Source organism: Phacochoerus africanus, chromosome 8, assembly GCF_016906955.1.
Source record: "Phacochoerus africanus isolate WHEZ1 chromosome 8, ROS_Pafr_v1, whole genome shotgun sequence".
NCBI lineage: Eukaryota > Metazoa > Chordata > Mammalia > Artiodactyla > Suidae > Phacochoerus > Phacochoerus africanus.
This window is the reverse complement of record NC_062551.1, coordinates 74,927,907-74,997,394: the sequence shown is the minus strand read 5'-3', so window position 1 is coordinate 74,997,394 and position 69,488 is coordinate 74,927,907. Positions and strand designations below refer to the sequence as shown.

The window sequence follows — 69,488 nt, the reverse complement described above, 5'->3', positions numbered from 1 at the left end:
CATAAGGGAACAGCAAACTCTCATGGAGGATCAGGGCAGGCTTCCTGGAGGTGGTGCCATCCGAGATCATCTTGAGAACTGAAATGAGGTAGCAGAAGGACACAGCAGAGCAGAGACTCAGGATTTACCCTCCTCTGGGAATGGGCAGTTTGAGGAGAAGCTCTTTCCTATCAGAGAGGAATCAGTGGCTGGAGTCCTTGACCTGACTTTGTCTTTGGCCTGCTCCTGCTTTGTTTCCATGTGGGGGGGCCAAGGACCCTTCTTGCTCCAATGCTTTTTCTGGGTTTAGATGGAGGCTTGGCTTCTGATTCCAGCAGAGCTTAGGTGTGAGTCAGAACCTCCCAGGATTAGGGATCCCTGTGGCTGAAAAATGATCTTTTCTTCAGACGAAGTAAGTTTGGTAAGAAAGGTCTTTGGAATTGGAAGGTTCATCATGAAAGCAGGAGGGGCAGGATCTGACATTCTTTTTTGAGCACCTGCTGTGGGCCAGGGACTGCCAGACACTCTGCCATCCAGTGACTCCAAAGATTTCCACAGCTGCCTAACGCTTCAGGGCAATGGAAGAATGGGAGGAAATGCTTTATAAACTGTGAAGTGCGGTGCCCTTGGACAAGACCTAAAACACCTGAATACCTCACTGAATGAGTTGGCAGTCCCTGCGCATGGTGGGGACAGTGTGGGGCTGGGGCATGGTGTTGAACTCAAACCCTGAAGGATGTCGTGGATGGACCAGTTACTAGAGCAATGAGAAAATACCAGGTACCATTTCCTGACCACTTACCAGGCCCTGGGATAAGGCCTATATGTCCATCTTTGTATTAAGCAGGACTTGCTGATGCCGTTTACAGATAAGAAGACTGACACTCAGAGAGGAAGGCATTGTGTGAGTCCACACATCAGAGCCCCTGCAGGCTTGCTGCCCTGGCCGTCTTTCTCGATGGCCTTTATTCTTTTACCTTTTTAAATTTATGTTTGTCTTTGTCTTTTTAGGGCCGCACCCGTGGCTTATGGAGGCTCCCAGGCTAGGGGTCTAATCGGAGCTGTAGCCCTCCGCCTATGCCACAGCCGTAGCAACGCCAGATCCAAGCCACATCTGCGACCTACGCCACAGCTCATGGCAACGCCAGATCCTTAACCCACTGAGAGAGGCCAGGGATCGAACCCACAACCTCATGGTCCCTAGTCGGATTCCTTTCCACTGTGCCACAACAGGAACTCCCTTGATGGTCTTTGGACTCCAAACTCATTCCATTCTTGGGGCTTTTGCCCTGGCTGCTCACTCCTACTGGAATGTTCTCCCTTCTAATATTCAGGTCTGGCCCCTTCTTGTTATTCAAGCCGTGATGCAAATGCCACCTCCACAGGAGACCTTCCGTGACCACCCTTCCGTATGTGGTGCCCCATTTCCCCTCTTGCCACTCTGGGATTCCTTGCAAGTCATTTATCAGCTTGTATACTGTCACTCCCCCACTTTGAGCTCCACAAGGACAGGGGCCCTGGCTGTGGCCTCAGTGCCATAGGCACACCTGGCATAGAGGAGAAGCCCAGCAAATGTTTGTTGAGGGGGGCTCAAGAAAATTTGAACCCAGTTCTGTGTGTCCCCTGAGCCCAAGCTCTTTCTTTCTTTGCATCCCCTCAGACCGGCTCTGCTCCTCGGTCCCCACACCAGCCCCCTGCTTGGAGCCACGTAGTGGCTGTGGAGCAGGTGGTGGGCCCAGGTGTCTTCGAGCTATGGGTGAGGCTGCCCCACCTCAGCCTGGGTGAGGCTGTCTTGGGCACCGGGAGACCAGCTCGGCCACTGTTGCCACCCTGAACTGGCTTTGAACTTGGGCTCAGCTCTCTCTTCCTGTCCCTGAGTGACCCTTCCCTATTTCAGGGTCCTTCTCCTTGGGCCTCAAGTGTCCTTCCCAGATTGTACTTCTCTGACACTCCTGGGAGAGAGAACAAAAGGAAATGGGCTGAAACGACAGCAGGAGGGACTCTGGTTAGACAGAAAGTAGAACTTCCCAACTGTGGGAACTGTAACAAACACCTGGGCGGGTGGAGGAAGTGGAGTTATGGACTCTCCTCCCCTGAGCAGCATGAAGAACAGGATGAACAGTCATCAGCTTGGGCAGGGTGCAGGGGCAAGGACAGGATGAACTTTGGAAGCCACTCTCAAGGTCTGGGCTCATGAGCTGCCCTGAGGGCTTTGGACTTGGGCAGGGAGGAGAGAAGGGGCCAGCATTCTAGGACACTGCCACGGGTGTGAGAGGAGGTGAGAAAGAGGCTGAAGGGGAGAGAAGCTGTGCCTCTTTACTTAAATGAGGTAATAAGGATGCAGGGAATTTTAAGGTGCTTTAGAGTTTCCAAAGCAGGATGTGGGGAAGTCAGCAATGGTTGGAGTCAGGCAGACCTGGCTTTGAGTCCAGTTTTACCACTTACAAGCCAGGATGCTCTGGGCAAGTTACTTCCCCTTTCTGAGCTTCAGTTCCCTCCTCTGTTAAATTGGAATGATAATGTAGATTAAAGGAGGTAACACTTTTAAAAAGGTCTTTGCAAAAAAGCATTCAGATACGTGCAGGGCAGGCTATGTGACACATGGGTCAAGTGTTATCTGGATAGCAATTGTGTGTTTTTGTTTTCAATTCAAATGAGGCACCAGGCCCACTTAATCCCTATAACAACCCTGTTTTTGTCACTCAGGCTGCAGATAAGGAGCCCGAGGCTCAAAGAGGTGACACGACTTGTCCAAGGTCACATAATCAGTGGGAACCTGACTCAAGATTTAAATCCCATCTGATTTCAGTTCAGTATCCTGCATCCTCTCCCGGCTGCCAATGACTGACTGAGAAGGTACTTTACAAATTGCAAAGTGACGAATATCATCAGCATCATTTTATTTTTATTTTTGGCTGTGCCTGTGACCTCAAAACCTTAAAGCCACGCCACTGTAGCGACTCCAGCTATAGCAGTGACGACATCAGATCCTCAACCTGCTGTGCAACTAGGGAACACTCATCATTTTATTTTTTAAAGTCATTGCTGTTTGGGAGTTCCCATCATGGCTCAGCGGGTTAAGAACTTGACTAGTTTCCACGAGGATGTGGGTTAGATCCCTGGCCTTGCTCAGTGAGTTAAGGATTCTGTGTTGCTGTGAACTGTGGTATAGGACTCAGATGCGGCTTCCATCCTGTCTTGCTGTGGCTGTAGCGTGGGCCGGCACCCGCAGCTCCGATTTGACCCCTAGCCTGGGAAAGGCCATATGCTACAGGTTCTGCCCTTAAAAAAAAAAAAAAAAAAGAGTAATTGCTATGCCTTAACTAGTTTTTTCTAAAGGAACCAGCATCCTTCTCAGACCTACCTCTAGGGGGCAGCAGAGCCCTGGGTTGGGACCCAGGTTCCAGAGGCTGATGCCCCGCCCACTCCTCACCGCCCAGGGGTCTGAGTCCTCCTGAAGCTTAGCTGTGTGAGGATGAGGTGGGGCACTGGGAAGTGGGCCTGGGAAAGGGACAAGAGAGGGGACAAACCTCTGGGAAATAGGAGCACATGCCCTGTCCTGATCTCAGCTCTGAGAAGAAAGTCTGACGAGCAAGACAGCAGTTGGTAGCCGTGCCCTCCTCTAGGAAGCTCCCCACTGACTCCTGGGCTGGGTCAGAAACCCTATTCTTGCCACCCTGGCCCTGGAATCCAGGGCATCAGCAGCACAAAGGAAGTCACCTTCTCTACGCTCCCATTGAACAGTGGGCATCTTGCGGGCAGTGCTCAATGACTCAGGGGTCCCAGCATGGGCTGAGTACTGAGGGTGCTTAAAGCTTACTGAATACATATATGCAGGGGTGTGTGAGCTGTGTCCAGAGCCCCTTCCTTCTGAGACAGCCCTGAAGATCAGGGGAAAGGAGAATTCCTAAGACTGAAAGATACTTGTCCCCAGTGGCTCTGGAGAGCGACTGCTTGGCCCTGGGATGTCCGAATCTTTATGCTAAGTTCTTGGCTTCGAGATGGGACAATAAAAATCGCCACCCGTGGGTACTAACTGTTGTTGCCACTTCATCAGCATTGATTTCTTCCTTAACCCCTCCTGTAACAAGCCTCTGAGCAGGTTCCAAAAGTACCTTCCAAATATTTCAAAGGGATTGAAACAGATGAGAGTTCCCTGGTGGTTTAGCAGTTAGGATTTGGCACTTTCATGGCTTTAGCCTGGGTTCAGTGCCTGGTCTGGAAACGGAGATCCCACATTAAGCCATTGCACATGCAGCTCCCCCCTCCAAAAAAAAACAAAGGAGGAAACAGAGGCTCAGAGAGGGGAAGTGACTTGCCTGAGGTCACACAGCAAATTAAGAGGCAGACTCTCAGAAGTTCCCGTTGTGGCTCAGCAGTAATGAGCCTGACTAGTATCCATGAGGATGAGGGCTCAATCCCTGGCCTTGCTCAGTGGGTTAAGGATCCAGTGTTGCCGTGAGCTGTGGTGTAGGTTGTAGACATGGCTCGGATCCTATGTTGCTGTGACTGTGGTGTAGTCTGGCAGTTGTAGTTTCGATTTGACCCCTAGCCTGGGAACTTTCAAATTCCATATGCTGCAGTTTCGGCCCTAAAAAGCAAAAAAAAAAAAAAAAAAAAAAAGAGGCAGAGACTCTTTGAATCCTGATCCAGGACCTGCTCCCTGAAGCCCTTAGCTATAACTACCTCCTCCCAGCTCACAGAGCCAATTCCTGTCCACCACCACCAGGGTTCTCACAGCAGCTCTACCAGTTGGTGGCAACAAGGTGGGCAGATGGGGGGTGGGGAACAGGAGCCAGGGCTGGACTGGCACTCACTCCGACTGGCTCTCAAGAGCAGTTCTTCCCAGCTCTGCATTCAGCGATGTCAAGCTGGTGCTGGAAACTGGCCATGCGAGGCGTATTTATATACAAGGAACCAGCCGCCCTCCCCACACACCCCCAGCATCCCTGTCACCACCCTGCGTCAGAGCTGAGTGTTAATCATCCACCTGCCACTGTAGGAATAGGAGCCCACTGAGCCTTAGAGCGGCGAGTGATGAGACTGAGATGCCCACAGGCCCCCACTGCTTCCCAGCCAGGTTTCAGCCGCCCTGCTGGGTGCTCCCAAAGCCTCTGCCCTCCCTCTGCTCACACCATGCTTGAGTGTGGGAATGATGTTGTTTGCAGCAGCTGAGCCCCTGATCCTATTATTCCCTCCCAGGCGTGACAAGGGCCCGTGACTGGCCTTGCTGGGGCCCCTGCCCTGCCCTCCTGACTGCGGCCTGGGGGTGCTCTCGACCCCACTGCCCTTCCTGCTGCAGGTGACGTCTTCTGCCCAGCTGCCAACAGGATGCCTTGAACACAGCTTTGATGCCCCTCAAGCCTTGGCCCCTGGCAGAGTGGCACTGATATCCTCCAAGGAAGGGTGACACCAAATGGTGTCTCATCTACACGTGGCCCCATCAGGGCGGGACAAAATCGGGCTTTGCAGAAGGCAGGCGTGGACATACCCTGGGAGGCTGTACTGCTTGGCCGAGGTGGTGGCTGCAGCACTGGTCACTGCACAGCCAGTCTGGCTGCTGGATCTTTTGGTCTGGGGGATCCAAGCAGGCAGCAGGAGACTGGCCAGAGCCCTGGAGGAGAAGGCCTGTGGTCTGGCTGGGGGAGGAGCTGCAGGGCCACACCGGGTGCCCCCACCCCCTTTTCTCAAACAGGTGCCTCCCTCCCGGACACCCCGACCGCATCTGCTGTCTTCCAGGAAAAGGCCAATGCAATCGCTGAGTCAGCTGATCGAGGCTGGTATCACCCCGGCAGCTTTACAGGATGAGCATGCTGCTTGGAGGGCCCAGCAGGGCCTGCCCAGGAGCCCAGGACCTGGCCAGGCTCCCAGTCCCCGCCTTGCACCATTGTTCCTACCTGGCATCCGGCCCGCCTTCTCTCCCACCCCACCCTCTAGCCCAAACAGCATCTCATGCCCAAACCCAGCCTCTCTCCAATTTCCCAGATGCCAGTCTCACCTGCCCTGGGGTAGGAGGAGGCGTCAGGAGATGGCTCTGTAGCCTTGGGCAAGTCCCTTTACCCCTCTGAGCCTCCGTTTCCTCACAGATGAGATGCAAGCCGTCGCCCCAGTGGGCTCTGCTGTGAAAAGGTTAGAAGGGGCCCAGAAGGAGCCAGGCATGCTGGAGGTGTTCAGGAAATGGTTCGTACGGGCTGTCCCCCAGTATGACCTGTTCTCCAGGGCCTGAGGGAGAGGGAAGCTGTGGCATCTTCTGCCGGCCCATCTAACATTATTCAGCAAGGGATCATTATGCTCAGGACGCAGCTCCATCGTCCCCTGAGGCAGTGGGGTCCAGCTTCCGAGCTCTCACTTCAGCCGGCTCTGGGCTCCCAGCATTAGCAGAGCCTGAGGTGTGGACATGGCGAGGGGCCAATGTCAGGGCAAGGTCAGGACTTGAAAGAACCTAGCCCGTCCAACAGGGGAGTGGGCAAGGCTGCCCTGTAGGGGGCGTCAGGGTGGGAGGCGGGGGTGGCCTCTGGACAAGTAGCCCACACTGGAGGCTTAGTGCCCACGCCCTGGTGCTGGTCGTGGCACATCACCCCTGCTTCAGAGGGCGTCTTCTTGTTTGCTTGGGAGGAATGAATGAAATTGTTATGTCATGAGCAGCACGGTGGGCACCGTCCCGGACTGGCAAGCGGGGCTGGGAAGGCGGAGGGAGAGGGCCTGGGAACCGGGATTGCTCAACAAATGAAGCGGGAGGAGTGGGAAGTGAGCGGTGGATTGAATAAAGGAGTGAATCAGTGAATGAATAAGTGAGCCAGTGAATGAATGAATCAGGAAGCTGATGCCTGAATAATTAGCAACACCTAGGTAGCTCTCACTACATCCCGACATCCTGACACTGTTCTATGCATTTTACTTGCCTGAATTCACTCAGTCTCACAAAAACTTTCTGAAGCAGGCTGTATTATTACCTCCAGATCACAGAGAAGTTAAGCAACTTACCCAAAGTCACACAGCTGGTAAGTGAGTTGAAATTTGAACCCATGCAGCTTGGCTCCAGAGTCTCTGGGTACCAAGTGGGAACATAGCCCCAGGACCTTGGGGAGAGTTCATACCGGAGGGGTGGGAAGATGGACTCTGCTGTCTGGACCTTGAGGTTTCAGACCTCATATTATTCAGCAGATCATTCCTTTATCCATTTATTCTGTACACCTGCTCGTCCCTCACTGATGCATCCATTCACTGAGGGCTGGCTCTGGGAGAGGGAGGGGTGAGATGAATGATTCTGTTCTGCCCTGGCAAAATGTGTGCTTCAGGGTTCAGCTCAAGTGCCACCTCCTCCAGGAAGCCTTCTTGGAGTTCCTCTGCCAAAGGCCTGAAGACCTGTGGGCTTCCCCTAGTATTATTTCCCTGTGCCTGCTTTCCTTATCAGCTGGGTAGTGATTTGCTGTGAATTCTTTTTTTTTTTTTTTTTCATTTTTGGCCACCCTGTGGCATATGGAGTTCCGAAACCAAGGATTCGATCTGAGCCAGTCATGACCTAAGCCGCAGCTGCAGTGTCCAGGGACTTTTAATTCACTGTGCCAGGCTGGGGATTGAACCAGGGTCCCAGCACTCCTAAGAGCCCACTGATCCCATTGTACCACAGTGGACACTCCTTGCTGTGAATTCTTGATATACCATTGGTGCTCAATAAAAGCTCGATGAGGCACCCTATTGCTGGTTGGGCTTCCTCTGAGTACTGCCCCTGGCACCCCTCCCCTCCATTGCCCTGCTCTCTGCTGCTTCCTCTCCTCACTCCAGCCAGGATGCCCCAGTGTCAGGGCACACCCCCCAGAGACCCTCCCTTCCTGCTGGTGAGTGGAAACTCCCCGGGTACTGGTTCCAGCCAGGGGCCACGGTCAGCTGGACTGGGATTCACCCTGTCCTGGGAGGGAGAGGAACTGGGCCCGCCCTAGCTCAGCAACCGACAGCAGCCTCTTCCTTTGCTGGCTGAATGTTTGTTTTCAAATTCCTGAGGGCTGTGTCACCGGCACCCCTGTCCCCGCTGGCCCCCAGCCTGCCTTCGCTTCCTTCCTCCCCTTGCTTGACCAGGCTGGTCTGCCGGCTGGGGCTCTGGGCCAAGCTTCTGTCCTGCTGCCCACCAGCTAGAGCCTGAGCCTTGAGCTGGTGGACTGGGGAGCCCCAGAGATGAGACAGGGAGATCAGGACCCCTCCCCAGCTCCTCTGCAGAGCCCAGGGAGAGGCCATCTCTTCTTGCTTTTCAGGGAACAGTGGTAAGGTATAACAAGCTGGTAGCCAGGACTAGTTCTTTTCTTCATTTTTTTTTTTTTTTTTTGGCCACACTGATGGCATGCAGAAGTTCCTGGGCCAGGAATTGAACCCAGACCACAGCTGTAACCAAAGCCACAGCAGTGACAACTCCAGATCCTTAACCCACTGAGCCACAAAGGAACGCCCAGGACTAGCTGAAAACAGGGCTGTGTTAGCCAGACTGGGCCAGCCTGGTCCTGACCCAGGAAGCCCAGCACAAGTCAGACCTAATTCAAACCCTTCCCGACTGGGAGTCTTGGACAGGTAGGTGGTGGGTCTCAAATATGAACCCTTGTGCATTAAAATCCCCCAGATACCTTGACAAAAATACAGACTCCTGGGCCCTGAATTTCTGATTCCGTGCATCTGAGGGAGGGCCTGGGGATCTGCATTTTTAGCTTGTAAGACAAAGCCAGGTTAGACACAATTGGGTTCTAATCCCAGCTAACCTTCTCACCTTCAAGAACTGCAGGATCCAGTTTGGTTGGCACCAGCCACAGGGGGCCATTTAAATTTAAATTAATTAAGATGAGGCGTTCCCATTGTGGCTCAGTGGGTTACAAACCCAACCAGTATCCATGAGGATGTGGGTTCGATCCCTGGCCTCCCTCAGTGGGTTACAGATCTGGCATTGCTGCAAGCTGCAGTGCAGGTCGCAGATGTGGCTTGGATCCCGGGTTGCTGTGACTGTGGCATGCCATTCCAATTTGACCCCTAGCCTAGGAACTCCCATGTGCTGCAGGTATGGCTGTAAAAAGACCAAAATAATAATAATAATAGTAAATTAATGACGATAAAAAAAAATAAAAGCCAATTCCTCAGGGGCATTGACCACATTTCAAGGGCTCAGGAGCTACACGTGGCGAGTGGCCACCACATGGCGCAGAACAGCTATGGAACATTGCCATCCGACCATCGTTCCACCCACAGAAAGTTCTCTTGGAGAGCGCTGTTCTAGAATGCACGCAGCACAAAGGCAGAGATCTCCATGTGCTCTACTCCCTACTGTCCGAGGCATCCAGCACAGTGCTGGCAACAGCTGAGGATCAATATAAGCATTTTTTTAAGGTCGCACTGAGGCATATGGAAGTTCCCAGGCTAGGGGTTGAATGAGAGCTGTAGCTGCCAGCCTACACCACAGCCACAGCCACACCAGATCTGAGCTGCGTCTGCAACCTACCCTGCAGCTCATGGCAATGCCAGTTCCTTAACCCACTGAGCAAGGCCAGGGATCGAACCTGCGTCCTCACGGACACAATCAGGTTCATTACTGCTGAGCCACCATGGGAAACCCAGACCCTTAATTTTTTAGGCTGCACCCAAGGCATGCAGAAGTTCCCAGGCCAGGAATTCCCATTGCGGCTCAGTGGCAATGAATCTGCCTAGCATCCTACTAGCATCTGTAGGTCACAGATGGGGCTCAGATCCCGCGTTGCTGTGGTTGTGGTGTAGACCAGCAGCTACAGCTCCAATTCAACCCCTAGCCTGGGAACCTCCATAGGCCGAGGGTGCAGCTCTAAAAAAAAAAAAAAGAAAAAAAAGTTCCCAGGCCCAGTATCGAACCCATGCCACAGCAGTGACAACATCAGATCCTTAACCGGCTAAGCCATCAGAGAACTCCTAAATTAATTTTTTGTGGTAAAATAAACCACATACAATGTGAAATTGGCCATTTTAACTATTTTTGTCAGCATTCAGCTCGGTGACATTAAGTATATTCACATCGTTGTGCAACCGTCCCCACTAGTCACCTGTAGGACTCTCATCCTCCCAAACTGAAGTTCTCTTCCCGTGAAACAATAATTCCCCATCAAGAATTTTTTTTTTGTCTTTAAAGACAAAATCAAAGAATTATTATTATTATTACTTGGTCTGTAAAGGTTAAGTGAGATCCAGAGCATGTGTTTAGCACAGGCCCTGGCACAGACTTAGTGCTCACCCAGGGTTCACCGTTACCGTGTTATCACCTCCTGGCAGTCTTGCCTGAGCACCCCGCACCTCCCTGCCCTCCCGACTCTCCGTTCAAGTAAACAGAGGGCGTTCCCTAGCGGTACAGAGGGTTCAATATCCGGTTTGTCACTCCAGTGGCCTGGGGTGCTGCCCTGGTGTGGGTTCCAGCCCTGGCCCAGGCACTTCTGAGTGCTGAGGGCGCAGCCAAAAACAGAAAAAAAATTCAAGTAAACAGAAACAGGGACCACTGTGGGTGTGAATTACACGGGTATTTTGTGTCCAGGGCGGGAGCTGCTGCTGCCTCTGCGTTCTCAGCCAGGCTAATTACCCTGATGACCATATCGCTTCCGGTTCTCAGAGCGCTTTCACCAAGGACAGGTCCTGGGCTCTGGCAATAACCCCCCAAGATGGGGGAGGAGGTGGAAGAAACCTTTACAGAAGATCTCAAAGTACAAATAGGAAGGCTGAGGCCCAAGGTCACACAGGAAGCCAGTAGCAGAGCTATGATTCAGAGCAGGAAAGCTGATCCCAATCTTTCAAAGACACTACCGGCTGGCACGTGGGAGCCACCGTCGGAATGAATGGGTGGATGAAGGAATGAATACGGTCAGGTGGATGAGCCTCGTTTTGTTTTGCAGCTGAAGAAATAGGCTCCAGGAGGTTAGGTGAGGTGCTTGGCAAATGTTTAGGGAATTGATCGCATGGATCAGAGAGCAGGGCATGCTGGCCGGGCGCTTTGAACCTCGCAGTACCTTGAATCTCTGCCTCCAGGGACAGCAGGGACGGTCTCTCGCCCTGGACAGGAAATTATCCTGGTGGAGTAGAAAGAGAAGCTAACTCTTGGCATCATGTGGGAAGGAAGGAATTTCTTTGGCTTTGGAGTCAGACACGCTTGCATCTGTCACAGATCTTGAGACAAGGGGGCAGTCTTGCTAAGCTCTTAAACTTTCTAAGTGAGGGACCCTCTTGAGACATTATAAAAGCTGTGGCCTCTCGCCAGTGGTGAGCTGGTAAATGTTTAACAACTGGCTTTCTGAAAGTGGGGGAATAAAATAGCCCCGGTGGTTTGCATTAGTTGCTGATAGCTGTGGTGTAAATACTTCCATGCGCAGTCAGTTCAAGGTACCCATGAAACCTGGCTCGCAAACTTCATGAGAATTTAACACCAACCCACTCTCCCTGGGCTAGAAGGAGCCAGCTCCAGCATGTCGCTAGGTCTCTGTGAACTCAGGCCAGCCTCTTCCCCTTTCTGTGCTTCGTCTTTCTCATCTGTAAAGTGGGCTGCTAGTGGTTCCTACCTGCAGGGCTATCGTGAGGGTGAAATGAGCCATTTCCATGTTCCAACCCAGAGGTTGGGAGATCAACAAGACTGGGGTGGTGGTAGCGGGGGACCATGAAAGGCCACATCTTCCAGTCCTGGCAGGGGCATGTTGAGGGGGCCCAGAGGATGGCCAGGAGCATCAGCAGTGGGGGACCAGCACCTCACCCCCTTCCAAACCCTGGGTTCCTGGGCAACATATCTTTCCTTTCTGACCTCTGGCCCAAGGATTTCTGGGTGGCCCAGTGGAGGTGAGCTTTAAGCCCCCTCCCCTTCATGCCACCTCCAGAAGCCAAGCTGAAGGTGGGGCAAGGAGGAGGGCAGAGCAGCCCCATGGTGATGACAGAGTTTGCCCACACTTGGAAAGACAGGCTACCTGCCCCAAGCCTGGCTAATCCCCCTTGTTTGGTCTGGCTCAGTTCTTGCCCAGGGGGAGGGGAAGGGATTCCTCTCCTCTCCCTTCCTGAGTGCCAGCAGGACCCTGGACACCCAAGGGGGCATGCCTTTGACAATGGGGTACCAGATCATGGTGACAGCACCCCCCACCCCCTGCACCTGTCCTCTTGGTTCTGGCTTCTAAGGTGCCTGAATCCAGGAGACGGTGAGCCTGGAAGTTAGGGGGAGCTGGTCAGGTTGAAAAGGGTCCTTCTCACTTTGGGAGGGAAGACTGCATTCCTGGCCAGGTGTTCCAGAAGTCTCTTTGTAAAGGACATGAGGACACAACAAAATATTAGGACAGAAAGGTGCTTATGGCAAAGACAAGCCTTCTGCTACAAAGATGAGAAAACTGAGGCCAGGAGGGGAAACATCATGGTCACAGTCACACGGGGACTCAGAGGCTGGGCTGGGACCCGGACCCCAGCCCTGGACAGCCAGTCTCTTTTTTGCTGCCTGGTGAGTGGCAGAAGGGGCTGGAAGGTAGTGGCCCACGAATATAGCTGTGCTGGGGAGGGAGGGGTGACCAGCCAAGGTCTATGGTTTCCCAGGGGGTCCCTCGAGCTGGAGACCAACCCCCCCTTGTAGAAGGTCCAGGACCAGAGGAGTGGGGTGACAGTGAGTTTAGGGATGGGACACTCCCCCTCCCGAGGTACAGGAGTTGCTGCCCGCAGGTGGGGACTTGGATCTGCCCAGGTTTGCCCCTAAATTCCCTATGTGGCCTTGGGCAAGTCACAGTCTTCCCCCCATGCCCCCCAACACCAGTCTCTCTGGCAGCAAAACAGGTGATTTGGACCAGACCAGTGGTTGAAATTTTAAGCTGCAGAATGACTGTCTAGGGGTTTAGATCTGTCAAGAGGGGCAGATCTGGGGGGAGCTGGGGTTTGAGGAGGGGTAGATCATGAGGGGGGGCGTGGAGGATTTGGGTCTTGAAGCCTCAGGTGCTTGGACACCCCATCCCCCTGGGGAGGGGACTCAGCCCCCCTGGGGACAGAACTCCTGCGTGGGGACATGGCACTTCCGGGGATTGTATCTGCAAGGAGGGGAGGATGCCGGGGGCTTGGGCCACACCCTGAGGGACACTCCTGCGGCCAGAAAGTGATGGAGAGACAGAGAAGTCAAGAGACAGAAGGACAGAGACAGAAGGAGACAGACCCAGAGGCAGAGATGCAGAGAGAAATAGAGCAAGACAGAAGAACAGAGAAAGGGAGCTCCCCCCACAAGAGAAATATTTGAGAACAAAATGGAGAGAGGAGAGGAGAGAGGGAGGGAGGGGGAGAAGAGACACATGTTTCCACTCAAAGTTCTTTTTTGTTTAAAATAAAACCAACCCAACAATCTTTGCTGCTGATGCTTGGCCGGAGCCCAGGCCCTGGGCAGTGTGTGACCACGAGCCTCCTGGCCCCCTGCCTGGGAATCTCAAGTCATGGCTCCCTGGGGCTCCACTCTCAGCCACTTCTGACACAGAGCCTCATCCCCTGGCACCAGCTCAGGCCCGAGGGGCCCAGGAGAGACCCCCAGGCAGGCAAGGCCCCTGAGGACTCTCCCCAGTGTCCCCCCAAGGGGGAAGCCCCTGCTGGTGCCTCTTGGTCATTCCTGGCTGGGAGCAGGCAATCACCATGAGGCCTGGGTCTGAGCGCCAGGAGGAAGGCCTGAGAAGGTATGGGCTCAGGCTCGGCTTTAACTTGGGGGCTGGGCAGCAGGGGTGCAGTACCCTGGATGTTCAGAGGCCACCACCCCTTCTTCCAGGAACACATCACAGGACAGGAGTCTAGGAGGGAGCCGTGTGTGGTGGGGACTGTGCAGGGTGTTACAGAAAGAAGGGCAGGCAGGGGGTTTCCTTTGTGGCTCAGCTGGTTAAGAGCCTGACTAGTATCCATGAGGATGCAGGTTTAATCCTCGGCCTGGCTCAGTGCATTAAGCATCAGGCGTTGCTGTGAGCTGTGGTGTAAGTTGCAGACGTGGCTTGGATCCCACGTTGCTGTGGCTGTGGTGTGGGCTGGTGAAGACAAGCAGTTAGATGGTGGGTCAGAGGCCTTGTCTCCCAGCTCACCTGGCCAGGCTTGCCCAGGGCCCTTTCACCACACAAACACACACACACACACACATACACACACACATATTTTGCACTCAGACCCAAGATTCGATCTGGTACCCGGGGAGGAATGAAGCTAGTCTAACAGCAGCTACCACTCAGAGCTAGTCTAACAGCAGCTACCAGTCCCCAGAAAATGCCAAGCGCTGAATGCATCATCTCATTTAATCCTCACCCCGTGAGGCTGGGCTTTATAATGTCCACCTTACAGATCATGAAACTGAGGCTCGGTGAAGTTAACACCAAATCCCTTGATAAGTAAGATGTGGGATTTGAACCTGGATTTGCTCACCCATCACAACCCCACACCCTGGGGTAACAGGGAGCTTCTTGGGTGGCGGGCCACCCCCCGGGTGTCCCAGGGCCCATGGAGGGGGCACAGTCCACCCTCAGGCCCAGCTCCCTCGTCCCTTCCGGAGCTGAGAGAGGCAGGTCTGAGAACAGCTGATCCCTGGGGTTTTGTTCTTGGCACAAAGGCGTCCGGATCCAGGCTTAGTGGTGAATGGCGAGGGGCCCGCAACCCCCTCCCGCAGGCGGGCCTGGCAGGCTCTGCTCCTGCCTGCTTCTCCACAGCCTGGGAGCCCTCGGCTTCCTATTCAGAACCCCAGCTCAGCCACCGACAGGACTATCAAAGGCAGGCAGATCTGGGGGGATTAAAGGAGGCCTGAGAGGCTGGGAAGGGGTTGGGGGAAAGCTGGGGACACTTACACGGCACTTCCTGATCTCACCACCACCAGCAATGTAGGTGATGATGGGGAATGGAAGGGACTCCCCCAAGGTCACACAGCAAGACAGGTACAAATCCAAGGACCCAGCTCCCACTCAAGTTTTGTGGGGTTTGTTTTTTTTTTTTTTGGTTTTTTAGGGCTGCACCTGTGGCATATGGAAGTTCCCAGGCTAGGGGTTGAATCAGAGCTACAGCTGCCGGCCTACACCTACGCCTATGCCACCCGGGATCTGAGCCACAACTGCGACCTACACCACAGCTCACTGCAACAATGCCAGATCCTTAACGCACAGAGTAAGGCCAGGGATTGAACCTGCATCCTCATAGATATTAGTCGGGTTTGTAACCTGCTGAGCTGCAACGGCAACTCCCTTAGGGCTATTTTTATGAAACAAATTGTCTCTGTGCTTAAGGCATCGCTGTCCTGGGGCCTCTTCCAGCGACAGAGAAAAGGACAAAGGCGGACAGAGAGGAGGAGCACCAGCTGGCAGAGCAGGCACAGAGGGAAGGAGCTTCCCCTCGGACCACCTGAGGAGGGTACTGGGGACGGAGCACTACCCCACCCAGAGCCCCCTGCCCAGGTCTACTCCTGGGCCCATGTGAGGAGTGGGGTCTGGGGTCCTCACTGACCTGGGACTGAGACACCCAGGAGAGAAGGGAATGTGGGTCTCGCTAGTGCAGGCTCTGGGTGGCCAGAGGGGACGAGGGGAGCAGCACAATGGGCCCTGAGATGCTGCCCTGCTGTGTGACCTCAGGAAGGTAAAAATCCCTCTCTGGGCCTCGGTTGCCTTCTAAGGCCCCGGAGCCAGAAGACCTCCTGTTCTGTCCTGGCGATGTGGGTTTGCTAAGGGCCTGCTTCACTCAATCCTTAGGTGAGGCAGGCTTGTGCTAAGCCCTGGACCTGTTCTTTCATCCTGGTCTCACAGTCATTCCACCACAAGGCTGTTATTTCCTCCCCACTTGACAGATGTGGAAACTGAGGCTCAGAGGGGCTTGGCCCCAGGTCACACAGCCTCACAGCTTCACTCTGGCCCCCACTCTCAGATGCTAAGCTGAGGGCTGGGACCCCAGCAGGCTGGCCCCAGGGCCTGGGCAGTCATAGGGCCCTGGGCCCTTGTCTGAGGCCCCCTCCCTCCTGTGCCAAGGTGGCAGAGGAAGGTGCCTACCTGCCACCGCCCCAATCGCAGGCATAGGCACAGCACCCCCCCAGGAATGCCGCTGCATTCCTGTGGTGGGGGTGTGGCTGCTGGTGGCTCTGTTTGCCCGGGGCCTGTGCTGGTTGCTAAGCAAGCCCCAGCTTCAGGCGCTGAGTCAGCAGGCCGGGCAGGCCTGTCACTCCAGCAAATCCCTGTCGCTGGGAAGGTGGTGGCAGGAGGGAGGAGGAAGCGCTCCTTCCCTCGGCCAGGAGTGGGTGCTCTGGGGTTCAAACCTGGAAGAGCGGGAGGAGGGAGTGTGAGTGGGGGAGCTCAGATGCTCCCTGCGAAGCCGGGTCAGAGAAGCTCCTGGGGCTGAAGGTGAAGACTTCTGAACTTCGGCGCTGCAGGGAGGGGAGGCCTTTGCGCTTTCCGAAGTGGCTTCCATGTGCCTGGTGCCAAGCCGGCTGAGTTGCCCAAGTCTCTTATCTCCTGTAATAAAACTGACTCACTGTCCTTATCCTCTATGCTGCATATGGGGAAACTGAGGTGCAGCCAGGTCCTTGGTGAGTCAAAGGCAGGGCCAGGCCTGTGACTCAGCTGTGCTCACTCTGCGGGGACAGAGGGGATGGGAAGGACCCCTCCGGTTCCACAAGGCCTGGCCTTATGAGCCTGGATGAGCCCCTGCCTCCCTGAACCTCGGTTTCCCACCTCTGTGGGGATCAGCAAAGGGTCTCTCGAAGCCCAGAGAGGGAAGGGGAAGCAGGGATCTCACCACTTCCTCCTCTGTGCTATTTGCTCTTGATTAGGGACAAGTCACTTATCCTGGCTGGCCTCGCCCTCCCGGCCAGGCTTTGATCTCCTGGCGGTGCCTGCCTTCAGAGGCCCTTTATCTTTATGGGCAATGCCCCTGGGCGCCAACTTCACCCCACCCCACCCCCACCCCCCACTGGCACCTGCAGGGCAGAGGGGGTGCACCCAGGAGAAAGGACAGTGGTGGGAGGAGGAGCGGCAGGCCCGGGAGGGGCCGGGACTCCGAGGGGGCTTGGATGTTAGCCTCACGGTGCCGGTTCTGCTCCCTTCTGGGTCTCCCTTGGAACTGAACTGGCAGGTTGCGGGCACTGGGAGCCAGGATGGGGAAGATTGGGTGGGGCAGGATGCGGGTTGGGAGTTAGGAAGCCAGGAGTTTCGATGATTGGTTTTGGTGGTTTTTGATAAGAGGAGGAAGGGGTGGCCAAAGTCCGTGGGAGACAGGGTGAGGGCAGGAGACAGGGTGGCAGTAGGTCTGATTCCCAGCCTGCCTGGCAGTTGTGGCCCCAGGTCTGAACACCTGTGCCCCCTGCTCTGCCTCCCCTCCAGGGCTGGGAGGAGGGGACACAGACAGATGGCTATGATTTGGGGGGTCAGGGCTGAAAGAGGCAGTGTCTGCGGTTCCGCCTCTGAGATGACACACGTGCCCTGAACTCATGGGCTAGGGGACGGTCCCTGTCTGTGGGAATATCTCTTCTCTGACACAAGAGCTGTAGCCCCTGCCCTCAGGGAGCTCCTAGTCTGCTGAAGGGGGGCACACAGTCTCTTCCTAGAAAAGCCCCCTCCCTCCATCTACTGGAGGAGCTATTGTGCCCCTCCCTTGGGGGGATCACAGTCTGAGGGCAGAGGCAGGCAGGCAGGCACAGCTGCTAACTGGCAGGACCGCCTGGAGTCTAGCCCCTCCACCTGCTGGGCCTGGTCAGATCAATATGGAGGTGAGGAGGATAGGGCAGGGCCCAGAGGCTCCCCAGCTCCCACCAGGGAGCAGCCTGTGGTCAAGCCCTGGCTGTCGGACTGGCCCTGGGGCACATGTTCAGGCTGTGACATGAGGTGGATCCGCTGTGCAAAACAGTTATTACCGCCCGCTCCTCTAGGCCCCGGCGAGACAGGGAGAGTCTATTACAGGGTTGGAGCTGCAGGCAGCCCTCCCTCCTCACCCCACCCACCCCACCCCACCCTGCCCACTGCACGCGCACACACACACCCAGGGAAAGAAATGCACAGTTGCACACACACGCAGACAGACATGCTAGTTGTATGATTTTGAGCAAGTCCCTTTACCTCCCTGAGCCTCAGTTTCTTCAACTGTGAAATGGGGCCCATAAGAGCTAGTGTGCTGTATTCATACTCTCTGCATATATGCCAGTGCCACCCTCCCCTGCCCATTCCCAGACACTGGGAAATGCAGATGTGGGCACATATGTGTCCTTACATACTCACAGGGGCACCCACATAAGCCCATGTGGCCCTGTTCATCCCCCCTGCCCCCCCCCCGCAATGTGGCCACACATCCTTGCTGTGAACCTTCACACAGGGGCACGGGCACGTACAGTTGAGAGACAGTGGCAGGGTCCCTGGGACCCCAAAGGGAGCCCTCTACCCCCATCGGGATTATTCTCTGCCTGGTGTGGACCCCTAAGTCAGGGGTCCCCAAGCTCAGTGACCCTTGGCCTCTCTCCCAGGGAAATGCCAGTTTGGCCAGGGGGAGGTCTTGTGTGTGAGAGACGTGTAGATCTGGCTTCAGATGCCAACCGCCCAGAGCCTTGGTTTGCTCATCTCTAAAGAGGGGATGTGAGTTGTCAGTGAGAGGTCACAGAGCAGGAGGTGGGTCCCGTGAGATGATCTAGATCAAGTGTGATGGATACACAATGCCCAGGACACAGGAGATGCTTCAGTAATTGCTGGTTGGGTTGACCTTGGGCAGTAGACATTATCAGGGGTGTTCCACATACCTGTTATGTTCCAGGCCTTGTGCTGGGCACTGGGGCCTCAGATGTAAAACAAAGCAAATCCATGGAGATCCCATTGCGACTCAGTGGGTTAAGACACCGATATAGTGTCCATGAGGATGCGGGTTCAATCCCTGGCCTTGCTCAGTGGGTTAAGGATCCGGCGTGGCTACAAGCTGCAGCAGAGGTCGCAGATGTGGCTTGGATCTGCTGTGGCTGTGGTTGCGGCACAGGCTGGAAGCGGCAGCTCTGATTCGACCCCTAGCCCGGAACTTCCATGTGCTGCGGGTGCGGCCCTGAAAAGAAAAAATAAAATGAAACAAAGCAAAACCTAACCTAACCCTATTCCCCCCACTTCAACAGCTAGTTGGGAGTCAGTCTGAGGCATGCTGGGAGACAGAGAGGCAGCAGAGTGCGAAGAGAGGGGAAAGAGTAGGGTTGCCTCGGAGTTCCCGTTGTGGCTCAGTGGTTAACGAGTCCGACTAGGAACCATGAGGTTGTGGGTTCGATCCCCGGCCTTGCTCATTGGGTTAAGGATCCGGCGTTGCCGTGAGCTGTGGTGTAGGCCGGCAGCTGCAGCTCCGATTGGACCCCTTGCTGGGAACCTCCATATGCCACAGAAGTGGCCGTAGAAATGGCAAAAAGACAAAAAAAAAGAAAAAAAAAGAAAAAAGAAAAAAAGAGTAGGGTTGCCACTTCTCAGGGGGTAATCTTAGTCAAGTGGCTGACCCGATTTGAACTCAGTTTCCCCGTGCATAAAATGGGTGTGAAAATAATCAGCTCACTGCTGGTTACGTGCCAGGCGCATAATTGACTAAGCAGAAGGGATGGTGATTCTGGTGTGGTTGCTACCTGCGTGGTGGTCCCTGAGCCCCTCTCTCCTTCTGAGCCTGCGTTAGGGACAGGTCTTAGGGTCGAGGATGAGGCTGTCTGTTTCCATGGCAGAGCCTGCAGTTTCCTCACCAGGAACCCAGTGCTTGGACCCTAGATCTCCAAGGCAGGGCGAGGGGCGGGGCAGAACCCAGGGAATGTGCTTGAACGTGGACAGATGTGGTCAACCAGCTCAACCCCCCCACGGTCTGCACATTTCTGGTGACCACAGACCCAGGGAAGTGGCAGAGATATACGGACCCTTAGGAGGATCCAGTCTAATGGGAGAGGCACAAAGCTCCCCCCAGCACCCAGTCAGAGGGGGAGGCACCAGAGCAAATCCCTCTTGTGATGACCTAAGTCTCTTTGGAATGTGGGAGCTGGGAGGTCCTTTAGAACCTCTCTTGGGAGTTCCTGTTGTGGCTCAGCAGGTTAAGAACCTGACAGAGTGTCTGTGAGGTTGCAGGTTTGATCCCTGGCCTGGAACTTTGGGAGAGACCCATTCAGGACACCACAGGGTGGGACTGACATGGAGGGAGTGAGTGTACCAAGCAGGCACTGGGACAAACTGGAGCCTGCGTACCCTCGAAAGACCTTCAAAGTCAGGATTTTACAGGCAGCCCACGAAACCCATCAATCCCAGACACATCTGTGAACTAGCTCTTGCCCTTGGCTGGTCAGTTGGCAAGCCCCAGTCCCACTTCTTTTTTTTTTTCTTTTTTTCTCCTGCTTTTTAGGGCTGCACCTGCAGCATATGGAAGTTCCCAGGCCAGAGGTGGAATCGAAGCTGCATCTGCTGGCCTCCACCACAGCCACAGCAAGGCCAGATCGGAGTTGCATCAGACCTACAGCACAGCTCACCGCCACTCCTGATGGTTAACCCACGGAGCAAGGCCCGGGATTGAATCTGTGTCATCCTGGATACAGGCCGGGTCCTTGGGTTTGTTACCCCTGAGCTGCGACAGGGAAGTCCCCACTTTCCTTTTTTTTTTTTTTTTTTTGCACAGATGGCGAAGCTAAGATTTGAACTAGAAGGTATCTTTCTAGCTGTGGGACCTGGAGTAGACCTCTGCCAGCCTGAGTTTCTTCCTTTGCCTCACTACAGAGTTGGTATGAGGACAAAAGATAACGCATGTGCATGCAGCAGGTAGCCCAGAGCCAGGCACAGAGATAAAACTGAGGGAATCTAGCTGTGATTATTACTAATTATTATTGCTGTGAAGCGCCACTGAGGCCCCAGGGGAGGCGGTAGTGGCTAAGGACCTTCTGGAAGAGGTGCTTTTTGAAGGCGGGGTGATGGGGCTTGGGAAGGCGGGGCGGCTGCGACCCGAGGGTTAAGAAGCAAACCGTCTGCAAAGTGCGCACCACAGCGCCAGGGCCTGACGCCCTGTCCTCAGTCGCTGTCCCCGGGGCCGCCCCTGTTTCCATGGCGACGGGGGCTGCCCCGGGCCTGGCCCCCGACCTCCTTTACGAGGCGCAGAGGCGGTTCCTCACAGCGGGGAAGGGGCTCGGCCCGGCCATAAACTGCACGCGGCGACCCTCAAAGGCGGCACCTGCGGGGCCGGAAGCCGGAGCGGGCCCGGGTGCGAGACGGGCTCGGCGGTGGGGGATGCGGGGCCCGGCTGCCCCCCACCCCACCTTACGCGCGCTCCCCACTCGGGGCCCCTACTTCACCCGCCCCGCTCCCGGGCGGGGCTGGGGGGGAACCAGAGTCCGACAGCCGCCCCCCTCGGCCCCGGGCTATTGTCTCGCTCCGCCTTCCCCTCTCTCCCGCCTTCTCCCCGGCTCTCTCCTCTCCACGTGGCCCGGGCTCCTTCCGGGCTTTTCTGGGCTCTCCCGCAGGTTCCACCTCTGTATCTGCTCTTGTCTTGCCTCCCAGCAGCTGGATGGGAGGGCGAGGGCCCTTCGGGGGCAGGAGGATGGGTGGCCCTAGGCGGGGACTCATGGGTGAGGGGTGGCTGAGCCCCCTAGCTGAAGGGAGGCTGGTCAGCTTCCTCTTAAGAATCAGGAGATAAGAATAGAGCTTGGATTTTTTTTTTCAAATTCCGTGTTTATTTTTTGAATAGGTCACTGATGCATATGGTGAAAATGCAAATAATGCACAGGAGGACTATGCAGTAAGATAGCTGACCATGGGCCAGGTCCCTAGTTTTCACATATACCTGAGACAGACAGGCACACACACACACACATGCTCCTCAAGGCAGGCTATTTTCAGGTCCCTAGTTCCCTCATGCTCAGAACAGCACAGCACAATGCATATCAGAGGTCACAGAGATATCTATGGATGTGTATACACACACACACACACACACACACACACCCCTACTGGGGGCTGGCTGAGGGGCACCTCACGGGGTCCAACCAGGGAATATGCGGATGGAGGCAAATTTGGACCAGTAGCTGTGGCATGATGGAGGGGATGGCAGACCGATGGATGGATGGGCTGGTGGACAGACAGATGGGCAGGAGCTGCCAAGAGGTGACTACCTGTCTGGGAAGAGCTGTCTGGAAAGTGATGGATGGGACACAGAGAGGGCTGAGAGGGGCTGGGCCACGGTGGGGAGGAAGGAAGGAAGGATGGATAGATGGACAGCCAGACTGACAGATGAGGGACAGATGAGGGGGTGGGGGAGGGATGGGTAAGGGGGTGGACGAGTGATGAGAGACCCTGCTGAGAGAGGGGACAGGGTCTTGCTGGGGAGGTTGTAGCAGAGATGATGCATAGGGCCGGGTGAGGATGGATTGCTCACTGCTGGGCTGACTACAGACAGACAGATGAACTCCCAGATGGATGGGTGGGTGGATGGGAAAGATAGCTGGGAAGGAGTGACCAGGCACTACCTACTGGTCTACCTACTGGGACTGGTAGATGGAGGCACCTAGACAAGTGGACAGAGACAGGAAGGGAAGCAGCAGTAGGGGTAGCATCGGGTAGGAGCCCTTCTTCTGCCCCAGGGTGGTCCCTACAGAGCCCCTGTGGAAAGTAACATAATGTCTTTTCTATCAAAGGAAATCTTGGTGACTCTGTTTTGCTCCGGTTTCGGCTGAAACGCCCTCCTGTGACCCCCCCCCCTTCCCTCTTCTCCCAGCAACAGTTTGTTTCAATTAGCCAACCGGGAAGACCTGACCCATGGGAAGGGGACAGGTACATCCCCTGTGTTAGGGATACATCGGGAGGGTCTTTTCTTCTTTGCGTGCTTTTTGGGTACCCACGCCCCTCTGCAGAAGTCAAGAGCCTTGTGGAGGTCTCCCCTTGTCCATGTGTCTCACTTTCCGACACTGATGACCTGAGCCAGAGTCATTTTATTTCCTCAACACCCCCAAGACCTGTGTGCCTAGACAGGTGTGTGTGTGTGTGTGTTCAGACGTGTGCAGTACTGAGGCCATGGCTGTGCTCACAGCACGTCTCAGCGTGTGCATAGACTTGGGAGGGCACAGGCCTGGCAATGGGCGTGGGAATGGAGGCCTGGACTGTGGGGTCCCGCTGGGTTTATCCAGGCCACGGTGGGAAGGGGACCTCGGGCAGGGTTCGTGGTGAATGAGTCCTTGTGTTCTTGTCAGTGGTGTCAGGGAGCAAAGGGGCTGGGGTCAGAAGGGGAGGTTTCAGAAAACAAACAGAGCAGCTTCCTCCCCTTCCTCCCTTCCTCCTTCTGAGCCTCCACCAGGCCTGCAGCCCCACTGACAGGACTCAGGCTGGGGTGGGGGGTGGCACCTGCCAGGTACGGTGTGCCCGGGGCCTCCAAATATGGTGTCAGTGATAAAAATAATCACGGCTGCCATTTGCAGCGGACTTGCCATGTGCCAGGCATTGTGCCAAGGGTTTTTTGCACTCTCGTGGCTCCCCCCGCAAGGTGGGTATTGTATTATTTTTATCCCCACTTGACTGAGGGGTAAACAGCAGCTGGAGAGGTGATGCTCCTCGCAGGAGGTGGCGGCTGGGAAGCCAGACGTGCACCCTCAGCTCCTTGCCACCCCGCAGCCCGATTCTCCTTGCCACGTCTACACAGGGGACCATGGGCAGAAGGGGTGGAGAAAGGTCAGGGGTGAGCTCCGGAGACGCCTTGGTTAGCACCGGGGGCCACAGAACCTGATGGGCTTGGATTCGGATCCTGGCTTTGCACCTCCTCTTGTGACTGGTGCAGGTCCCTTCATCTGTCTAAGCCTCAATTTTTTCATCTGCGAAATGGGGAACGTGCTGCTCGCAGGGGCTGTTGTAAGGATGAAATAAGATAATGTAGGAATAGCACCTAGCAGGTCAGAGCGCCCTGAGGTCACAGCAGAAGATCCTGGAGCAAGGTAAAGCCATGGGGGCCCCTGGGCACTGGTAACCCGAACTTCCACAGTAGTGGGAGTCCCCCCACGAGACTCAGTGGTCTCCGGAATTCATCCTGGGCCTCTGGGCAGGGCTGAGCTCTGTTCTGGGCATAGGGTGGCCTGGGCCATCTTCCCGCCTCTCTAAGAGGGGGAGCCACTGCTACTCCCCAAGGTCCCCGAGAGGGGAGGGAGGGAAAGAGAGGTGCATTAACTAGCCCAGATCACACGAGATGCGAAGCCATCAAACTAGGTGCACATTCATCCTCCAGAGCTCAAGGCCAGACCGCTGGGGGAGATTCACCATGAGGAAGGCAGGGGCCACCAGGGTCCTCTAGGAGCAGACACACTAAAGGGATGGGAGTGGGAGAGGGAGACAGACAATAGACAAATAGACAATAATATGTAGAGAGGGGCAGCGGGTGGTAATTGGGATGGAGAAAAACACTGCAAAAAGGGAAGTTGGGAGTCCAAGGGTGGGGCTGGCTCTTTTAAACTGAATGGTCCGATAAAAGAGGTGAGGGAACCAGCCCTGAAAATGGAGTGGGGGCGGGAAGTGAGTTGGGCAGAGGGAGCCGTAAGTGCAAATGCCCTGAGGCAGGGCTGCCCTCTTCCTGACCCCAAATTTCCTCTCGCTAAAGGTCTCGGTGAGGCCCTTCCCCTCAGCTGACAGCCTTGGGGTGCTCTCCGGGAGAGGTGATTGGTGAGAAGGTGTTTGCACTGAGCTAGGACGCCAGGGTTCTACTCTTCAGTCCCTGTGACCTCCAGCGAGTCCCTTCCCCTCTGCAGAGCTCTGTTTCCTCCTTTGTAAAAGACAGAGGCTGGACTTTATCTCCTAAAACTCCATTTCAATGGACCTACTGTGATGAGGTCAAGGGCAGCTGGAGAGGTGAAGGGGGTTGGCTCCAGCTAGGGCTTTGGAGATACTTCTGCCCCCTCAGGCTGCTGACCTTGATCACGTGACTCTGACCTCTGAAACTCCGAGTTGTCCTCTGTAGAAGCGGGGTAGAAGCCATGCTTGCTGTTTGTGTGTCAGTGAGTCTGTGAAGCTCTTAGCTCAGGACCTGGCACATAATCGAGGCTCAACAAGTGGGCTCTGCCTTTGCTTTGATTTTTAAAACACCTGAGCAGGGAGTACCCTGGTGGCTCAGCTGGTTAAGGGTCTGGCATTCATTGTCCGTGTTGTGGCTCTGGTTACAGCTGTAGTATGGGTTCGATCCCTGGCCAGGGACTTCTGCATGTCAAGGAGGGTGCAGCCAAAAAAAACAAAAACAAAAACAAAAAACTGTTCAGCAGTATCAAACCTGACCAGTATCCATGAGGACCTGGGTTTGATCCCTGGCCTTGCTCAGTGGGTTAAGGATCCGGTGTTGCTGTGAGCTGTGGTGGAGGTCACAGAAGCATCTTGGATCTGGCGTTGCTGTGGCTCTGGCGTAGGCCAGCTGCTATAGCTCTGATTCCACCCCTAGCCTGGGAACCTCCATATGCCGCAGGCATGGCCCTAAAAAGAAAAAAAAAAAAAAAAAAAAGCCCAACAGCACAAACCCCGCCTGGTTAAAGACAGGCCCTGAGAGAAGGGACCACCATTGCTCCAGTGGTCCCACAAGGCTTCTGGGAGGAGGGGGAGCTCTAAGCCGAGTCTGGAAGGGTTAGAGGATGTGGCTAGATGGGGAAGGGAAGGCCAAGGGGAATGAGGGGTGTCAGCCTAGAGCCAGGTGCCGGAGGAAGGGAGCTCTGAATCCAGGTGGGAGGTGGGCAGAAGGTGGACACCCTAGTGACAATGGCGGGGGAGACACCCACTCCCTCCACCCCCTAACCCCACAGGCTGAGGCCAGGCCCCTCCCAGAGGCTCAGTTCCTATCCTCCGGGCCCTGCGGGCAAGATTTGCAGGGAACCCACTTCAAAGGAGCCCAGGAAGCTTAAGCAAGCCCCAGAGGAAGCAGCACAGCTCTGGGGGTGGGGGAAGCCCCGCAATTATGGGGGGGTTTCCTCCCATGCTGCCCCCCTCCAAATGCGGGGAGCCCACATTTAAGCTCCCCTTCCCAGGCCTCAAACCACCTCACCGGGGGAGTGGAGCTCAGTAACAGCTCTGCTCAGGCAAGTTCACCCCAAAAACTTGGCCTGAAAAGCTGAACATCAATTCCTACTTTGTGGCTGCGCCTGGGGAAGGTGCTTCTTTGAAAAAGATGGAGCCCTAGGACCTGCCCATGTGTGCAACCTGCAGACATTTACTGAGCACCTGCGGAATGCCAGGCTCCCCCACGGGCACGGCAAGATGAGACTAAAACTGGGCTTCTGTTCCGCCAGGGGTCTCCTGCCTGAAGGGGAGGGAAGGTGAGGAAGTTAACACAAGGTGAGAGCTGAGGTTTCTTCCAAGGTGAAAAAGATTTATTTGCCTGGGGGGAGCCCCGCTGGTTTTTCAAAGTGACTTTTGACTGTGACGGTAACAGTAGCTAAAATTTAACGCTCCCTCCCTAGGTGCCAAACACCATGCAAAGGGCTTTACATCAATAATCTCATTTAATCCCATCAGCAGTCCCGGGAGGCTGAAAACCATTATCATCACGCCCATTGTACAGACAAGGCTGTGGAGATGACAAAACTCCCTCAAGACCACGCAGGTGTTAAATGACACCATCCATGTCTGCTGGACCCCTCATTCATTCATTCACTCACTCACTCACCCACCAGATCTGGAGCCGGGGCACCCTCCCACATTGGGGGCATCCAGCGTTTCTCCTGCTACATTGCTCCAAGGCAGGTCTTGAAGAAGGCGGGTCCTCAGCCAGGTGGAAGGGCATCCATGGAGAGGATACAGCTTGGACCCCAGAACGCAGGCATGAAAACAACACGTGGTGCGTTCAGAAAAGAGCAGCTAGACCAGGCTCTGGGGGGAGAAACACTTCTCCCCTACCCCTTTATTTTTGGCCTTTTTAGGACCTCACCACGGCATATGGAGGTTCCCAGCCTAGGGGTCGAATCAGAGCTGTAGCTGCCAGCCTACCCCATAGCCACAGCAACGCCAGATTCTTAAACCAATGAGTGAGGCCAGGGATCGAACCTGTGTCCTCATGGATGCTAGTCAGATTTGTTTCCATGGAGCCACGATGGGAACTCCACTCTCCACTTTTTAGTTCTACCTCTGCCCTGTCCTGGCGGTACAACTTGAGGCAGGAAAGCTCTCCTCTTGGACCCTCACTTTCTTCACCTGCAAAAATGGGGACAGTATTAACTTTTCCTTTTTTTTTTCTGCCTGTGCCTGCAGCATGGCCAGGGATCAAACCAGAGCCACAGCAGTGACCCAGTTCATAGCAGGGGCAGCACCTGATCCTTAACCACTAGGCTACCAGGGAACTCCAATTTTTCCTTCCAGGGCTGGGGGAAGATTAAATGACTTCACACAGGTAAAAGTGGCTTGGCAGGAGTTCCCTTTGTGGTTCAGTGGTTAACGAAGCCGACTAGGATCCATGAGGTGGCAGGTTCAATCCCTGGCCCCACTCAGTGGGTTAAGGATCTGGCGTTGCTGTGAGCTGTAGTGTAGGCTGGCAGCTGTAGCTCTGATTCAGCCCCTAGACTGGGAACTTCCATATGCCTAAGAAAGCAAAAAGCAAAAAAAAAAAAAAAAGTGGCTTGGCATATAGTAGGCCTTTGCGAAATGAATTGAATGAACGGAGGGAACTTATTTAAAGGGTCACTATCAAATGTGAGCATCTATTGAGTGACTACTATGTACAGGGCACTGTTTGAACAAATCCCAGGATTTGTTCCTTGCCTCGGGGAGCTTACAGTCTAGCTGGGAGATGTTTAGAGGCTCTGAAGACAAGAGAGAGTTGAGCTGGCTGAGGCCAGGGTCCTGAGGGATGTGTAATATGGGGGCTCCAGTGTCTCAAGGGAGGGCCTGGGTCCCTGGGGGAGACATTAGACTGGGCTTGAAGACTCTGGCAGCAGAGCGTGGGTGCCTCATTCAGGGCTGGGCCTGACCCTCTGGGTTCTATAGAATTTAGTGCTTCAAGAGGCCATGGAGGGAGTTCCCTGGTGGTCTAGTGGTGAGAACTCAGTGTGTTCGCTCCTGTGGCCTGAGTTCAATCTCTGGCCTGGGAATTGAGATCCTACATCAAGCCACTGCATGCTGAGGCCAAAAATAAATAAATAAAATTAAAAGAATAATACATGTAGTACATGCTAACCTAAGTAGGATTTTTTAAAAGCAGGCCATGGAGAGAGAGGCCTGGGAGGGGGAGTGCCAGATGCAGGCTGCCTGGGCTAATGCCAGCTGTCTTCCAGCTTTTATGAGCAAGTCTGATTCTCTGCAAAAAGGCGTAATAACGGTACTCACTTCATGGATGAAACTATTGTTTCAGTGTTTATCTTTGTCATGTAGTTGCCCCCAGACACTAGCCAAGTCCTAGCAAAGGTGGGCACCTGAGCTGGTGGGCTGGAGGGGGCATTGCAGGTGAGGCCTGTGCTGCTATGCACGAGAGAGCGCACACACACGCACACACACACACACTTAGGCTCCACCTGCCTGTACCGGAAGCTTTGCTAGTTGCAGTGGCACTCAGGCCCTGAGGGCTCTTTGGGGCCTTTATGGGGTAATTCCATCTCCATTAGGGCTTATTATGTCACTATAAATACCACCTTTCTGTGCCGCTTCACCGGACTCACCAAAGAACTTTCCTTCTCAGCATCCAGTCACCCAGAGCGGGAAGGACTCAGGGTCAAACAGGAAAAGAGGAAAGGGTGTGTCCCCAGGTGAGTGACTAAAGATCCAGGAGCTGCCCCCACCCCACACCCTCCTGCCACCTCACACACCACCCTTCCCACAAGCCTCGGCTCAAGTCCTGTGTCATAGATGAACTGCCCCTAGTTCTGCGCCCTCAGCCCCCAGCTGGACACAAGCTCCAGGCACTCAGCCCACAGCCAGCAGGGATGACCGCACCCCAGCACATGGTTCAACTTGGTGGGACCCCTGTACCAACAATACACGTGACTATCATGCAGCATCGAACTTGCCAACACTCATTAGTTCATACATTCAGCAAAGGTTTGCTGAATACCTACTATGCGTCAGAGGCTGTTTTCTACAAACATCCCTGGCCTCTTGGAGTGTACCTCCTGGGGACACATCCAACATGCAGAGCCTGCAGTGGCATGAAACACGCTTGTACAGACAGTTTACATACAGCACACATGAAATGACACTCACCACACAGTGTCCCTAGCCCAGAGGGCCCAATACAACATGTAAAACACTTTTCCAGGAGCTCCCCTTGTGGTTCAGTGGTAACGAACCTGACTAGTATCCACGAGGACACAGGTTCGATCCCTGGCCTCGCTCAATGGGTTAAGGATCCAGTGTTGCCGTGAGCTGTGATGTAGATTGCAGATGCAGCTCGGATCAGGCATTGCTCTGGCTGTGGCTGTGGCTGTGGCTGTGACTGGCAGCTGCAGTTCCAATTTGACCCCTAGCCTGGGAACATCTGTATGCTGTGGGTGAGGCCCTAAAAAGACAAAAACAAAACAAAAAACCCCATTTTTTGGAATTCCCGTCGTGGCACAGTGGAAATGAATCCGACTAGGAACCATGAGGTCACCGGTTTGATCCCTGGCCTCAGTGGGTTAAGGATCTGGCGTTGCTGTGAGCTGTGGTGAAGTTGCAGACACGGCTGGGATCTGGTGTTGCTGTGGCTGTGGCGTAGGCAGGTGGCTACAGCTCCGATTCAACCCCTGGCCTGGGAAACTCTATATGCCGCAGGTGCGGCCCTAAAAAGACAGAAAAACCCAATCCACTTTTTCATGCCATGTACTAAACACACACACACACACACACACACAAACACACACACATACCCCATGTGCCACCCAAGATGCCCTGTGCAGAGGGCCTGCCCCACCTGCCACAGACGCCGCTTCCTGTGCTGCACCGCATGTCACCACAGTAACAGCTGAGATTTAACAAGCACGTCTGTAGCCATGGCCTGTGCGGTTAACATGCGTGATCTTATTTGTTCTTCACAATAACCCTCTGAAGTGGGTTTATACAGCTTCCAGATGAGCAAACTGAGGCCAAAGAAGTGAAATGTCCAAAAACGCACAGGCTGACTCCACAGCCTAAGTCCTCATCCACTGCCAAGTGTGGCACACTCAGTCACACACAAATCCTCTCAGGTCCACACATGCTCACACCCCCACACGTCCACATACTCACTCTCATGGACTCTTGCACACTCACATACTCAGAAGACCAAGACTCTCCTGCCATCGTCTTGGTCAAAGGCTTTAATTATCCTACCCCAGCACCTGTAATTAACCCTCCCCCCACTTCCAGGGGAGATGTCTGGACCCGCTTCCCAAGGGCAGGCGCCAAGGCCGAGAGGGCAAGATGTCCACTTCTGGCAGGGAGGCCCCGGGTGCCAGAGGGGCCCAGGGTGGCCATTGGGTGGACAGGCCCAGGAGAGTCAAGGAGGGGATGGGGTGAGACAAAGGGAGGTGGGCAGAGGGGGCTGTAGCCTCCCAGGAAATCAGGCCTTCTGCGGCTGCTCCCCCAGGACTGGACTGGCCAAATGGTGATTGGGCAACAGGCAGCCGTGGGTGGCCTGGCAGCCAGACGGGAGAGAGGACACTTCCCATTTGTTTCACTGATGCAGGTTGCATCCATCAGGAAGGGAGAAGGGCCCACATCTGAGGAACCTGTGGGGAGAGGCCCCTTGAAGGGGCAGGCTGGGAGACAAGTTTGTCTTCCAAAGTAACAAAACAGCCCTGCTGATTTTGTCATGCTAGGGTTGGGGGAATGGGGTGCTCTGCAGAGCAGCCTCTTGCCCCCCTTTCCCAGCAGGAGCAGTGGCTAAAGCAGAGTCAACCCAGATTCAAATCCTGGCTCTACTACATTTGAACCTCAGTTTACTCTTCTGTAAAATGGGGATAATGACACCTTCCTCCCAGATGAGAATTAAATGAGATCATGCATGTCTGACTCGTTCTTAGAGGTGGTTGTGCTCAGATTACCGCATACTTAGAGGCCTCTGAGCAGAGACGCTTTCCCTGACCAACAACGGTTTGGTGCCAGGTTCAGAGATCCCAGGAAGGGGGGCATCTGGGTCTATTTTGAAGCTCTCTTCCCAGGCCAGCTGCCGAGCAGGTAGCTGCTTCTTGGCCCCCCAGGCCATTTCAGCTCAAGCCTTCAGGCCATTGTAGAGCTTAGACCCAGAGGGCAAGAGGTAGAGAATGGGAGACGGCTCAGCACAAAACCATCCCCATGTCTGGCCAGAGGAACGCTGCCTCAGAGATCCCGGACTCTCCCTGGTGGCACTGCCGCATTGAGGCGCTCAAACTTGGGAGGACCTGAGGGGCGCCAGCGCGCCCATAGGGCCCCAGGATCCTCCCCAAACCCCTTGGGACTTCCCCTCCTTTCTAGACGGGTGCCAGCCGGCCCCTTTAAAGACATTCCTGGGGCGTGGCTTCGTTGACGTCAGCGCGGGGCATGAATGAACAGGAGCCGGTTCTCACTCAACTTCCATTAAGCACTCGGGGCAGGAGGAGCGAAAGTTTCGCGCAGGCAGCAGGCGGGAGCCGGGCACCGAGGATCGCGCAGAGAGCGAGGAGCGCGGCATGGAGCGTCTGGCGCCCTGCGTCTGCCTTGTCCTGCTCTGGGGCTGCCGGCTGGCCCCCGCCGCCGCGGCGCAGGGCAAGGAAGGTGAGTGTGCGCGGGCTGGCAGGCCGGCTCGATCCAACCCGGCGGCCAGACCCCCGAACCCCCGCGTCTCCTGGAGCCCGATGTTCCTGGACCCGCGCAACTTTGGAAACTGGTGGCGCCGCGGAGTCCCGGCGGACTGGGGTTGGGAGAGCGCGCGGGCTGCGATCGGGGCCAATCTGGGACTCCCTCCCCGGGGTTTTAGGGGCTCCAGGGACTAAGGGGTTGCGGCCCGGGAGCGCGGGCTCGGGGGTGGGAGGCCGCGGAGAAAGGACCGGGCCCCTGCCACGCGGCTGCCGCCCGGGGGCGGCTTCAGGAACGCGTCCCGGGGGGTCGCGGGGGTCCCTTGGAGAATGGGGTGTTTTTCTGCGGGGCCTTTCCGTGGGCTTAGCCTCTTGGTGACCTGAAGTCACTAACCTGTTGGCCCCGATTTTGTGGAAAAGGCATTTCCGTGGAAGCCCCTCATTTTGAGGAGGGGGGTCTCTTCGGCCTGCGAGGAGCCCCCTGCGGAAGCCCCGGTTCCCTGAAATTTTCTCCACGCCCCCTTCTGCCTCCAGTCCCAGAGCAGGGCACGCGGGGAGTTTCGGCCCAATCTGCCCACGCACTGCCATCCCTCCTTCCCACCCCGCACTCCCAGGCTTGGGGGGCAAGTTCGGGGCCGGGGGTGCGGACCGGAAGTCCCAAAGTCAAGCATTCTGAGCAAGGGGTGACTCAGAACGAGGAAATGCGGCAGGTGGGGGCGCGGTCTCCCAAGGTGTGGAGCCGTCACCCCAGGGCCACCAGGGAGTCCAGGCACCCGGGGGTGGGGGACTGAATCACCCACCCCCGCCCCAGCGCTCCCGGCGCAGCGCGGGGAGAGGGGCCGCGGACTTTGCCCTGGGCGGGGCGGGTGGTGGATGGGGGCGTTGCCCCTCCGCTAGGGTCTTAGAGAGGATGGGGGCTCCTGTCCTTGGCCGAGGACCTTCCTGTCCACCCAGCAGAGACCCGGCTTCAGTTTCCGACCGAGAACAACTTTTGCCCACCCGCTGGGGCAGAGGGAGGTTTCCGCAGGCTCCACCAGGGGGAAGTGCGGAGGAAACCCTGGCCTGGAGAGGAGTTTCCTTGAGCCTTGCCTTCTTTTTCCGCCTCCCAGACTGGGCTTGGAGAATTTGCAGTTCCAAGTTGGGAGGAAAAGAGACCAGAGCTGGGACTCTTGGGGTTGGGGGTGGGGGTGGCATCCTGAGCCTGTCCTTGGATCAGTCAGTGCTCCTGGTCCGAACTTGGAGGAGGAGTGGGTGGCAGGGATTTCTGTGACCCTCAATACACCCCCCACCCCCCCACTCCCCACAGCTTTTGGTCCTTCCTTTCCTGGGGGATTGCGGTTGGAGAGAAGGGGAGAGACAGCTGGATTCACTGCAGGCCTTTCTTGAAGGCTGCCCATGGGGGGTGGGGGATTAGGCAGGACTGATGCTAGTGCGCGATTGTTGTGCCATCTTGTCCTTGTGCCCCTCTGCCGAGCCTTCCCCCCTCCCCCGCCTGGAGGACTAGTGCTCCCCCCCCACGGGATGGAGGGGGCTGAAAGGAAGGGGAAGCATTTTTACTTAGGCTCCCAGAGTCCCTGTGAAGGGCTCCCTTGGGAGGTGTGCCTTTATGGGGCGGGGGGAGTGATGGCCCAGCTGCTGGTTTGTTGTGTTCTTAAGGATTCTGGCTGGATGTGGTGGATCTGCCTGGCGTGGGTTGGAGGTGCAGAGAGAAGAAGCCAGGCCTCTTCGAACCCTTCACCCAGGCTGCTGCTCCCTTTCCTTCTCCTTTCTCTCCCCTTCCCCACAAGCAGAGGAGCCAGACTGCCTTTGGAGACCCCATGGAGCCTGTTAAATTCTCAACAGCCACTGAATCTGTCCTCCTTTTACAAATGGGGAAACCGAGGGAGGCCCAAGCCGTTGCCCAATCGGGGCCCTCTGCACAGAGAGGATTAGGTCTGAGCATCTGGCTTTTGGGGCTGCAGGAGCCCCCCGGCCCCTGTGCCCTGGTTTTGTGGTGGATTTTCCTGAGAAGAACTGGGCAGGGGGGTAGAGTTACTGACTTGAGGTGCAGCTGGGAAGAGGGCTGGAGAGTGCTCAGGAGCCCTGGAAAGTCCTTGGCTTCTAGATTGTGTAAGAGCCTATTGTGCCTTCTGACCCCGTCCAGCCGCCCGCCTCCCACTTTCTTTAGGAATTAGCTGGTCTTGGTTAAGGAGGGATTAGGGGAGCAGGGAAGGGTCACTAGGGGATTGGGTGGTAGTATTGCATTTGCGGAGAAAGCCCTAAAGCAACATGGACCCAGGAGGATGACATTTCTGATGGAACTTCAGACTGAGAAGGAAGTTTTCCTGGGTGTGGGGTGAGGGACAGGGGGCTCCCGGATGAGCCCTGTTAGCCCAGGCCTCTCAGTGAAGCCTTCAGGGCCAGCTGAGGGGTTCTCAGGCCCCCGCCCCTTCCAGGGAAGCAGGAGCCAGGACCCTAGAAACACTTCGGGAGAGGCCGCGCCCGTGCGTCAGGGCGGAGGGACCAGACCGGGCTGGGCACCTGTTCCTGGTGATCGGTTCTGGGGAATTTCCCGGGGAGGGGGCTCCTTCCTGCGTGAAGACTTCTTTTCTTCTCCGATGAGCCCTGTGATATTTCTAGAGCCAGGCCTGGGGCTGGAAGGGGGGCAGACTCTGGCAGGGGTAGTGGTGGGGTTCCCTCCGTGCCAGGTTAACCCTTCAGAGCCTGGGAGCCATGAGCCCCTCTCCCTAGGGGTGCAGACTGCAGCTTCGCACCCCTCAAGGGAAGGGGGGGTGTGCAGGACCTTGAGGAGTGCTCCCCTTTGTCCTCCTACTTAGGCAGCTGGAGCCAGGAACCCCCAGATTCCTTCCTGTGTAACCAGAACATTCCATTTGCTAGTGGGGTTAGTGAGTTTTCCAAGCCTGAGCCTTGGGCATGTTCAAACAAATCCCTGTCCCTCCCCACCCCCCAGCCACCCTCCCCTGTCCCCTCAGCCTTGGGGCCGGTGCCACATCGGATTTCCTCTCCCTGTCTGGGCTGTGGGACCCTTCCTAGAGAGATATGGCCCAGATCCGCAGTGGTCAGGTGGCAGTGCTTCTCACCCAGGCCCGGACTTTGCTGCAGTCTCAGCCAGTCTCCCTCTCCTCCTCCCTCCCCAGCTCTGCCTGCCCTGGATTCCAGATTCTAGGATTCCACCCTTAGAATCATTCTTCCAGGTCTTGGCCTTGAGGAATGCTTCTTCTGGAGGCCATATTCCTCATGCTCCAGGGTCCAGAGGAAATAATCTCACTTGGTTCCATCCCCCCTCCACCTTCAGGCTTTACCCTCTGCATCCCTGGCATAGGGACCTGGCATAGGGTCCACACCTCAGTTTCCCCAATCTCTTTAGCCTCCAGGAGGGTAGCTTTCTATTGGCAGCCACTGGACCTGACTGGGGAAGGGAGGAGGGAGCGTCCCTAGGGTCTTGGGTCTTGGCTGCAGCCACCGAGCCTGACAGAGCCAAGGGTGGACCCATGGGAGGTGCCCAGGGGCAGGGCTGGGTTTAGGGAAGCCCCTGGCAATGGCTCCTTCTGTCAGGCTCCAGATGCCTCCTCTCGGGGGCAGCAAGCATGTTCCTGGCACCAGCTTCCTCTGGGCCTGGAAGTCCCCTTTAAGAGTTTCCATCCCTGGTTCTCCAGGCACCCCTGGCTGGGCAGTGGCACAGGTGTGAGGGACAGGGGCAGCGGGAGAGACTTGCCCAGGGAGGGGACCTCGCCAGCTGTGTATATCTTTGGGCCCCTCCTAGAGGCCCCTGGGGGTTCAGGGCTTTATCCCGCCTGCGCTGTGGCTTTTGTGGTGGGAAGATCGCTTTCCAGACACTCCCCCCGCCCAACCGGTCCCCCTCCCTCCCTGGAGCTGTTCCCACCTGTTAATAGCTCTCTTGGAGTGCTGTGAGACATGCGTGTACATGCGTGTGCTGCATCCGTGTGTGCTCAGTGGTCTGGGTGGGGTGAGGGTGTTTTGTGCTGGGGGTGGGATGTGGCAGGAGCATATAAGAGTCACCCGTGGCCCATGTATGTGCATGTGAAGTGCTGAGGAGGAGGGAGGGGGCCTCGTTTCAGGAAGCAGATGGGGCAGCGTGGTGTCACTTAATACCCCTGCTCGCCCAGCTCTCAGTCCAGCTGCTGTTCCCCTGCTGGGCTGAGCTCTGTCCCAGCAGCAGCAGCGATGGGGGTGGTGAGGCTGGAGCCGCCGCCTGGAACTAGCCGGCCGAGGCCTAGTCCTCACCCAGCCTGAGGTGTGATTTGACCAGGTCCCATCCCTTCCCTGGGCCTGCGAGGCGGGGTCCCTCTCTGAGGGCCTCTTGGGATTCTGGATTATTCTCACCTTTTCCATCGTGGCCTGACCCTTGAGGGTACCCCCTGCTCATTGGCCCCCTCGCTCATCTCTTCCAGTTGTACTGTTGGACTTTGCTGCGGCTAAAGGGGAACTCGGCTGGCTCACACACCCGTACGGCAAAGGGGTAAGCCTTCAGGGTCAGGTGCGGGTGTGGGAACGGGGAAACTGAGGCCCAGGGAGGGTGGGGCCTAGCCCAGGTTTAACAACTCAGCCAGGGTTCAAATTCAGGGTCCTGCTTCTCACACCAGTTGGGGCAGCCTGGGGTCGGAAGGTGGGGAAGGGCCTTGGGAGGTGGAAGGAACTGGGGAGAGAGCTGACGGCCCTAGCAGAGCAGGAGCCTGGATGCCCCAGAGGACAATGGTCAGAGGAACCCCCTCTGGTTCCCTCCACTCCCCCGTTGGGGAGGAAGGGGGTTAAAGGCTCCCTTGAGGTCCCAGCCCTCAGCCAGGGAGGTGAGGGGTGAGAGAGAGACTGGGAACAGGGGACACCTTCCTTCTGCATCCCTCCCCTGCTCCTCCAGCTTTTCCTGCTCGGGGTTGAGTTGTTTTCCTTCCTTCTCACCCAAGTTCATCTCCCGCTCCCTCCCCCCCACCCCCACCCCACTCTGCCCCGTGCTGCTGTGACCTGTCCTGGTGGGCAAGACCCCAGGGTCTTTGTGTGTGACTGCTGTGTGGTCGTGGGGAAGATTCCGCTGTTCCCTGGGCCTCCCTTTTCCCCTTGTTGAGCTTGTTCTGGGGCCTGAGCTGGGAGAGTGGTGTCTCCAGGGGGCTCCTGGGGACAGTTTCCATTGCTGGCCAGATCTACATGAGCCAGGCACCTGTTCCTGGTCACCTTAGCTCCGGCGAAGCCCAGAGTATAACTCTAGCAGATTTCCAGGATCCTGAAATGTTCATTCAGCTGGGAGAGAACTCACCTGATCCAACCCAGTCATTATATAAAGTGGGAAACTGAGGCCCAAGGGTGTTGGAGGCCTTGGCCAGAGTCACACAGGGCAGCCCAAGCCCCTTCTGCTTTTCTCATTCCTTGGCTCACTCATCAACAAATACTTTCCTGAGTACCCACTCCGCGTCAGGCCCTGGGGATACAGAAATGAATTAGATGCAGTCTCTGCCCTAAGGAGCTCCGAATCTAGTGTGGGAGCCAGATGCAGTTATCCCCACATAGGAGGCAATGGAGACGGTGGGAGCCAGAGGGACACACTTGCCCCGACCTTGGCCCAACCTGGGAAGTCTTCTTGAAAGAGGCTGAGCTCTGTTCTAAGGAGAGAACACATATTGGTCTGTTCCAAAAGTCAAAATCTAAATGATGATGGGGGGATCATCCTTTGTTTCTGACTTAACCCCTTCTTTACCACTCACACACAGCTACACATGTGTGCGTACAGTGAATAATAGTAACAATGATACCAGCTGCCTTATGTGACTGTCACCCACGCCAGGCAATGTGCTTGGCGTTTGGTAGACATTCTGTCACTTATCCCCACAGCATGGGAGGTCGTTCTTGCCCCCGCTGTACGATGGGGCCTTTGAGGCTCAGAGACGTTGAGGCTTAAGCGATCTGCCTGGGGTCACATGGAGCCCCCGGCCTCCACGCTCAGCTTGCCGTCTATTATAGAGGTTCAGCACCCCGATATTGGGATCACAGGCACCAGGGGGTCAGATCCCCGCTCCGCCACTTGTAGGGTGGGAGGGTGTCATGAGACCCCCTCTGGGCCTCAGTTTCCTTCCCTGTAGAAGGCGGGTAGCAAGAAGTAGAGATGCCCAGCTCTGCCACCTGGGTGATGCCTCTGGGTCTGTCTCCCCCGGGGGGCCGCCCACACTGACCTGTTGGCTCCACACAGTGGGACCTCATGCAGAGCATGATGGACGACATGCCCATCTACATATACTCTGTGTGCAACGTGGTGGCCGGCGACCAGGACAACTGGCTCCGTACCAACTGGGTGTACCGCGGGGAGGCCGAGCGCATCTTCATCGAGCTCAAGTTCACCGTGCGCGACTGCAATAGCTTCCCCGGGGGCGCCAGCTCCTGCAAGGAAACCTTCAACCTCTATTACGCTGAGTCGGATGTGGACTATGGCACCAACTTCCAGAAGCGCCAGTTCACCAAGATCGACACCATCGCGCCCGACGAGATCACAGTTAGCAGTGACTTCGAAGCGCGCCACGTGAAGCTGAACGTGGAGGAACGCTCCGTGGGGCCACTCAGCCGCAAGGGCTTCTACCTGGCCTTCCAGGACATTGGTGCCTGTGTGGCGCTGCTTTCGGTCCGTGTCTACTACAAGAAGTGTCCTGAGCTGCTGCAGGGCCTGGCCCACTTCCCTGAGACCATCGCAGGCTCCGATGCACCCTCCCTGGCCACCGTGGCTGGCACCTGCGTGGACCACGCTGTGGTGCCACCTGGGGGTGAAGAGCCCCGCATGCACTGTGCGGTGGACGGCGAGTGGCTGGTGCCCATCGGTCAGTGCCTGTGCCAGGCAGGCTACGAGAAGGTGGAGGACGCCTGCCAGGGTGAGTGATGGTGCGGGGGTGGCAGGGAAAGGGGCTGCTGGGGTGGAGGCAGTGTTCCTGGGCTCTAGTCTCGGCTCTGGGATGTGGGGGTCTTAGAAGCTTGCTCTCAGATGAGTGGAAATCACAGGGGGTGGAAATCTCAGGGGCTTCCTGGCCTTACGGCTGGATTCACTCATTCACTGAGAATGAATGAATACAGTATGGAGGTTATGAGGTTATTGTTCTCGGGCAAGAATACCTGGGTTCAAATCCCAGCGCTACATTTAGCTGTGTGACTTTCAGTTAGTTCCTTAACCTCTCTGTGCCCAGGTTTCCTCATCTCTGAAATGGAGACAAACATAGTGCCTGTTTTGTAGAGCTGTTATGATAATCAAATGACTTAATTCTCATAAAGTGCTTCCATGAGTGTCTGCCACATAAATGCTTTTAAGTGTGATTGTTGTTTTTGATTCATCCCACAGGTGTGTCTTGGTATCTATCACACACCAGCACTGTGGACATAGTTTAGTCCCAGGAGCTAGTCCTATCTCTGTTAACTCACTGTGTGACTTTAGGGAAGTCACCTAACCTCTCTGGGTCTCAGGCTCCTCTTTCGTACGTGGAGGTTGGTAAGTTGGACCCAGGATTCGCATCTCCTGGCTGCTGATGACAATCATCTAGGGAGCTTTTGAAAAATGGCTGCATTGAGCAAAAAGGTGGAGGGAGGGCAAGCCCAGGGCCTGGGCTCCCTGCCTGACCCTCCCCAGGGCCCTGGACTCAGGTCCTCCCGCTGGAGCGTCTACTGATAACCAGTTGAGCCCAGACAGGGGCCCAATTAAATCAGACTCTCTCTGAGAACAGGGCCTGGGCATTAGTGGCTCACACTGGGAGGCTGTGGCTTGGCACGGCCAGGGCCTGTGCAGCGGAAATCTCTAGAGCGACGTGGATGCGTTCAATAGGTGACTTTTTCTGGAAACGGCTGTGGGGCAGGGCCAATGTGGAATGCAGGCCGACCTTTGGAAGGCGAGCTCAATCCCTCTCTCTGGGAGCTTCTTTGCTGAGATAAGCGGGGGTATTGAGAAATGGGGGGTTTATGCCCTGCGGTTATACTTACCCACTGAGTGACCTTCGGTGCATCTCTTTTCATCTCTGGCCTCAGGCTTTTTGTCAGTAAAATAAGAAGTTCAACTATACTAGCAGACTGTATGCTTGGTTTTTAGCCATGGATCTTGCAACCCATGGGCTCCCCTGGCCCCTTAAAACAAATCCTCAGAACCTTGCTTAACACAGCCTGCAAACTCCTGAACCAGAAGTTCCCTAAGAGGCTTTCTGGGCCTGCGGTGTTGTCTCTGCTCTGCCCCTTCCTCAGGCGGCCCCTGCTTTAGGTGACCTCAAGTGCACACTCCCAGTTTCAGACAATGACTGCGGGGTTGGGGGGGGTGTGAGGCAGCCCAGTGGGTCGAGCAGACTCCTCCCACATGACATCCGCGCACAAGAATGCAGGGGTGGGGGGTGAGGGGCAGCTGAAAACTTTCCACAGGCTGATGATTTAGGCGCTGCAGAGATAAGTGGACAGTTGAGGTTGGGGCGGGGTGGGGGGGAACTCTCTAGGAAGGGGGGCAGGCTTCCCTCCCCAGGAGGTGGGGGGTCAGGGCCTGGCAGGCTTTGTTTGTAAAGAGTTGCGTGGCCTCGGGTAGGGAGGACCGGTTTCCAGGAGGAAAACCTATGATTTTCCTTCTGGGCCCTCTCAACAGCCGGCCACCTGTCGCCCTGGTTTTTCTTCCTTGGGATCCGTCCACCGAAATTCCCTTCAGTGTGGCTTAGGGGCCCTCGGGGTGGGTTGGGAACCCCCAGCCTGGCGACTCTTTGTCCTTTCAGACCTTTCTCAATGGCCTCCGACCATGGTGCTGGTGGAGATCGCAATAGTGAGTCTTGTAGACGACTGCGCTCCCAGGGCAGCCACGGGCTAGGCAAGCGCTTTATCCTAGGCAAGCGCTTTATCCGGATGTTCCTGCTGAATCTGAGGCACCTTTCTGAGAGACAGGGACTGTTATCAGACCGGAAACGGAGGCTCAGAGAGGTGAAGAGACTTGCCTCAAGTCACACAGCTGAGATGGGGTTGCATCAGGACTGAGTCTAGGTGATGCAGCAAAGGTCCAGGCTGGAGGATGGGTCAGGAAATGGGGCGGGAAATGACCAGTTCCTTTGGAATCCCTGACTCAGCTCCTGGCCCTGGGACAGACTCTCAGGGCAGCCCCGTGATGGCAGGTCCGGGCGCAGGAGGTGAGGTGGTTGGGGGGCTGTTACCGAGCATGTTATGGGAGAAATGGAGGGAGCTGCAGCGTCTGCCCCCTTGCCTGACCCTTCACGGGGCCGCAGACCCAGATTCTGCCATCGGGGCTTTTACTGATGACAAACCAACCCAGAGGGGGCGTGCAGGCAGGTCAAGGTCGCCTAGCACCTGGTCCAGGTTATTCCCAGTGTTTGTTTCTCTTGATGGGTCTTTCCCTGGAAGCTTGGTGCTCAGGAAAGAGTTAAATGGACAGCGGAAAGGAGGCACCTCCCAGGTGCAGTGTGGACAGGTGGGCACACTGCCCAGAGAACTCTCCTGAGCTATGTCAGGAATGAGCCAGCTTCTTTCCAGCTTCTGCCCTCCCCCCAGCCCTGCCTGGGGGACAGTGGAGTCACTCAGGCTGACCGTCATCTCCCCTGGGGCGGCTTTGTCTCCCTGTTTGTCTCTGCTTCCTGTGCTGGCATTGGCAGCTGAGCTGGTGGGGCCCCGGCTGGCGCCTTGGCCATGGGGACTGCCGGCCAGGTGAGCAGGTGGCCAGCGGCTTTGGCCAGAGGCTCAGCCCAGCAGCTGGGAGGCCAAAGCTGGAAGTGGGGCTGTGGGGGTCAGGAGTTCCTTCTTTAGAGGCTTCTGCTCCCTCAAGGGGCCCAGCCCCGCTCTCCTCTTCTTTCTCTGTCCCCCAGTTCGTGACACCACCTTTCATGCTGGGCGTTTCCCAAGTGAGGTTTCTTTCTGCACAAACAACCCAGGAACCTGAGGACTTTATTCCCATTTTAGAGATGGGCAAATTGAGGCCCGGAGAGAAGAAATGATGGCCCAAAAAGCTGGGGCCTGGCATGGGCAGGGCAGTACACTGTCCCAGGGCCCCTGACCTGTATCTTTCTACCAAGCTGAGTGACCTTGGTGAGTTCTCCCCACCTGTAAAATGGGTGGGTTGGACCCTTGCTGACTTAGCCATCCAAGCCTGCCTCCTGTGAGTTTCTGCTGTGGCTCCTACTGAGAACCTGGGTTGCTCTTCTAAGCTGCAGACTGGGTGACATCACCATGTGTGGCAAGGAGCGGGGTCCTAGTGCTGGCAACCTGAGTGGCCCAGGCCTCGCCCAGGGTCCATAGCTGGAGGGGAGGCGTCCCCTGGGCAGGGATGGCTCTGGTTGAGGTGTCCCCGAGCTACGACGGGCCACCGGCAGGAGCCCTACTTTGTCAGGACAGGGCTGATCCCTGGGGCAGGGGAGGGGACACGCTGTGTCCCCTCTCTGGGAAGTGCCACCACCGGGCCTTATTTTTGATGTTTCCTTTGGCCTGAATGGGGAGGTGGGGTGAGAGACAGCCCCCACCTCTATGTCCTGCCCGCCCTGCCCTCAGCTCACACTGGGGGCGCAGGTAGCTCCATGGGGAGGCCCCTCCCTCCCTAGTGGAGGTAAGTGGGTCCCAGAGCGGAAGGAAGGAAGGAAGGAAGGAGGCAGGGAAAGCAAACAGAAGATAAAAGGCCGGTGGCAGGGAGACCGCGGGAGGAGGTGGTGGCGCTGGGGGTGGGGTGGCTGCGCTTATCACCGCTTTGGTGGAGGAATGTGCCCGAAGAGAATTCCCCAGGGTGTGTGGGAAAAGGGCAAGGTGCTCATAACTGCTTCTGTGGGGACGACAGGACCTGCTGGGGACTAAGAAGCCACCGGGGTCTGGAGTTATCCATTCCCCTCATTTGCAGGGTCAGTGGTGTCCGGGGTGGCTGTTTGCTGCCTGTCTGGGCACGAGACAAAGTCCAGGCTCTGTATCCTTGGGCTGAGGTGGTGCACATGGTCGCCAGCTGGGCATGGCTTGGGGAGGTGACTGGCCGCAGGTGAATTGCCACCACGACCTCTTGACCCCATGACCTCGTCACCCCCAGCCTGGGAGGTGGCTGGGCCTTGGGGGAGGGGCTCTGCCAGGGGCTGGATTTGCGTCACGGCAGAGGGCGGATGTCCCTGAGTCACCCCACGCTGCCACCTGAGGGGCAGGCATCAGGAACTGGAAAAACTGGGGTGCAGCCCTGGGTGCAGCCACCATGCCCCAGTTCCCCTGCTCTGAGTGGCCCGGGGCCTGCCAGGAGATTGGGGACAGAGAGGTTCTCACAGGTGTGCTAGAGCCAGGCTCTGGTGCCCGGGCAGGTGGCCCAGTGTACTGTCCCACAGGGTCTCCCTACGCGCTGAAACTCTGCTCATTCCTGTGGCCCTAGAGCGCATGTTTAAGGTGCATCTTGTTGGTTTTGTTTTCACTCACATTCATCCAGTCAATAAACATTGGCTGAGCACCTACTGCACTCCAGACCCTGTGCCATGGGACACAGATCAATCGGGCTCCATTCCTGCTCCCCAGGAGCTGCCAGTCTCATAGAGGAGCCCAATGTGTGCAGAAATTGTTTCAAATGGAGTGCAAATTCCCCTGGAGCAGAAACTGTTTATTTACCTTGCTATCATGTCGCAGCACCAGCATTGTGCCAGACACGTAGGAAGTGCTCCATTTCTCTTTGGTAAACATAAGATTGAATAATAGATGCCCTTATGGTCAGAAGGGGGCCTGGAGTTGGGCAGTCTGGGAGGGCTGTGTGGAGGAGCTCAAGTTGGGTATTGGAGGATGCATAGGAGTTTGTTAGCTGGTGAAGGGACAGTGGGTATTTGGGGTATGTTACAGTATGTGGGAACACCCAATGTGTCTCCCCACTTGCTTGCCCAGAATGCCAAGGAAATTCAACCAGGCCAAGTTAGGAAGACACGGTGGCTTGCTGGTGTCAGACCCAGGAACCCTGGGGCCCCTGAGCATGGGCACACGCTGGCGGGGCCCCAGAAGGCACCTAATAGTTCTGTGGCTGGTGGAGGGGGCAGCACATTCTCGTCAGGCAAGTACATGCCCTGTTGATGCTGCCTCTCCACTGTATTATCTGGCACATCCGCAGCGGAAATCTCTCCAAATTCCCTCTTTCCTGCCGGCAGGCAGCAGGCGGGCCACCCCCGGGCTCTGCGACCAAAGAATGGAACCCGACTTCCTCCTCTTGGCACAGAGCTGGGGGGCTGGGGAGCAACCACGTGGCGGGGAGTGGGGGCCATTGTGTCTGCAGGTGGTTGAAGCCTTGTGCAGAACCAAACCTTGGTTGTGGGGGCTTGTGGTCCTCCCCAGTCTGAGAGCCTGAGCCAAGAAGGTGCGATTGTAGTTCCTGAGCCCCCCAACTCCGACCACCTGGAGCCAGCACTTACTTACCCAGAGTGAGCCCTTTGGGTGGACAAGTCAAAGCACTGGGGGGAACGGAGACCCCAGGATAAATGTGGCCTGGCTTTTTGAGGTCTCATTTTTACTTGAAGAGTTGCGGGAGAAGAGAGCTATTTTTATATTGTAAACAGATAAGTTACGAGGAGGAGGAATGCAAAATACACCTGGATTTCTTAAATCCAAGAGGAGGCCTGAGAGAGCTTTGGGCCTTGAAGGAGGCCACACTGGCTGCTTCTCCCACCCCCAGGTTTAATTCCAGTCTTTTCTCCCCAGTTTGAGAAGAGGTGCCATACCTCCCCCAACCCCTGACCCTGAGCTGTTCTGAAATTAGTCTTGGGATTTTCTGGCTGTTAAAGCTTGTGGAGTCTCCTCTCCTCTCTCGGGGCTTGTTTCAGAACATTGGTTTCTCTTTGCCCCAAATTGAGATATTTATGGGAAAGGAGAGGGGTTGGAGGTTGGGCATCCTGGGTTTAGGTTTAGGCTTTGGTTTTGTGTCTCAGGAGCTCGTTGACCTCGGCCTGGTTGTTTTTGCCTCTCTGAGCGTCCGCTTCCTCCCCTCCAGAGTGGAATGAATGATAACCCTGCCTAGTATAACAGGCTCATTGTGAGGGCGACTTGAATGTCAAGTGCTTGGTCCAGGAACTGCACCCAGCAGCTGCTTAATCAGTGGTCACTGTTTGTAACTGGGGCTCTGGGCTCTGCGGCATGTGCTTTGATGTGGCGGGACAGGCAGAGGAGGTGAGAGAGGCTGCTGGGGTGGCCCCCGGGGCCCCCAGCAAGCCAAATCATTAACAGGAAGTCACAATCCAAGACCTTAGGAATGGGGTGTTCTTTGACTCCTGTTCCCTGACCCCCTGTCTTCCTCCCCACCTCTGCTCACAGAGGGGACTAGACAAGGAGGGAGGCTGTCCAAAAATTGTTCTTGACCGCCTAGGTCAGATTGTACGTCAGACTTTCAGTGGCTCCCATTGCCCCCAGGATAAAGTCCCAGTTCCTCCACCTGGCAGTAAAGGCCTTTCTCAGCCTTATTGCCTGCTGCTCCGCCCATTTTGTGCCTGCAAAGCTGCTCATACTTCCTGCATTAGTTAGTCTTCCTCTTTGTCACCTTTTACTCCTCCTTCCAATATATCTGCCCTGCTGAACTCCTACTCAGCCTCAAAGCCCCAGCAGAAATATCCCCTCTGTGACCCCACAGACCTCGGCCAAAGTTGTCTCTACCTCCTTAGCCCTTCACCTACCCCTTTATGGTGGACATTGTCCTGTATGTGCTTCTGCTCCCTGAGGTCAGGGGCTTTGTCTCATCTCAAGGTCATGCCTAGCACAAGGCTAAGCACAGAGTAGAGGATCAGTATTAGAAGAATGTGACACTCAGGTCGGAGGTTTCTCAGCACCCCCTCCACAGAACAAGCTGAGGGTGGGATGATAATTGTAGGGTTAGGGAAGAGGTCCCTGGGGTGACCCCACCCCATCCTGGCCGCTTTAGTAGCTGCCTGAGCCCTGGACAGTGTCTGGGTAGCTTCCTGCCTCTGGGGCCAGGAAGAGGCTTGGGGCAGGGACAGGGGCAGGATAGGGCCATGGGAGGAAGAAACCTCTGGAATCAGGTGTCTGAGACCGTACCAGGACAGGACCTGCCACTGGGGAAGGAAGAGCTGCTTCCTGGCTGACCTTGTGAGTGGCGGAAATGACTCGGTCCTTGAAAGTAGATGCAGAGAATGCTGGGGGCCTGGCCTTTCCGGCTTCCTGGTCAGCCAGCCCCGGAACAGGAAGGCAGTCAGGTCCTGGGGTGGGGGTGGGGGAACACCTGCAGAGGTGGCATCCCGATGCCGCCAGCTGATCTCTTGGGGTAGTGGTGATGGTCAATCAACACACACGAATGGCAAGGAAGATGCCGTCACTGCCCGGGGCAGCTCCCAGTTCAGGTGGGGACCCACTGGGCTCGTCTGCACAGACAAAAGGAGATAAGGCAGGCAGGCAGTCTGCTCTGTTGCGTGCTGAGCCAGCCGTGAGATAAGGATTCTGAGGAAACTGAAAGGTGAGATATGGGCCTTGAATGCCAGGCTCGTGGGTGCGGCGCTTCTTGCAAGAGCCAGTGCGGAGGGATGCAAAGGTTTGGAGCATGTGGGCGAGGCGCTTATTGGGTGCCCAGCCTCAGCTAGGTGCTTACCCTGCATTTTCTCATCACATTTTACCAATGATGAAACAGGTCCAGAGAAGTTTAGCGGCTTGCCTGGGGTCCCACAGAGAGGGAGTGGAAAAGTTGCTTGGGGTGGGAACAGGCTAAGCTGATGTCCCTCCCTGTGCCCGCCAGCCTGCTCACCGGGATTCTTCAAGTCCGAAGCATCTGAGAGCCCTTGTCTGGAGTGCCCCGCACACACCCTGCCATCCTCTGAGGGGGCTACCGCCTGCGAATGTGAGGAAGGCTACTTCCGGGCCCCGCAGGACCCGCTGTCAATGCCCTGCACGCGTGAGTCTTGCAGAGGGTCAGGGAAGGGTGATCGAGGGGGGCGGGGTGATAGTGACCTCTCTGGGCTCTACCTGCATCCGAGCTCTGACCTCTGCCCCCTGTGCAGGTCCCCCCTCCGCCCCACACTACCTCACGGCCGTGGGCATGGGCGCCAAAGTGGAGCTGCGCTGGACGCCCCCCCAGGACAATGGGGGCCGCGAGGACATCACCTACAGTGTCACCTGTGAACAGTGCTGGCCGGAGTCGGGCGAGTGCGGGCCCTGTGAGGCCAGCGTGCACTACTCGGAGCCACCCCATGGGCTCACCCGCACCAGTGTGACAGTCAGCGACCTGGAGCCCCACATGAACTACACCTTTGCCGTCGAGGCTCGCAATGGTGTCTCGGGCCTGGTGACTAGCCGCAGCTTCCGCACCGCCAGCGTCAGCATCAACCAGACAGGTGAGGGCCTGGGGGTGATGGCTGTGCCCTTGGGGTCCGCCCAGGTAGGGCTTTAAGAGGACGGCCACCCAAAGCTGTGTTTAGAGAGAGGCAGCTGCGAGTGGTTTAAAGACACAGTCCTTGGAATCACGTCCATGCTTTGTGACTGTGGGCAAGTTACTTATCCTCTCTGAGCCTCAGTTTCCTCACCTATAAGATGGGGCTTATAGGGCTAGTGAGGGGATTTAATAAATTCTGATGTAAAGGCTCTTTGAACAGAGCCCAATCCATAGAGATGTTACAGCAAGAGTCGGCTGTTGTTTTACTTTTATTATTTACGCATTTGTAAATCTTTGTAGGGCACCCCTGATGTGCCAACTGTGCTGGGGCCCCGTGTTGGCGCTCTGTGCCCTGGGAGTTGAGAATCCCAGGTTGGGATCTAAAGAGCCTGGGCTGTAGATAGGACCGGGTCTGGGTGCACCCCTAGCACCCCACCTCCCTGCCCCCGAGTGGCTTCTCACCCCCGACCCCATCCTGCCCAGAGCCCCCCAAGGTGAAGCTGGAGGGCCGCAGCACCACCTCGCTGAGCGTCTCCTGGAGCATCCCTCCACCGCAGCAGAGCCGCGTGTGGAAGTACGAAGTCACCTACCGCAAAAAGGTAACTCACAAAGTGCCAGGGCTGTGCCCGCTGGGATTCAAGTAGAGGACCCACGGGCCGCACAGATGCTCCCTGCACAACACAGCCATCCAAGGAAGCTCTGTTCTGCAGATGGGGACACTGAGGTCTAGGTTCTCCTGGGAGTCGCCTTTCCCAGGCCAGCCCAGCCCAGCTGAGATTTGTGGGAGAGGGGGCAGAGAGTTCTGGAATCCCTGGAAGAGATAGTCATGGGTGAGGGAAAGAGCTAGACCTGGGGGTTGGACAGACCTGAGTTTGAGTCCTGGGTCATTGTGCTGCCTATGACCTTAAGTGAGTCACTTCCCTTCTCTGGGCTTCAGTTTCGTTCTCTTTAAGGAGGGCACTGAGTCTGCTGACACAGTGAGCCACCTTGCTAAGCTGGGGGTGGTGTCTGGTGGGCTGAGCTGATGCCCCTGGCCTGTCCTCACTATCTGCTCTTCTGCCCACCAAACACCCACAGGGGGACTCCAACAGCTACAACGTACGCCGCACCGAAGGCTTCTCCGTGACCCTGGATGACCTGGCTCCAGACACCATCTACCTGGTCCAGGTGCAGGCACTGACGCAAGAGGGCCAGGGTGCCGGCAGCAAAGTGCACGAGTTCCAGACGCTGTGTGAGTCGGGGACCAGGCTGTGGGCCGGGCCAGGGTCCTGACGCAGCTAAGACATCCTGGGCAGAGGGAATGGATCAAAGAACTTAGAAGTGCCCCCTTCTTGGTCAGCCAGGGGCTAGGACAGCCCTGAGTGGGTCAGCTCCAAGCCCGGGGAGGGGCAGAATTGAGGGGCAGAATTGAAGGGACCAGAACTGGGCTATGTGTTCAGGAAGGATGTGGGCTGAGGCACTGGCAGGCCCAATTCAAATCCCTCATTGTGGAGCGAGTCCCACACACCTGAGACTACTTGCTCTGTTCTCTGGGGAAGGCCTCTCATTTGCCACCTGTGAAATGGGACCAAGTATCCTCATGGACCATCACGGGTCAGGGCACCCAGCACGTATCTTGGGCGCCAGAAGCAGACCTTAAGCACGACTGAGGGTATTACCATGATTTGAAGTGTCGGGGGGCTCTCTTGTCATTCGCTGGTCTCCCCTTGACAGCCACGGAAGGATCCAGCAACATGGCAGTGATCGGCGGCGTGGCTGTCGGCGTGGTCTTGCTTCTGGTGCTGGCAGGAATCGGCATCTTCATCCACCGCAGGTTTGTCGGAGCCCTGCCCAGGCTTCCCGGGGGCTTAGGTGGGACACAGAGGGGAGCAGGGACATGGAAAGTAGGGCTGGCCCAACCCTAACCCCGCCTCCCCAGGGGGTGTGAAACGCTGCAAGCCAGACAGTGCTCAGCACAGCCCCTGGCCCTGCGGGGGCTTGGGGCACGGTGGTCGTTATGACAGTGTGTCCACGCTTCCTCTGGTCACATGGGCAGGAAGCTCCGGGAAGCTCTAAGGAGGAAAGCCCTCATTACAGCCACTTAAGGGGCCATTACGGGGTGTAGGGCCCAAGGAGTGAGCCCGGCTTCCTCATTTCCTCTCCCCCGACCTCCCCCACGCCCTCTGCCTGGCTGAGCCCAGGGCTGAGCACACCAGGCCCCCACCCAGGACCTGAGTAAGGTCAGGAGGCTCCCTGGCCAGCCACTGACCTCCCTATGTGTGTGTGTTTCCCATGGGGTCTCTCAGGAGGAAGAGCCTACGGACCCGCCAGTCCTCGGAGGATGTCTATTTCTCCAAGTCAGGTGAGATGCAGCCCCCTCCATGCCCGGCCTGCTGTCCCCATGGGCCTCCCCACCTCTGTGGTGGGGTTGGGGGCAGCCAGACCCTCCCCCAGCTTTTCTGGGCAGCTGAGGGCTGAGCAAGAAGTCCTTGCCCCCAGCCTGGTCCAAGTCTACTGAGGTCCCTGGTCTGTCGCCTCCTCCTCCTCTAGGGCAGCCCCCGCCAGCCCTCCAAGCTCTCTGTGACCCTACCCCTCCTTCCCCTCCCAGAACAACTGAAGCCCCTGAAGACATATGTAGACCCCCACACATACGAGGACCCCAACCAGGCTGTGCTCAAATTCACCACCGAGATCCATCCATCCTGCGTCACACGGCAGAAAGTGATCGGAGCAGGTGAGGTGGGCGCACCCACGGGCAGGGGTGGTGGTGGCGCTGGCTGGTATGTGGGTTGGGAGCCCCCCATGCCAGGACTGACTCAGGGGCTTCTCCCGCCTCGCCTGCCTGCAGGAGAGTTTGGGGAGGTGTACAAAGGGACACTGAAGGCCTCGGGAAAGAAGGAGGTACCCGTGGCCATCAAGACGCTGAAAGCCGGCTACACAGAGAAGCAGCGGGTGGACTTCCTCAGCGAGGCCAGCATCATGGGCCAGTTCAGCCACCACAACATCATCCGCCTGGAGGGCGTCGTCTCCAAATGTGAGGCCCAGCTCCAGAGTAGGGGGTGGGAGACCCTCAGGGGCCTGGCCCCCACTGGGAGTGGGGAGGGGACTGCTGTGCCACCTCCCCTCCCCGCGCCACCTCCCCCCGCCATGGCCGTCCCCTCACACCTGTGCTCACCCCGCAGACAAGCCCATGATGATCATCACTGAATACATGGAGAACGGGGCCCTGGACAAGTTCCTTCGGGTGAGGATGTGGGCTGGGTGGGCTGGTATCTGTGGCCGGCACGTGGGGGCCCTGGGGGCGCGGAGCTGGCTGGTGGCTGAGGGCCTGTACCCTGGCAGGAGAAGGACGGGGAGTTCAGCGGGCTGCAGCTGGTGGGTATGCTGCGGGGCATTGCGGCTGGCATGAAGTACCTGGCCAACATGAACTACGTGCACCGCGACCTGGCCGCCCGCAACATCCTCGTCAACAGCAACCTGGTCTGCAAGGTGTCTGACTTCGGCCTGTCCCGCGTCCTGGAGGATGACCCCGAGGCCACCTACACCACCAGTGTAAGTGCCGGGCACTGTCACCCTGGGACGCGGGCCTCGAGGTGAAGCAGCCTTCGTCCTGCTCTGGCAGGGTCCTCTCCCCGGCCCCCCTGGGGCAGCCCCCCTGGGACGTGGGAAGCAAGCACGTCTCCAGGGAGCGTGGAGGAAGAGCCCTGGTTCTGATGGGCCTGGGGGTGTCTGAGGGGACAGGAGTGACTGGCCTGGTCCCCGCAGGGCGGCAAAATCCCCATCCGCTGGACAGCTCCAGAGGCCATTTCCTACCGCAAGTTCACGTCCGCCAGCGACGTGTGGAGCTATGGCATCGTCATGTGGGAGGTGATGACGTACGGCGAGCGGCCCTACTGGGAGCTCTCGAACCACGAGGTAGGTCCCCCCTGTCCCGCACAGCCCTGTCTGGACCTGAGCTTAAACCCCAGTCTGGGCAGAGAAGAGTTTTGGGGGCTCATCTTCGTCTGGTAGAACCTTTCATTGGTTTGTTCAGTGAATATTTATTGAGGGCCTACTATGTGTCAGGCCTTGTTCTGGGCTCCAGTCCCAGCCCCCGCTTACACTCAGTGGAAGGACAAAGAAACCAGTAGTAGGGTTACCGGAAGTGTTTGGCGTGGGTGTCTGTGTGTATCTGTGCGTCTATGCATGCGTGTGTGTGTGTGTGTGTGTGTGTGTGTGTGTGTACACAAGTGCCTGGTGTCTCATGCAGACTGGAGGCCTGGAAGACTTCCCAGAGGAGGTCCCGTCTCAGCTGACAATGAGACCCAGTGAGGCAGCAGACACGTGAAGACCCAGGGGTGGGGAGGGGTACCCTGGCAGAAGGGAGCAGTGTATATAGAGCCTCAGAGACTGCAGGGAGGCTGACTGTGGGGGGCCCAGCATGGCTGCTGCCTGGGGTGCTCGGTGAGGGAGCAGGGTCGAGAGACCCTGTCTCTGTGGAACTGTGCAGACAGCCCGTTAGCACCTGTCCTGTGTATAGCTCTGTGTGTTGGGCTCACAAAGGGAGCCCTAGCCCTTCTATTTTGGGGGTTCCCCTTCTCTGCCCATCACCACGTATGGGGCTCCTCTGACCATCCTGCCCCCCACCCCCGCCCCAGGTGATGAAAGCCATCAACGACGGCTTCCGGCTCCCCACACCCATGGACTGCCCCTCCGCCATCTACCAGCTCATGATGCAGTGCTGGCAGCAGGAGCGTACCCGCCGCCCCAAATTCGCTGACATCGTCAGCATCCTGGACAAGCTCATCCGAGCCCCCGACTCCCTCAAGACCCTGGCTGACTTTGACCCCCGGTGAGTTCCTTATCTTCTCTCCAGGGTGGCCCCAGTTTTCTGCCTGAGCCACTTCAGCGTAATGACCAGCCAGGGAGCAGGGGGCAGTGGGCAGAGGACTCAGAAGTTATGCGTGGGCTTTCCTTAGACTAGACTGGGGTGGCTAAGGTGACCTAACAGAAGCCTTCCACATAGATGGTAAGTGTGCCAGCCCCGTGCTCAGCACGTAACATGTTTGGGGTTTTTTTGGCTATGCACGTGGCATGAAGTTCCCTGGCCAGGGATCAAACCTGCACCACAGCAGCAATCCAAGCTATTGCAGTGACAACACCAGATTCTTAACCCGCTGGTCTACAAGAGAGCTCTGCATTTAACACGTTTTAGCTCATTTCAGCAACGTAGGAGATGGGTCCTATAATTATCCACCTTTTGTAGATGAGGAAACTGAGACATAGGGTGATTAAGTACCTTATGTGCTGACAAGTGGCTGGGCTGTGACTTCAGAAACCTGACTCATTTAACATTTCCTAATTTTGCAGTATCTGGTGGTGGTATTGTCCTTAGAAACAGGGACAGCAGTAGTATAAACACCGATTGCTCCTGACATGCCAGGCTGCCCCCCCCGAACCTCCCCCCCGGGTGAACTTGGGTGCCCCCTTGCCCAGATGAGGAAGCAGAGGCACAGGGCAGCTGGGTGAACTCCTTGGGCTAGGGAGCGGCAAACCGGGGGCTCACAATAGGCTGGGTGCTGCAGTGCCTCACCCACAGGTCTCCTGTTGCAGGGTATCCATCCGACTGCCCAGTACCAGCGGCTCGGAGGGGGTGCCCTTCCGCACGGTGTCCGAGTGGCTGGAGTCCATCAAGATGCAGCAGTACACAGAACACTTCCTGGCGGCCGGCTATACCGCCATCGAGAAGGTGGTGCAGATGACCAACGAGTGAGTCTGGGGGCTCTCCCACCCCCTGCCCTTCTCTCTACCTTCCCAACACTCCCTTCTTTTTGCTTTCTCTCACCTTCCCTTTGGGGATGAGAGGCTTCACAGGAAGGGCAGAATCAGGCTGGCAGCCAGCAATTCTGGGCACTTATTTGTGGCTCTATCTTCTTCCTACATCTTTTTTCCATAGAAAATAATGGTCGTTGTAATCATAACAGTAGCATTTCTCAAGGGCTGACTGTGTGCCAGCTCTGTGCTAGTTTGAGCACTTTTTTTGTTTTGTTTTGTTTTTTTTTGTTTGTCTTTTTGCTATTTCTTTGGGCTGCTCCCACGGCATATGGAGGTTCCCAGGCTAGGGGTCTAATCGGAGCTGTAGCCACCGGCCTACGCCAGAGCCACAGCAACACGGGATCTGAGCCGTGTCTGCAACCTACACCAGAGCTCACGGCAACGCCGGATCGTTAACGCACTGAGCAAGGGCAGGGACCGAACCCGCCACCTCATGGTTCCTAGTCGGATTTGTTAACCACTGCGCCACGACGGGAACTCCAGTTTGAGCACTTTGAATCCGTCTTCAGGGTAACTGACCGGTGGGTCCTGTCCATAGCCCCACCGGACAGGTGAGAAACAGTGCAGCCCAGGTCCCATGGCCATCAGGGGCAGAGTAGGATTCCAGCCCTGGTCAGTCAGGGTCCAGAGCTCAGGAACAGTGATGATGAGTGGAGCAACTGAGGCTCAGTGCCTCCGTGGCTTCCTCCAGTTCAGAGTAGCTGAGAAAAGAAAGGCTTCATTTCACAACCATCACCTGATGGAATTCCCTATTTGCCTTGTGAATGGATGCTGTTATTATGCCCCATTTAACAAGTAGGGAGGAGTTCCCATTGTGGCGCAGTGGTTAACGAATCTGACTATGATCCACGAGGTTGCGGGTTTGATCCCTGGCCTTGCTCAGTGGGTTAAGGATCCGGCGTTGCCGTGAGCTGTGGCGTAGGTTGCAGACACTGCTTGGGTCCCACATGGCTGTGCCTCTGGCGTAGGCCGGCGGCTGCAGCTCTGATTAGACCCCTAGCCTGGGAATCTCCACGTGCCGTGGGAGCGGCCCCATAAAAGGCAAAAAGACAAGAAAAAAAAAAGTAGGGAAACTGAGGCTGAGACGTTAACATCAGTTGCACCGGGTCACACAGTCAGTTAGGGGCAGGATGCTAAGAAGAAACGGGCTGAGCCCTTGGACTTTCCTGGCTAATGCCCAGGAGAGAGGACCCCAGGCCAACCCATCCCCGACACCTTTCCCCGTGTGGTTGACTCGCAGCTTTGCCGTCCAGCTTGGTGAGACATGCCCATTACCCTTTGCCCTGGCCCTGGGGTCTGCTTTTGTCAGGCTGCCCTATGGGAGTCTTTTCTCAGCTCCAGCATCAGGGACATTTCCCAGCATGGCCTTGGCACAGACACCTCCTCCCACCCCAGGAGGGAGAAGACATTATCCTGTTAGCCTTTTGTGCCTCCAAAAATAGTGTTAGTTCCCAATAGCCCAGCTTGTTTAAGGTCCAAGGTCATGGTGACAATGAGCCTTGGGGCTGAGAGGTTTTGGGAATCACATGGAAGGGATGACCCAGGCATCATAGTTCTGGGATCTGGGCCTGTGTCGGAACATTCTCCAAGGCCTCTAAAAACTGCTCAACTGGGCTTCTGACCTGCTGGCCAAGGCCTCTCCGACCAGTTCTGGCCTTTCCCAGGGGATGGCGGGGATGAAAGTTAGAGGCAGAGACAGAACTGACAGAGGGAGGCGGGGGAATGTGGAGAGAAGAGACGGGTCCCAGGATTTTTTTTTTTTTTTTTGTCTTTTTGCCTTTTCTAGGGCTGCTCTCATGGCATATGGAGGTTCCCAGGCTAGGGATCCAATCAGAGCTGCAGCTGCTGTCCTACACCACAGCTCATGGCAACACCAGATCCTTTAACCACCGAGCAAGGCCAGGGATCAAACCCGCAACCCCATGGTTCCTAGTTGCCTTCCTTAACCACTGAGCCACGACAGGAACTCCCCAGGATATCTTTTGTTGCCAGCCAGCTGCGGGGTCCAGAGCATGGGCTCTGCAGTCACACCTGTGTTCAAGTCCCCCATTTGCCCCTTCCGAGCAGGTGGTTTTGGTCAAACCAGGTTCCGTCTTCTGGCCTTGGTTTCCGTTTCCCAAAGTTGGGGATTGCATGGGTACCGTATAGTTGGTACTCCTGGTACACAGTAGGGGCTTAACCCACATTACCCCCCTTTTCCTCTGCTCCCTTGCTTTCTACCCACAGACTGGGCAAACATCAGGGTTCTTCGGCCCCCATCCCCCCACCCCCCTCTTTGTCCCTCCAGGAGCTCCCACCGAGGAAGCTTCTCTTCTGGGTGAGCAGAGCTGAGGGCATGGAGATGTGCTTACAGGAAACACATGTTCTTAGAAGCTTCCCGAAATAGCCCGGGGTGCTCCTCGGCCAATTCCTTTCCCACGAGCAGGAGCAGGGACAGGGCTGTCTTGGATCGATGGAGGGGGTGTGTGTGTGTGGTGTTTTGAAAAGGCCTAGATAAAGGCAGGAAGTCATTCCACGCTCTCTCCTCCTCCCACCAGCTCCACCGGTGCTAAGATCGGGGGCCTGTGTGACTCACACCACTGCCTCCTTCTCTATTTCGAATAAATGGAAGAAAGGAAAATCTGAGAGCGCTTTTGCCCCCTGAAGACTAGAGATCCCAGTGGGAGCTCTGAGCCACTCTCAGTATTCAACCCTTTCGGGATGGTCTGGATTTAGGCCTCAGTGTCCTACCCCCACTGTGGCCTCCCTGCCTCTTACCCCCTCGCAAGACACTGGCTGCTCGGCCCCCTGTGGTCCCACCGCGGCCACCTCTTCTCACCTTGAGCTTTCACTGTGTTCCTTTGGTGTCATTTGAGTTCCTAGTTAGACTAGTGGCTCTAAATGTTTTTCCGGAAACTAATGAAAGCAGCGGATGTTGCACCCCAGAAAAATAGCCAGTCTAACAAAAGGCCTACCCTGTGTCCAGGGCACAGGGGCACTGGCTGATGGGTGTTCTGGTCTCCACGTGCTCTCAACACAGATTTGGCTCTGATGGGACATTTGCCGAGAGGATGAATGATCAGGCCATGTCTCCCACCACGCCTTGTGCCAAGGGCCAGGGCGCAGTCGGTGCTCAGTGAGGAGCCTGCAGCCTTGGAATCCCCTGGGGCCAGGGCCTCAGTCATGTGCCTCCCCATCCTTGTGATGGGAGTTGATGGTTCATGGAGGTGACTGCCCCGGATCTCCGAGGCGGGAACTAAGGCTGGGGCAGGAACAGACTCCATGGTCTGTAAGAGGCTTCAGGCATCGGCTGGTCTGTGACCCCTCCCCCATCCTGTGCATCTCTATTCGTGGTTAGGGAATGAGGCAGGGGAGATTTGGGAGGCTGTTTATGGAAAGAGAATGGGGCTGGGGCAGGTGGGTCAGAGGCATCTAATCAGAGCCTCCGATTTTACATATAAAGACACTGAGGTCCAAAGACAGGACAGGACTCACCCAAGGCTCTGGTGAAGTCCAGGACTAGAATTCAGCCTCCTGCCTCCCAGCCCAGGACTTTTGCCTCTTAGATGGGCCTCAGAAGCACCCTCAGTTCGCACCCTATCAGATTAAGGACACCAACCTGGGAGAGGGGCCCAAGGTAGCCTGAGCAATGTCTCAGTCTCCACTAAAGCACATTTGCATCCAGCCAGCCAGCCATTCATTCATTCAGCAGATTCTGCCTTCATCCTTAAGGGCCTACTGTTTACCAGGCCTGTCCTGGACCCAGGAGGGGGCAGGGTAAGGGGATGAGCCCAGGAGACTAGGTCTCAGCCATTGCCCTCCTATAGCTCACATAACCCACTAGTCCTTAAGCCATACACCAGAGTCTTTGGGATCTGCTCAAATGCAGACTCCCTGCCCCACCTTCAGAACTTCAAAGTCCATGAGTCTAGAGTTGGGACCAGGGTCTTGCCTTTTCAGCAAGTGCCTCCTTCCCCAGGGATCCGAATCTTATCTGGCAGCCACACTTTGAGACCTACAGATGCGGGGTAAACAGTGCTTCTTTTTCAACTCCCTCAACTGTATAGGTTAGAAATGGCACAGCAGTGGTAGGCTGGGAAGTCCTCCCAGATGTCTGACTTCCAGCCTTCCTGCTGCAGTCCCTGAGCCACCGTCCCCACGCATCCACCCTTCTGAGCTCAGCACTTCTCCAGGGGCTCCCAGAGCCTGTGGGAAAGTCATGTCTCCGGAATTGCAAATAGGAGCTTGCACCATATAATTAGCTCCCTTTACAGCCAGGAGAGGGCCCATAAAAACCTGGGTGTTTTCATGGGTTTGGGCTGGTGCGTGAGGATGGTGAAGGAGGAAATTCCCAGTGTGAGCAGCAAAGGTCCGCTCCAGGGCTCCTGGGCGTGTGCGTGCTTTAATGAGCGGATGGAGGGCCGGGGAAGGGAGGGGCAGGAGAGGGCTGTGGGCTCCTGGGCATGTCTTTCTAGCTGGTACTGGGGCCACCTGCCCCCCCTCTGCCACCAGTTTCCAGGATCTCCCACTCTCCAGTTAGGCACTGTTATCCCATTTTACAGGTGAGGAAATTGAGGTTCCTTAAGGGAAAACCCCTGCCTTAGGATGACCTAGTCACCGAATCTGGTGACCCGAAAGCCCCTCCCATTAGAGACCAGCAGAACTTTAACCTCTGAAGGCCCCTCAGCAAGGATTTCTTCCTCTGTTGTGAGAACTTGAAGGGAGTGGGAGTGAAATAAGGCGATAGCTGTGAAGAGACCTTGGGCAGAGAGCTTTGAGGGTCCCTGGCTTCCAGTGGGTGATGCCATCAGTACTGCCTGGGGAGAATCCTTAGCTGGGGACTTTAGGGACAGACCTGTGGGGGTGGGGAGGCAATTTGTTCCCAGCTGATATGATTCAGCTCTCCCCCCACCCCCTTAGCTGGGTCACTTTGGGCAGGTCGCTTCACCTCCCTGAGCCTCAGTTTTCTGGTCTGCAAAACGGGGGCAGGAAGAGTATCCACCACACAGATTTGATTAAAAAACCCACTCGCATCCAGTGCTTCTATCATTTTTCAAACTTCGTCTGTGTTGGCAGGCTCTCAGGGTTTGAAATCTCTTGGGGAGTTCCCGTCATGGCTCAGTGGTTAACGAATCCGACTAGGAACCATGAGGTTGCGGGTTCGATCCCTGACCTTGATCAGTGGGTTGAGGATCCGGCATTGCCATGAGCTGTGGTGTACATTGCAGATGCGGCTCAGATCCTGCTTGCTGTGGCTCTGGCGTAGGCCGGTGGCTAGAGCTCCGGTTAGACCCCTCACCTGAGAACCTCCTTATGCCACGGGTGCAGCCCTAGAAAAGACAAAAGACAAACAAACAAACAAATAAATAAATCCCTTGAACTCTCTTGGACCTCTGCCTGAAGAGCTCCCTGCACTCCCACCCTGAGCCACCTGGCCCCTGGGTGCCCAAGGCCCCCTCCCCCTCCTTCCCACGGCTGCCCACCTCTCCAGAGAGCTGCCTCCTGAGTCTCCCTCTCTCCCTCTCCCCCACAGTGACATCAAGAGGATCGGGGTGCGGCTGCCTGGCCACCAGAAGCGGATCGCCTACAGCCTGCTGGGCCTCAAGGACCAGGTGAATACAGTGGGGATCCCCATCTGAGCCCCACCAGGCCTCGCGGCCTTCTCAGCAAAGAATACTTGAAGAAACAGACTGGCCTCCCTGCCAGCTCCAGACTGGGCCACTAGGGACCTTATTTATTTCTAGTTGTTCTTTTTTTTTTTTTTTTTTTTTCCTTTTTAGGGCTGCACTTGCGGCATATGGAAGTTCCCAGGCCAGGGGTCGAATTGGAGCTGCAGCTGCTGGCCTACGCCACAGCCACAAGGGATCTGAGCCGCATCCACAACCTACACCGCAGCTTGCGGCAATGCAGTATCCTTAGCCCACTGAGAGAGGCCAGTGATCGAAACTGAATCCTCATAGACAATGTCTGGTCCTTAACCTGCTGAGCCACAGCAGGAACTCCTAGTTGTTCTCTATTGATGACACCCTGAGGCCTCTGCTGGAAGAATCTTGGATGATACCTTGGCCTGAAGTAAAGAGAAGCTGGGGATCCTGGACAGGTGGTCCTCTTCATCTACAAAGGACGGATAGCCAAGCACTTAGCAGGCATCGCCATGTTCCCAGCACCCCCCGGACAGGAGCCTCTCCAGGGCCTTAGGACGTTGCCACACGGACCTCCCCTTTGCCATCATAGGAGGTGGGATGGCCAGCTGTGGTCACAGGAGCAGAGTATCATGAGAAGAAGGAGCAGTGCCCCTCATGAGAAGAAGACAAATGGCAAATTCAGTTGACAAGACTCAAGAGTTTCTCCACACCTTCTAGTGCCTTCCTCTGCCCCCCAGGCTCTATCCTCAGCCCCCACGGGCCAAACTCTTGCTTCCTTGGGGCCCTTGCAGGATGCTTGGTTCTGTTGAGCTTTTTTAAAACATATATTTTGTACTTTGTGGCGAGAATGTGTGTATGATAGGGGGCCTAGCCAGGGCTGGGGGGGCAGACAGCAGCCTGTGTGGGACATTCCAGGCTGGGGGCCGGCCCATCCGGTCTCTCACCTCTTTAAACAACATTCATTACTCTGTCAGTGTTAATGATTTTGTTGTATTGGGTTTTGTTTTTGTTTTTGGTTTTTTTTTTTGAACCTTAATTTATTATTATTTTTTTATATTTATTATTAGGAAATGACTTATTTCTGCTCTGGAATAAAGTTGCAGATTGTTTCAGCTGAGTTTGGCTTTGAGTCTTTGGAGGAGCAGTGGGGGTTGGAGAGGCTTTGTGTCAGCAGAAGTGGGTGCAGGAAGGGCTCCCCCAACTCCCCCCCAACCCCAGAGTGTTTAAACAGAGCATCTTACGTAAGGCACACATGTCATGTAACCCTGGGAGCTGGGGTGGGTGGGAGGTGGGCAGCAGGCCAGGGAGCAGGCCCAGCCCAGCCCAGCCTCCATGTCACCTTTGATCTCAAGGCTTGTGGAGGCCTGGGGGCTGGGGCAGAATGATGAGAGCAGCTATCGGCCTCCCTCCTACACACCACAGAGCTGTTGAAGTAGGCGCTTCATCCACGTAGGGCTCTGAGGTTTATAAAACGCTTCGCAAGTGTGAGCTTGTTGGAGTCTTAGCACTCTTGAGTTTTGCGGACAGCCCCATTTTACAGAAGAAGAAAACTGAGCCTGGACCCAGGGACCAGGTTTGCCCAAGGCCACACAGCGAGTTAGAGGCAGAAGCCAGACTTGAAAGCAGGGCCTTGGATCCCAGTGAGGTGCTGTTCCCACAGAGGAGGAGACTAAGGCTCAGAGCTGTGCAGTGACGTGCCCTAAGCCACACAGCTGAAAGGGGCAGAGGCCTTGAGGGAAACCAAAGCTCTGATTTCAAACCCTGAGCATTCACCATACCAGGTTGTGCGCCAGAGGTTGTTCACAGTGGGCCTTCGGAAGGTGTCATTCAGGTGGCTGGAGATGGGACTAGCTGAGCCGAAGGGATCTGGGACACAGGAGGAGGACTTCCTGGAGGAGGTGATCCAGAGCTCAGGCTCAGAGACAAGTAGGAGAGGGTGATGCAGGCAGAGTAAATTGTGGAGGTGAAGGCCGAGCGGTTGTGCAAGGAAGAACCACAAGCAAGGTGGTGTTGTGAGGGTGTGAAGAGGTCTCCAGGGCCTTGTAAGGCAGGTCTGGGAGTGGGGATTTTAACTTGAGGGCAATGGGGAGCCACTGAAGATTTTAAGCAGGGAAGACGTGATTACTGCGCTCCCAACTGAAGGTATGGGAACACAGGGACCAGCTCAGCAGGTCTTCCCCCCTGCTTAGTGCTGGACATGGAGACGGAGTCAGGCCTTCCTGGGACCTGACCTTTGCCTGACCTGTCCCAGGTGGCCAGATGGCTCTGCTACTGGGCTGTAACTATTGCCACCATCACTGACAAAGCTATATAGCAAGTCTATACTTCGCCAGCAATCTGGGTTGTGAGGGTACACGAGGCCAGGCTAGGTCCCCTTCTCAAAGCAACTCAGCCACTTGATGGCCCCACTGGCAAATAGGAGTGGACGCACAATGCGGCTCAGCACGTGGGGAGGTGGCTGCATGTGCTCAAGCTCTCTGTCTCTGTCTCTCACTCAGAGCCCCAATGGACATAATGCCCTCTAAGGGCACTTGAGATTACACAGGCCGGAGTTCCCTTTGTGGCACAGTGGAAACGAGTCCAACTAGGATCCACAAAAATTCGAGTTTGGTCCCTGGCCTCACTCAGTGGGTTAAGGATCCAGCCTTGCCATGAGCTGTGGTATAGGTTGCAGACACGGCTCGGATCCCAACTTGTTGTGGCAGTATCTTAGGCTGGCAGGTTTAGCTCTGATTCGACCCCTAGCCTGGGAACTTCCATATGCTGCAAGTGTGACCCTAAAAAGCAAAAAAAAAAAAAAAAAGGTTACTCAGGTCTATGGGTTACAGACTGGGGTCTGTGTTCAAAGGCTGGTAGACAAACTGTCTTGAACCCCGCACAGACTCTATGAATGGCAATTTTGAAAAAATTAAGCCAGACCCAGTTCCCCCTAGAGGGCCTAGAAGTAGTGACACCCCAGTAGCAACAAGCACATCCAGCCCCAAGATCTTGGTTCCTAAACAGCACTCTCCAATAAAAGGACCCAGGGCTCCTTAGAGAAATGACTGACCCCAGGGCTGAGGAGGGAAAATGCAAGATGAGTCTGGAGCTTATTGTCGTGCTAGAGAATAAGGAACTGCTCAAAAAATACACAGAAGCCCAACGCGAAAGAGATCCCAGTGGCCACATTTAGACCAGGATGAGCAATAGAACAAATAGAATTATAGTCCAAAGAATAAAATAAATATCCATGAGGCGTTCCTGTCATGGCTCAGTGGAAATGAATCTGACTAGTACCCATGAGGACGTGGATTTGATCCCTGGCCGTGCTCAGTGGGTTAAGGGTCCGGTATCACCATGAGCTGTAGTGTAGGTTGCTGTCATGGCTTGGATCTGGCGTGGCTGTGGCTGTGGCTGTGGCTGGTGGCTATAGCTCCGATTAGACTTCTAGCCTGGGAACCTCCATATGCTGCAGGTGTGGCTCTAAAAAGACAAAAATATTATATATATATATATATATATATATATATATATATATCCCCATGAGTCCCTACTGGTATAATGGTTGAAGAAATAAATACATGGGGAAGGTGAGACACATCTTCCCTATAGAAGAATTCCAGATAATTTACACAGCTTTTCCCTCTCCAGGAGGTAGAGTTTCATTTCCCACTGCCCTGAGTGTGGTGGACTGGACCTATCATATACCTTGGAAAGAAAGGAAGTAAAACAAGGGTTAAAAAAGAAAAACAAACAATTTTATGGTAGAGAAACCTGGCAAACCCTACCGTAAGCAAGTTGACGTCACCCACGAAATAACAAACCAACCAACCAACCCAGAGCAACAGGAATTTGTTGCTTGAATTTGATCATCAGGTGTCAGCAAACACTTACCCAGGGGTTACTGGGCGCCACCCACTGTCCCGAGTGCTTTGCCCACATTTACTCATTTAATCCTTCCAACAGCCCTTGGAGCTGGGTCCCCTTGTTGTCCCGTTTTACAGGATTTGAACAATGACGCTCAGGGAGTTAAGTGGCTTGCCAGAGCCCACGCGCTCATGCAGGAGTTGAGCCCAGGCAGTCTGGGGCCTTGATAACATGGTGTTCCGCTTGCCTCCTTCAACTGCCAACACAGGACCATCTACTCTCTCTGCTGTGATGGGCCCCTCCCTAGATATGGTTTGAGAACACTGGGGAAACAGAGGCCATGGAACCTGCCCAAGTTCTCCAAATGCCACAGCGGCTGGGCCCAGGCACCCAGCTTGGAGTGGGGAAGGAAGAGGATGGAGGCTGTGGGCAGCTTCCCGCTGCTCTGGGCCAGGCTGGGCACGGGGGCCGCAGAGATGCCTAAGGTCCTTCTCAGCCTTCATGGGTCTCTTAGGTGGGGGCAGCCGTGGCACACAGAGGGACCCAGGCTAAGGAGAGGAGCTGGGTATCATAAGAGCCAGGAGAGCTGCACCTGACCCAGGCTGGAAGGTTCAGGCAGGCTTCCTGGAGGAAGAGGAGCCATCCAAGTGGAGGCCAAGGTCAAGTGGGAGTCTACCAGGTAAGGGGAAGAGAAGTGTCCCCAGAAGAGCATGTCCCTACCCTCCACACTCCAGACCTCGGTGAGGGGGGCCTGAGTCTCACCCATGTGACCAGGACAAGCCCCATGTTGGCTCCCATGCCACCCTAGCCCCTGACTGCCACGAGCAGCCCTATGACGCCAGCCCTGCTCTCGTTCCCACCCTAAGCAGAAACTTCCCCCCGGCCTCCGTCATCTCAGCTGCGAAGTGGGCCTGCAGCCCGACGCCTTCCCTGGGCTCTGAGCTGCAGGGGCTTAGGCAGCCCTTTGATGCACCCAACAAAGCCCTAGAGGAGGCAAAGGTAACAATTATGAGGGTGCTGGGTATGGGGTTGCCCTTTTTCTCTGCTGTTCCCTGTCTAGGTGGCAAGTTAAAACAGTTATCACAAGGCATCGGCCTTGGATTTTCTAATTAATTAGTAAATCACAGAGGAATGGGTGAGTTCTCTGCCCCTCCTCCCGCCTCCACGCTCCACCTCTAGCTGTGGCCCGGGAGAGGGCCAGATGCTGCTAGAACAGAGGTTGGACACATCCAGTGTATAAAGTGCTTGCGTTCTCAGCTCCGGCCTTCTGTGCCCTCGCCCATGCTGTGCCTTGGGCCTCAATTATCCTCACCCCAGAATGGTATCTGGCACCTAGGTGGCCCTCGATAAATATTTGCTCAATAAACAAAAAATGAAAGAGAGAGGGGCCAGGCTTTGGGGACCTGGGGGCCCGGTAGAGCCATGGGGAGCCAGATGATTCAATAAGCCAAAACACAGGTTGTGTCGGAAGACGTGCCATGCAGATGGGCTCAGCTCCTGCTGGCTGGCCAGGACCATGTAGGCAGTAAAGGAGGAGGGACTGAGCATTTCTGTACACCTACTATGTGCCAGTCAGTGTGCCAAGCCCAAGACTTGCAAAGTCTTATTGAAGGATCACAATGACTAGGAGTTCCCATCGTGGCTCAGTGGTTAACAAATCTGACTAGGAACCATGAGGTTGCGGGTTCAATCCCTGGCCTTGCTCAGTGGGTTAAGGATCTGGCGTTGCTGTGAGCTGTGGTGTGGGCCAGTGGCTATAGCTCTGATTAGACCCCTAGCCTGGGAACCTCCATATGCCACAGGTGTGGCTCTAGAAAAGACAAAAAGACCAAAAAAAAAAAAAAAAGAATCGCAATGACGAGGCAAGGCATAGATTAATCCCCATTTTACTGATGGGGACGCTGAGGCTCAGTGAGGTTATGGTATCAGACCGAGATCCCACAGCTAGGAGATGACAGAGCTGAACATGAGACAAAGGCCATCTTATTCCACTGCTTGCTGCCAAGTGACATCTGGGGACATGAGTGGGAGGGGTCCCTAGGGGGCAAGGCAGCTGGAAGATGAAGGGGAGAGGGCTCTGTTAGGCACCTCCTGATGATCTTGCTGTGGGACCCTTGGCCTGTCCCGTGGGTCCCTGGCTCTCGGTTTGTCCATTCGTAACGTGGAGGGCTGGAAGAAGTCCATCCCAGCGGGGATAAGGGCCTCCTGCCCTCCCCACCCCTCACCCCCACCCCCAGCCCCCTGGCGCCCTCTCCCCAGGCAGCTCCGGGCAGCAGGCCCTGCTCCAGCCCCTCGGAGTCTGGCTTTCTAGCGCAAACCTTGTCAGCTATTCTCTGTCAGCTCTCAGAACCAGAGCTGGGTTTCTGGGAAGCTGTGGCCGCTTCCCTCCCCGCCAGGGGCCCCGTTTCAGCAGCCTCATCACATTCCCCAGTGGCCTCAGCAGCCTGGATGGACGGATGCAGTTTCCACTCTGGTCTGGCATCCAAGCAGCTGCGTGACCAGGTCTCCTGCTGGGCAGAGGGGTTCTTCCCTCCCCTCCAGGACCAGGCCTTGGGGGCAGGCACGCCAATCCCAACATCAGGGCCCAGACAGTTACACTCAGAGGCCCCAGGACGCATCCATCACACCTCTTCCCCCAAACTCCGTACCCCTCCCCCTGCTCCTTCCAAGACCCCCCAGCCTGTCCTCAATTTTCCATCTGAGCCTTCGCCCCTCCCTACATAGGTCCCCCTCCCTTAGTTACGCTTATGGAAATTGCACTCGTGCTTCCAGCCCCAGCTCGAGTTCTGCATCCTCCACCTCCAGAACCATTCCTGCCACCATTGCTTTGGGAAAATCAGCCCCACCCTCCGGTGCCCCCATTGCAGTACAAGAACCACAGCGGGGCTAGAATGACCTGCAAAAGTGTGTCCCTCTATCCCTGACTCTCTTCTCTGAGCTGCCCCCTCTTTCCTTTTCTTCTTTGGCTGCCCCCACGGCATATGGACGTTCCCTGGCCCGGGATCGAATCTGAGCCAAAGCTGTGACTTACATCTTAGCTGCCACAATGCTGGAAACTTAACCCGCTGCCCCCCAGTGGGAACTCCCCCAGTTCCTTTCTTCATATAAAGAACCCTGTGAACTGTAACTGCCATGATCTACCCCGTGGGTTGGGGGCGCTGCATATCCCATTTGCCCAACTGCATATCCCAGGCGAGGTCAGTTGTCCTATGTGATTGGTAAGAGCGCCTCCCTCTCCACTCTCTGTCCCTGTTTGGATGATAACCTACCTGGTCACCCTACTGTGGGGCATGTAAAGGGGAAAGACTTGCCCAAAGCCCTGCCCTGAGCCAGTGGCAGAGTCAGGATCCGAACTGGGCACCTTGCTCCAGAGCTGTGCTCTCCACGGATGGGTTTCCAAGTAAATGAGCCTAGGCCTTCTTCAGGGCCTACTATGTGCCATCTGCTGCCCGGAGCTCCTCCCCACACCCTAGGCATGACTCGCCAGCTTCCTCTGACCTTTCAGTTCATGCAGCACAGCCTGAGAGAGGATCCCCCCATCACCCAATTTAAAGGCTCCCTAGCGTCCACCATATTTCCTTCATCTACTTCGACTCTGCAGCTACAGGCTCACATGATGTGATAATTATCTGTCGGAGATGCCACCTCCTGCCTGGCAGCCAGTTCCATGAGGGCAAAGACAGGCCTGTTTCACGGCTCCCAGACCTGACTCCTGGGGGGCAGCCCCCCCACATCTGATGTAGGAATTCATGAGTGGCTCTGGGTGCAAGTGGTCCCCTCACAGGCCCCCCCCACTCCCTAATCTGCCCGGGGAGGGACACTCATGGAAATAAGGATCCTCAAAAGATAGATGCTGCTGTGCTATGACTGTATGGGGGCTGCAGGACCCAGAGAAAGAACAGCTTGTTCAGTCTAGGGTGAGTCAGGGAAGGCTTCCTGGAGGAGGCAGTTTCTAAGCTGACTTGAAGGATTGAGGTGGTAGGGGAAGAGTGAGGCTGTTCAACTCAGAAGCTGAAGGAAGGCCATTGTAGCTGCAGCTTTGAGGGCAGGACCCAGGCAGCAAGGCTGCGGGGGGTGGGGGGCACCGAGGAGCAGCTTAACTGTTCTTAACGGGAGAGGCAAGAAAAATCTAACATTCATTTTCAAGATTGTGCTTGTTTTAAAAAAAAAGTCATCTGGGTTCCCGCTGTGGCTCAGTGGAAACAAATCTGATTAGGATCCAGGAGGACGCAGGTTTGATCCTTGGCCTCACTCAGTAGGTTAAGGATCCGGCATTGCCGTGAGCTGTGGTGTAGGTCACAGATGCAGTTCGGAACTGGTGTTGCTGTGGCCATGGCGTAGGCTGGCAGCTACAGCTCCGATTGGACCGCTAGCCTGGGAACCTCCATATGCCATGGGTATGGCCCTAAAAAGACCAAAAAAAAAATCATCTAGGAGTTCCCTTGTGGTGCAGTGGGCTAAGGACCTTGTGCTGTCACTGCACAGGCTCAGGTTGCCCCCGAGGCACAGGGTGGATTCCTGGCCCAGGTACTGCCACATACCAGGGGCGTGGCCAAAAAAATTAAAAAATCATTTTTTTGCCTGCCATTTGCAAGACCAGAGCCACCGCCTGGCTGGCCTTGCAGGGCCTTGGAAGCAGGACTGAGCCACCGAGGATGCAGGTGTCCCAGCCCCGCCCCCCGCCCCCCAGCCATCTGTCTGGGAAGGTCCATTGTAGTGGCCTCTGACATCACGGCAGGGGGCAGCGTGATGTCACGGGGCCTCATTGTGGCCATAGAGGGGGAAGTGCCCCTGACCAGAGGCCCACTCCCCCTGCTCCCACCGCAATCCTATTAAGCACAGACTAGGGACAAAGGAAGGTGCTTTGTGTTTTAACCCTGTGTCTGAAGTGAGTCACAGGCTGCAGAGGGAGGGGGCAGAAAGAGGGTGTGCATTCCAGAGCTTGCCGCCTCCCTGGGCTGGGCCTCCAGGTCCGGCTGGAGTCCCGGCTGCCACTACCAGTTGCTGTCCCCATGTCCCCAGCCCTGCTCACTGCGATCCCAGCAAGTGGGGCAACAGAGACAAAGGGATTCCAGGCCCGCCTCTCCCACTCCAGGTCCCCCTCGTGGAGGATCAGAACCTGTGAGGAGGCTGGAAGCAGAAACTCCTCCTGGGTCCCTGAAGGGACAGAGGCTTCAGGGGGCCTGGGGTGAAGTGGGGGGAGAAGAAGCAGAGTCAGCTGTAGTCAGAAGGGGAACGCCCCTGAAAGATGCCCCCCCTTCCAGGTCTAACGGGGGGGAAGCAGCCTCAGTGCGCAGATGGGGGACCAACGCCTAAGAGGGTTAGCACTTGTCACCCAGCAGCCTTGATGAACATTTATGAAACACCTCCCAAGAGGAAATTCCTGCTGGCGTGCTAAGGGGATCCACGACATCTTAGGAGTGCTGGGATACAAGTTCGATCCCCAGAGCGGTACAGTGGGTTAAGATCTGGCGTTGCCACAGCTGTGGCTTAGACCCAACTATAGCTCAGATCTGATCCCTGGTCTGGGAACTCCATATGCCGAGGGGCAACCAAAAAAAAAAAAAAGAAAGAAAACAAAAGAAAAGAAAGAAACACCTACCAAGAGCCATAGTGGTCTGTATCATGGGTTGGTCATCTGAACCCTGAAACCCTAAAAGGCAGTGGCCAGCACCCACCCCAGGCCTGGCCACTTTGGACTGGGACTCGGCTAGGGGGTGCCTAGCCTGGGGCTGGCTGGGCAACCCCTTCCTTCTCCCTGGTGTCCCTAAGGGAGGAGGGGGCAGGGCTTCTGAAGCTCAAGCTCTGGGGTCAGAGGGCCTGACTGGCAGCAGCTCCTCTCCCACTAACTTGCCTGCCTTCCCTTTCTGAACCTCCATTTACTCATCTGTAAAGTGGGACTAACAGTACTCCTCTCCTGGGGTTGCCCTGAGGGCTGGATAAAAGAGTCTGAGCACCCAGAAAATGCTGCTCCAAACCATTAGCCCCCCTGCCACTGTAACCCACCCCCACTGCAGGTGGGGGCAGTGAGTTTCCTAGTCCTGGCACCCCCACCTCACCTCCATCTCTCCTTGGGTTTTAACCCTCAGCCAAGCCTCCTCCTAGGTTGGCATCTGTACCCTTTGAAAGACCTGTCTAGGCCCTCAGCTGGGAGGAGGGTGCAGCCGATCGGGGACACCTAGGTGGGGGAAGGCAGCAGCTCCAGCAGAGGCCTCTGCACCCCTCGCCCCCCACCACTGCCTCCCGAGTGGGTTTCTCTATCCTTGGCAGAATGCCTGGGCATGCAAGGAGGCCAGGGGTAGCTTGGTTTCGGACAACAAAGTCCTCTTTCTCCCCAGCTTGAGGAATTCCTGGCACCCCTTCCCACCCCCGTCCCGATCCATATCTATTACCCAGACCCAGTGTTTGCTCCATGGGGCCCAGGCTGGGCGCTGGCTCTGCCCTGAGCCTATCAGGCAGAGCTGGCCCTTTATGGTGTGGGAGTGCCACCCCTGGCCCTCGGCAGCCTCCCCTAGCCACCATCTCAAACGCACACACACACGCATCCCCCCAAACAGCCCAGCCCTTGGGTTGGAGCCCTGAGCCCAGCCTGGAATCTGAGGCTGTCTGGGGCAAAGATGTTGGCTGCAGGATGGGAGAAAAAAAGGCCCCCAGGGTGTCAGCGCCTTGCCTCACCTTGCTGTTCCTGTGTCTTTGCACTTGACGATGTTTTTAAAAATATCTTGACTTGGCAAAGCAGAAAGTCACAGCCCCGCCCACGTCTGCCCCTGTTTTTTGAATTGGTACTGGCATGTGAAACCCAGGGTCTGAACCCCTGATTCTGTTCAAACCCCTCATTTTCACCAAGGAGGATGCAGAGGCCCAGGATAGGCAAGAGGCTTGCCCAAAGCCACAGAGCATGGCAGGGCTAGGACTAGAGGGCGGCTGGGGATCGGTGACGTTCGCATGCGTATGGTCTAGCGGGATCTCTTTCTGAGTCTAGCCAGGGGCAGGAAGGGGAACTGGCTACCCTGGCGATGGTTGCTCCATTGTATAGATGAGAACATTGAGGCTTGGAGATGTTACCCAGCGAGGAGCAGAGTGAAGATTTGAGCTCCTGGGGCCTCACGGATGGGAGAGATTGTCAGAGACCCTGAGCCCCCAGGTCCCCTCCTGGGCCACTGCCGACTCCAGTACAGTCCCAGGCTTCAGTTAGGGCAGAAGACTCAAGTGGGAGGCGGGAGGCGGGAGGCGGGTGTTTGGACCCAAGCTGCTGCTCTGGTCTTGACCCCTGGGCGGGATCTGCCCCTCCTGCCACAGCCCTGGTAAGATTCTGCCCAGACGC

The 69,488-nt window shown here is 56.1% G+C and overlaps 1 protein-coding gene across 1 annotated transcript; it reads left to right on the top strand.

The window, feature by feature from the left end:
• The first annotated feature begins 31,383 nt into the window (after positions 1-31,383).
• On the top strand, positions 31,384-59,430 carry EPHA2 (EPH receptor A2). Its single transcript, XM_047792039.1, has 17 exons — positions 31,384-31,568; positions 36,001-36,068; positions 37,785-38,454; positions 46,269-46,424; positions 46,531-46,863; positions 47,385-47,500; positions 47,979-48,132; positions 48,615-48,714; positions 49,187-49,242; positions 49,489-49,614; positions 49,729-49,914; positions 50,063-50,124; positions 50,223-50,432; positions 50,646-50,795; positions 51,518-51,711; positions 52,473-52,628; positions 58,207-59,430. The coding sequence occupies exons 1-17, from the start codon at positions 31,484-31,486 to the stop codon at positions 58,310-58,312; spliced, it is 2,928 nt and encodes a 975-aa protein (XP_047647995.1). The 5' UTR covers positions 31,384-31,483; the 3' UTR covers positions 58,313-59,430.
• Positions 59,431-69,488: the final 10,058 nt, after the last annotated feature.

Bases quoted from the DNA above. Each gene is read 5' to 3' on its own strand.
- EPHA2 (XM_047792039.1), top strand. From the start codon at position 31,484: ATGGAGCGTCTGGCGCCCTGCGTCTGCCTTGTCCTGCTCTGGGGCTGC. The intron at 36,069-37,784 runs GTAAGCCTTCAG...GGCTCCACACAG, and splicing joins CACACCCGTACGGCAAAGGG to TGGGACCTCATGCAGAGCAT. The intron at 46,864-47,384 runs GTGAGGGCCTGG...CATCCTGCCCAG, and splicing joins CGTCAGCATCAACCAGACAG to AGCCCCCCAAGGTGAAGCTG.